This window comes from Phyllobates terribilis, unplaced genomic scaffold (genome assembly GCF_046119375.1).
Source record: "Phyllobates terribilis strain yellow unplaced genomic scaffold, ASM4611937v1 Scaffold_10__3_contigs__length_209671492, whole genome shotgun sequence".
Taxonomy (NCBI): Eukaryota; Metazoa; Chordata; class Amphibia; order Anura; family Dendrobatidae; genus Phyllobates; species Phyllobates terribilis.
This window is the reverse complement of record NW_027362770.1, coordinates 124,957,170-125,029,258: the sequence shown is the minus strand read 5'-3', so window position 1 is coordinate 125,029,258 and position 72,089 is coordinate 124,957,170. Positions and strand designations below refer to the sequence as shown.

General features: G+C 44.5%; 1 protein-coding gene across 2 annotated transcripts; it reads right to left on the bottom strand.

Annotated features, from left to right (window-relative positions):
• Positions 1–20,294: 20,294 nt before the first annotated feature.
• On the bottom strand, positions 20,295–48,245 carry CANX (calnexin). 2 transcript variants are annotated; one of them, XM_073649758.1, is made up of 15 exons: positions 48,086–48,245; positions 36,895–37,110; positions 36,473–36,546; positions 36,339–36,397; positions 34,817–34,958; positions 31,998–32,079; positions 31,420–31,612; positions 29,988–30,177; positions 27,258–27,371; positions 27,014–27,170; positions 26,627–26,842; positions 26,278–26,397; positions 25,211–25,352; positions 23,891–23,979; positions 20,295–21,098 (listed from the first exon to the last, which is right to left on the bottom strand). In XM_073649758.1, exons 2-15 carry the CDS (start codon positions 37,105–37,107, stop codon positions 21,045–21,047), a joined length of 1,845 nt encoding a protein of 614 aa, XP_073505859.1. In that variant the 5' UTR covers positions 37,108–37,110; positions 48,086–48,245; the 3' UTR covers positions 20,295–21,044. The 2 variants fall into 2 exon arrangements, with proteins under 2 accessions (XP_073505859.1, XP_073505860.1); XM_073649759.1 differs by having other exon boundaries at positions 25,211–25,349.
• Between the last annotated feature and the right edge of the window lie 23,844 nt (positions 48,246–72,089).

Genomic DNA, 72,089 nt, shown 5'->3' with positions numbered 1-72,089 from the left:
AATTGAACGCTATCAGAAAGACCCCTGCCGCCCCCTTGCCGATGGACCGTACCGCCCAACGTGGACGGAGACCAGAGCGAGAAAGACGTTCCTACCAGGCCCCAGCACGGCATGTACCCGACCTATCGGTAGAACGAGGACCAGAGTGTTGGACCTGCGGCGGTAGGGGGCATATCTCCAAAGACTGTCCAAACTGAGAAAGGAGGAGGATGAGACAGCCGTTAAACTAAAATGCCCCACGGTTGTGGAGCATACCGTGGGGTCTCGAGCTTCAGAGAGTGGAAGAGGGAGCTCTGAAGACATTGTCTCCGAGAGGCCCATTATCTGGGCTGAATTTAATGGGCAGCGGATCCGCTGTCTAATGGACACCGGGTCTCAAGTGACCACTATGCCTGAGACATATTTCCAAAGTCACTGTCCTGAAGTTGCTCGTTCCTGGCGGGAACCCACTGTCAAACTGGTGGTGGCTAATCACCTACCTATCCCAGTAGCGGGAGTAGTATGGATGTCTGTCCGGACATGTGGAAAGGACCTCGGTCGGAAAGGGATCGTACTGACCACAGGGCCCGGAGGCGATGGGCCCATTGTAACCCTGGGCATGAATGTGCTGAAGGAGGTCGGACAGTTCCTGGCTGAGGGCTGTAACAAAAACAACTGGACCCGCGCCACTCGAGACCCAGCTAACAAGAGAGTATTCCAGCATCTCGTGCGGGTCAGTCAAATTCAAAAATTGCCCGCTACCTCTCAGTACCTTGGTAAGGTATCGATACCACCCGAAGCCACAATGACACTGCCAGTGGGACAGACTGTACTCACGTTACCGGTGCTGGCACATGTGTCCTTAGAAGGCGTGGACATTCAAATTGAACCAATGGAGGGAGAGGAAGCGCCCTCTGGACTCCTGGTTGCTCGGACCCTGGCCACCGTGCGGCAGGGTCGAGTGCCCGTGCGTTGCATCAATCTAAGTGGCACGAGTTTACAATTGTTGCCCCGACAAGAGGTGGCGCGAGTGTGTATAATGCCAGAGGCCCTTACCAGAGCTGACGCTATAGAGCTGGCACCTGTGGAAGGAGAGCCATGGACCCTGGAGGTGTCCCTCAACAGCCAGGAGAATGGAAGAGAACCCTTGGCTGGGCGCCACCTCTTGGAGAAAATGGAGGCTAATCTGACGGAGTTTTCTGCTGGACAAGTAAGGCAGATCGAACAACTTCTACAGCGATATCAGGGAGTGTTTGCACGACATGATGGACTCGGGACATTCAGCACGAAATACCCACCGGAAATACTGCTCCCATCCGAGAGAGATATCGGCAGATCCCGCCTCAAATGTACCAGGAGGTGAAAGAGCTGTTGGCCCACATGTTGCGGAACGGCGTGATCCGCGAAAGTCAGAGTCCTTGGGCGGCTCCTATCGTGCTGGTCCGGAAGAAGAATGGTACCCTGAGATTCTGTGTAGACTATCGGAAGCTGAATGCCTGTACAGTAAGGGACTCCTATCCACTCCCCCGAATTGAAGAGTCTCCCATCTGCACTAGGAAGCGCCAAGTTCTTCTCTTCCCTCGACCTGGCCAGTGGCTATTGGCAGGTCCCAGTAGCTGAGAAGGATCGTCCGAAGACAGCTTTTATTCTCTCTATGGGCCTGTTTGAGTTCAATCGGATGCCGTTCGGGCTAACAAATGCACCGGGAACCTTCCAAAGACTGATGGAGAGATGCTTGGGGGCCAACTTTGAAGCCACTTTAATATATCTGGACGATCTAATTATCTATTCCGCTACGTTTGAAGATCATCTCCGCCGACTGGAACAAGTGTTAGAACGGCTTCAAAGGCACGGCCTGAAAATTAAGCCTAGTAAGTGTCGTCTCTTCAAGCGACAAATTGAATATCTGGGGCACACTGTGTCCAGTGCAGGAGTGCACCCCACTGCGGAGAAAGTAGCTGCCGCGCAGAAGTGGCCCACACCCGCCAATCTAAAAGAACTGAGGGCATTTCTGGGGCTCGCTGGATACATTAAAGACTTCGCTAAGATTGCGATCCCGCTCAATGAATTGCTGAGAGGAACGGCTGGGGGAGCCTAGCTGCAGCCCATTCAGTGGGGCCCATGACAAGAAGAGGCATTCCGAGCATTGAAAATGGCGCTAACGGATGCCCCAATTCTGGCCTACGCTGACTTTTCGCAGCCTTTTATGTTGTACACTGATGGAAGCTTGCATGGACTGGGAGCAGTGCTGACTCAAGTGCAAGGAGGAAAAGAGCGGGTGATCGCGTATGCCAGCATGTCGCTCCGAGATACGGAGAAGGATCCGGACAACTACAGTTCGTTTAAGCTGGAGCTACTGGCACTGGTGTGGGCCATAACCGAGAAATTTGCTGAGTACTTGTCAGGGTCAGAAGTGCAAGTGCGGACAGATAACAACCCTTTGGCCCACTTGGAGAACGCCAAACTGGGCACGTTAGAGCAGCGGTGGGTCGCAAGGATGTCCAAATACCAGTATAAAATCGCCTATCGGTCCAAGACCCTGAACACTCATACAGATGCCCTGTCCCGGGTCACTCAGACGGGGCCGAAGAGGGACAGATATGAGGAGCTCGAAGGCGGATTTTAGCCAGTTCGCCACTGCCGTGGTCGATGCCCAGGAGACCAGAGAGGAGCGAAGGCCCACTCAAATTCTGGGCCGCTCAAGAAGAGGTGCTCACTTCGGAGTAGAGAAGACCTTTCGGTGGTTGCAACAGCTGGTGTATTGGCCTCAACTGCGGCAAGAAGTCGAGGGGGTCTGCCGAACATGTCGCCAGTGCGAGTCGAACAAGCCCCCGGAACAAAGAGCTCCCATTCAGACCATCCGAGCTTCTGCCCCCTTGGAAGTCCTGATGATTGACTACCTGATGATAGGAACTTCATACAATGGTTATGGACACTGTTTAGTCATGACTGATCACTTCATCAAGTTCGCAGTAGTGACGCCTACCAAAGACCAGACAGCAAAAGTCGCAGCTAAGGCCATCTGTCAGGATTTCATCCGGATTTATGGGTGCCCGAAGCGAATACATTCTGACCAGGGGGCCTGCTTCCAAGGACGAGTGATGGATGAACTATACCGCATCTATGGGATCGACCGATCCCGAACAACGCCCTATCACCCTCAAGGGAATGGCGCATGCGAGCGCTTCAACCGAACCCTGTTGCAAATGTTGCGAACGCTGGAAGCGGACAAAAAGATGAAGTGGCCTGAATTTGTGTACGAGCTGGTGTGGGTGTATAATAATCGAGTTCATGCGACTACTGGCTACACCCCTTACATGTTGCTGTTTGTAAGAAGTGGGCGAGAAATTACTGAACTGGAGCTAGACTCAGAAGACTCCAGCCCTGGCAGTAGCCCAAGTACCTGGATTCGAGAACACCAGCGCTGGCTCTATACAGTGAGAATATTGGTTGCTCAGAAGTTTCAGGAAGTCGAGCACGCAGATTGGCCCCCGACCTCAGGTGGATCACTCCAGCCAGGAGACGGTGTACTGGTAAGGGTCAAACGATTTGGGAGTAAACTGGACCATCGTTGGGAGGCGATACCATATCGGGTGAAGAAGGTTCACCCAGACAACCCAGTCTACGAGGTTAGGCCCGAAGGGGATCACGCTGCGACACCCAGGGTGTTGCACCACAATATGCTGCGACCTTGCTCCTCTGAAGCAGAAGCTTGTAACGAGGTTGGGCCATCAAATGAATTGGCTGGAGTGCCACATACAGGAACCTTGGGGGATGAAGGATGGGCCACAATGCAGTTGGGCCCGTCAGAACAGTCAATGCCAACCCCGAGTGGAACCCAGAATGAGTCGAGAAGTGACTTGCAATCCCCAGTGGTTGATTCATCGGATATCCCGGAGTCACCTCCGCAGGAGGAGCCCCGCAGAACTGAGAGGGCTAATTGTCGTCACTGCTTTCTGGTTCTTCTATCCTTTAGTATACAGGCCCGGAGAGAATAAGACACAAGACAGGTAGTATGCGTCAACAGACTCTAACTTTATTACAAAGCATAGGGTTTATATACACCCTGGAGGCAGAAAGGAATTTACCATATATGGTCCAATCATACAATTTAGCTGTGCAAACAAAAACTGGTTTCTGTTCTCGTGATGCCTATGCTTGTGTTGAAACATTTAATCAGACACATTCTGATGACTAGCAAGGACACGTTAGTTTCTATTGATACAAGGAAGGAACATTTAGTTGTTGTTTTTAACCTAAGGTAACCGTCAGACTTATATAGCATAGATGGGGTCTTTGAACTTGGGGGACCTCATCTTCTGCTATAACATTCCGTCCTTTTGTTCCTTCATTTATCAATATGAATCTCTATATTTTCTTTTTCTTTTAGTACAACGCTGAATACACATTAGAAAAAGCTTAAAAACCAAATAAACCGCAAGACACATTAGCAAAACCTGAAAAATAGCTTGCACTATACCAGCCAACCACCCACCGATACCTTTAAACCAATTGGCGGGATTCAGAAAGGAAAAGGTGTTTGCCCACCAGGAATCCTGATTCTTGAGGTTGGCCTCATCATAAAGCTTAATTTGTGTGGAATTATTGGCCAAAGTATCTGAGCAGTTCACCCAAAAGTTTATCTCTTCCCATGAGACTGGGACAGCGAGAAAGGGTATGCTAGTGGACGTCACAGGGGCATGTGTACATATCCAACAATTAGCAGTAGTCTGGTTTTGCTCCTTTAGTCCATCGATTAGAGCAAGATGGTGTTTAATGAATCTATTGTCATCTCCATCTGTGGTGCCTAACGTAGTCCATGCACCTGTGGTTGCAAGGATGCAGGTAAGTATAAACAATGTCTTCATTCTTTGTCCGCTGGGTCTCCTAGTATCTTTTTGCAATGGGACGCGTGGATCCAGGCCTCTTTTCCCTCTAGCTTAACGGCTGTGCTTGTGGTCAGCAGAACTTGAAAGGGTCCTTCAAACTGTGGATCTAGGCTTTTCCTCACGTGTCTTTTTAGAACCACCCAGTCTCCAGGTTGCAGCATATGGCTGCTAGAGTCTTGATCTGGATCTGGAAGAGAACTGAAAACATTATCATTTATTTGCTTGATCTTTTTGTGTAAAGCCCTTACGTAGGAACTTAGCACATGGTTGTTCATTTCTAATGCTTGCGGATAGAAACACCCTAGGTTGGGTACGTTGCCAAACAATATCTCATATGGAGAGAGTCCAGTCTTTTTATTGGGCGTGTATCTTACTGAAAACAGAGCAAGCGGTAAACAATCCGGCCATGGTTTTCCTGTCTCAGCCATGGCTTTCTGAATTTTTAATTTCAATGTCCCATTCAGTCTTTCCACTTTACCACTACTTTGTGGGTGATATGGGGTATGGAATGCTTGTTGAATTCCTAGAGCTGACATGACTTTATTCATTATTTCACCCGTGAAGTGTGTACCTCTCTGTCACTCTCAATTACCTCTGGTACCCCATACCTGCAGACCACCTCCGCAAGCAGTTTCTTTGCGGTTGCTGCAGCCGTGGCTTTGGCAATCGGGAAAGCCTCTGGCCATCCTGAGAACAAATCAATACAGACCAACACATATTCCCATGATCCTGACTTCGGCAGCTGAATATAATCAATTTGCAGTCTCTGGAATGGATAGAGGGGCAGGGGGGTGTGTTTGGGTGGTGTTTTAACTACTCTACCCTGATTATGTGTAGCACATATCATGCATCCTTTTATCAGTCGTTCAATACAGGTGGAGAATCCTGGTGCCACCCAATGTTTCTGCATCACATTCATCACAGCCGTTTTAGATTGGTATACCGGCCCATGTAGCATCTGGGCAGCCGCTGGGTACAGTGCCCTTGGAAGGCATCATCGTGTCCTTTTCCCCCATACCCCATTTGCTTCATTCAGGCATGCACCTTCCTTCAACCACTTATCAACCTCCTCCTTCAGAGCCTGAGCCTGCATTTGGGATAAGATGTCCGCCGACACAAAGGGGTTTTTAGGGGCACTTATCTGACGTACTGTTGACCCTTGTTGCGGCTTGCAGGCTGCTGTTTTTGCTGCTGCATCTGCCATCGCGTTTCCTCTACTCACCTGGTCGGTGCGTCTGGTATGCGCTCTTACCTTTATGACAGCTACTTTTTTGGGTAGTTGTAGTGCATCAATTAACTGCTGGACCGCATCAGCATTCTTTATGGGGTGTCCTGCTGCCGTCAGGAAACCTCTTGATTTCCATATTGGACTAAAATCATGCGCCATACCAAATGCGTACCTAGAATCCGTGTAAATGTTAACACTACCTTCTGCTAATTTACAGGCCTCGGTTAGGGCCCTAAGTTCGGCCTCTTGAGCCGATTGGTGTGGGAGCATTGGTTCGGCCTTGATTACTGCATTGAGGGAGACAACTGCATATCCAGTATGGAAAGTACCTGAATCGTCCTGATGACGGGATCCATCTACAAAAAATTCAAAATCTGCATTTTCTAATTCATGTTCAAATACAGTAGGTAAACCTGCCGTTTCTTGTGCCATCATTTGTACACAGTCATGAGGAACATCCTCTCTTGGATCTTCCTTAAAAAGCACAGTACCTGACCCCTCCTTCAGATCCGAGAGAGGTAACAAAGTTGCTAGGTTCAAAGTAGTACACCTCTGTAAAGAAACATTGGGAGGCATTAACAGTGCACATTGTAACATGAGATGACGTGCTGCTGAGAGGTGAGCGGGTTGCACTTGATTCAATATAGTATAGACATCATGAGGTGTTAGCACAGCACAGTGAGCGGATGATCTAGAACAATGTCTGCAGATTTGTGGAGTAGCAGTCCAACAGCATGCAGAGCACGTACACAGGATGGTGCACCTCTGGCTACCGCATCCAATCTGCCACTAAAATAGTTAACAGGTCTCTGATTATCACCGTGTGATTGAGTTAAAACTCCTGCTGCATGTCCAGCTTGCTCGTGAAGGTACAGAGTAAATGGGAGCTCATAATTAGGTGTACCCAAAGCTGGAGCGGCCAAAATACGTTTTTTGAGAGAATAAAAACAGTCTATTGCCTCTGGTGTTAGTACAAAAGATGTTGGGGTAAGACAGTCATAGAGGGGCTGCATTAAAACAGAGACGGCATGAATCCACTGTCTGCAATAGGAAACAAGTCCAAGAAAAGTTCTGAGGGCTGCAACATTAATGGGGACGGTGAATGCCTGTACTGCTAGTTTAAATGCATTTGTCAAATGGCGGGCTCCTGGTGTAATGCAATGACCCAAAAAGGTGACTGAAGATTTACAAGGGAATTTTTCAAACATTGAATTTTCATGCCCTTAAATCAGAGAGATATGTCACACAAAATAGTTAATAAATAACATTTCCCACATGTCTACTTTACATCAGCACAATTTTGGAACCAAAATTTTTTTTGTTAGGAAGCTATAAGGGTTAAAAGTTAACCAGCGATTTCTCATTTTTCCAACAAAATTTACAAAAACATTTTTTTTAGGGACCACATCTTATTTGAAGTGACTTTGAGAGGCCTTTATGACAGAAAATACCCAAAAGTGACACCATTCTAAAAACTGCACCCCTCAAGGTGCTCAAAACCACATTCAAGAAGTTTATTAACCCTTCAGGTGTTTCAAGGGAATTTTTGGAATGTGGAAGAAAACAATGACCATTTAACTTTTTTTCCCAAAAATGTTACTTTAGACCCAATTTTTTTATTTTCACAAGGGTAACAGGAAAAAATGGACTACACAATTTGTAGTGCAATTTCTCTTGAGCGTGCTGATACCCCATATGTGACAGAAAACCACTGTTTGGGCGTACTGCAGGGTTCGGAAGGGAAGGAGCGCCATTAGACTTTTTGAATGTAAAATTTGTTTGAATAATTAGCGGACGCCATGTTGCATTTGGGGAGCCCCTGATGTGCCTAAACAGTGGAAACCCCCCACAAGTGACACCATTTTGGAAACTAGACCCCTTAGGGAACTTATCTACAGGTGTGGTGAGCACCTTGCACCCCCAGGTGCTTCACAGAAGTTTATAATATTGAGCCATAAAAATAAAATTTTCACATTTTTCCCACAAAAAATGTTTTTCATCCCCTAATTTTGCATTATCATGAGGATAACAGGAGAAATTGCACCATGAAATTTATTGTACAATTTCTCCTGAGTACGCCGATACCCCATATGTGGGGGAAAACAACTGCTTTGGTGTACGGCAGGGTTCGGAAGAGAAAGGAGCGCTATGTTGGCTGGGATAGGTTGCAGACACCATGTCACATTTGAAGAGTCGCTGACATGCCGAAACAGCAGAAACCCCCACAAGTGACCCCATTTTGTAAACTACACCTCTCAAGGAATTCATCTAGGGAAGTAGTGAGTATTTTTTAATTTTTAAATTTATACCATTGGGCAGTGAAGAAAACAATTGTATTTTTACCACAAAAAATGTTTTACCCTCAGATTTTACATTTTCACACAGGGCAATGGGTAAAAATGGTGCCGAAATGTGTCACACAATTTCTTCTAAAAGTGTCAATACCCCATATGTGGCTGTATCATGCCGCTCAGCCATACGGCGAGATCTGGGGGAGACGGAGCGCTATTTGACAATTGGAGAACAAATTATTGTAGAATAGGCATTTGGATTTGGGAGCACAAAATTTTCTGAATTTCTTTTGGGGGGCAAGGGCCATTTTGCTTTTCCAGAGCCTTTCTGCCATCAGTAACTTGGAAGTCCCTTATATTTTTAACAGATGACGGACCTGAGTGGGGACTAGCTTTTTTTGAGGACTGAGTTGAAGCTTTTATTGGGAACATTTTACGTAACATTTATCCGGCGCTCTAGGCTGAGCACTTACATCGGGGTTTCCATCTAAATTTACAAGTGATGTAATTCAGATGAAACCCCTGCGGGATCCATTCACTATAATGAGGCAGCAGAGTTACTCTGGACTCCGTCTGGCCTCTGTTTAGCGGTATCCTTTTTTTCAGAAGTGCACAAAACTGTGGCCAACCGCACTTTTATGCACGCCTAAAACAAATGACACCGTGGGATCACAGGCCAGACGGCATCCACAGTGGCCTATATCTGCCTCATTACAGGGAATCTTCCGTCATGGGTTCCGTCTGAATCACGTATTTCAGAGATTTACACAGAAACTCTGGTGTAAGTGCTCAGCGCGGAGTGCAGGATAAATGTGAGCAGAGCATACTGCGATCTTTGGGAGACATAATAAACAAATCAGTAGCAGATGAAGAATTGGTTTTATTTATTTTTTACGCCGTTCCTCATGCGGTATAAGGGTATGTGCCCACGTTGCAGAAATGAAGCAGAAAATTTCTGCAGCGTTTCTGCATGGTCTTGGCAGTCAAAAACGCTTGCAGATTTTACATGCATTTTTGACGTGTTTTTGCAGCGTTTTTACATGCGGATTTGACTTGCGTTTTTCAAGTCCATTGGGACCTCAAATCCGCATGCAGAAATGCACAAATAATGGACATGCTGCGGATTTTTCCACAAGGAAAATCCGCAGCATGGCACAGAACATGCAAATTTTCATTGGTGATCATGGGGCACAGATTACCAAGCGTTTTTAAAGCATTTCTGCTGCGGAAATTCCGCATAAAAAACGCTTGAAAAACGTATCGTGCGCACATACCCTTAGTGATGAGATTACTTTATTCTTCGGGTCGGTGCGATTACAGAGATACCAGATTTATATCGGGTTTTTATGCATCGCCATATTTTGAGAGCTATAATTTTTCCATATTTCGGCCAACAAGAGTCATGTGATGGCTTGTTTTTTGCGGGACGAGTTGACATTTTTATTGGTACCATTTTTGGGTACGTGACATTTTTTGATCGCTTTCTATTCCGTTTTTTGGGAGGTAAAATTAACAAAAACCAACAATTCAGGAATTGTTTTTGAGGTTTTTTTTTTATGCCGTTCTGCGTGTGGTAAAAGTGATCAGGCAGCATTATTCTTCGGGTCAGTAAGTTTACAGCGATACTACAGTTACCGTATTTTTTTTATGTTTTGGCGCTTTTACACAATAAAAATTTTATAGGAAAAATATTTTGCATCGCTTTATTCTGAGAGCTATAACTTTTTGATTTTTCGGCTGATGGGAGCTGTATGGCGGCTTTTTTTTTGCGGAACAAGATGACGTTTTCAGTGGTAGCATTTTTATTTCCATTTTGCTTTTTGATCGCAATTTTTCCACTTTTTGTTTGGCGATATGATGAAAAAGCATAGTTTTTTGCTCCGTTTTTTATTTATTTTTATTACGGTGTGCGCAGAAGGAGTTAGTGTGACAGTTTTATAGATCGGGTTGTTTCGGACGAGGTGATACCAAATATGTGTACTTTGTTTGTTTTTGCATAAATATACGGATTTGTTGGTTTAATATTTTATTTATTTATTTTGTGATTTTTTAGACTTTTTTTTTTAAATTTTTACTTAGTCCCTGAATGGGACATTCATTTTTATTTTTCTAATCACTGTTCTCATGCAATGCAATAGACATGTATTGCATTGCTTGAGAGCTTTGCTGACAGTTTCATAGTCAGTGTCTCCTGCTAGACTTCAGCTGCAGGCTGAGTCTAGCAGGACACCGTACATGGCAGACCCAGAGGCGGTCATGTGACCTCCGGCTGCCAAGACAACGGCAGGTCCTCTCAGACATCAGGGGGCCGTCGGAGAGGTAAGTGGACGACCCCATCTCCTCTCACTATCTTCTAAATGCCGCGATTGCTATAGATCGCGGCATCTAGAAGATAGTAAAGGGTTAACATCATTGGGACCTGATCCAATCAGGTCCCGATGATGTCCCCTGTCACTGCTACTGATATGAACCGCAACCGCAGAGCCTGCAGGACCCTGGGGGTCCTGAGCGCTGAGGGACCACCGACCGTTAATAAACGTCGGCGCTGCACAGAGCCCAGGCAGCGCCGACGTTTATATACAGTGGGCGGTCGGGAAGCGGTTAACATTGAGAGATAGAATATCCCCAAAAAAAAGAAAAGAAAATCACATTGTATAAATTAGATTTTTTTTTTTTTGCATTTTGCAGCGAGAAATAAGTATTTGATCCCCTACAAACCATTATGAGTTCTGGCTCCTACAGACCAGTTAGGCGCTCCTAATCAACTCGTTACCTGCATTAAAGATAGCTGTCTTACATAGTCACTTGTTTAAAAGACTCCTGTCCACAGACTCAATTAATCAGTCAGACTCTAACCTCTACAACATGGGCAAGACCAAAAAGCTTTCTAAGGCTGTCAGGGACAAGATCATAGACCTGCACAAAGCTGGAATGGGCTACAAAACCATAAGCAAGATGCTGGGTGAGAAGGAGACAACTGTTGGTGCAATAGTAAGAAAATGGAAGAAATACAAAATGACTGTCAATCAACATCGATCTGGGGCACCATGCAAAATCTCACCTCGTTGGGTATCCTTGATCATGAGGAAGGTGAGAGATCAGCCTAAAACTACACAGAGGGAAATTGTTAATGTTCTCAAGGTAGCTGGGACCACAGTCACCAAGAAAACCATTGGTAACAAATTACACCTTAAAGGTTTAAAATCCTGCAGTGCCCGCAAGGTCCCCCTGCTCAAGAAGGCACATGTGTAGGCCCATCTGAAGTTTGCCAATGAACACCTGGATGATTCTGTGAGTTATTGGGAGAAGATGCTGTGGTCAGATGAGACACAAATTGAGCTCTTTGGCATTAACTCAACTCACCGTGTTTGGAGGAAGAGAAATGCATGGAGGTGGAAACATTATGTTTTGGGGGCGTTTCTCTGCTTAGGACACAGGACTACTTCAACACATCAATGGGAGAAAGGATTTTATGGTACCTGGCTCCATCCAAAGTGACAACCTCTGTCTTTCCGCCAGGTCATTAACCCCTTTGCAACCCAAGGTGGTTTGCACGTTAATGACCAGGCCAATTTTTACAATTCTGACCACGGTCACTTTATGAGGTAATTACTCTGGAACGCTTCAACGGATCCCCCTGATTCTGAGATTGTTTTTTCGTGATATATTGTACTTCATGATTGTGGTAAAATTTCTTCGATATCACTTGCGTTTATTTATGAAAAAAAAAAAAACGGAAATTGGGCAAAAACTTAGCAATTTTCAAAACTTGAATTTTTATGCCCTTAAATCAGAGATATGTCACACAAAATAGTTAATAACATTTCCCACATGTCTACTTTACATCAGCACAATTTTGGAACCCAATTTTTTTTTTTTTATTAGGGAGCTATAAGGGTTAAAAGTTGACCAGCGATTTCTCATTTTTCCAACAAAATTTACAAAACCATTTTATTTAGGGACCACATCATATTTGAAGTCACTTTGAGGGGCCTTTATGACAGAAAATACCCAAAAGTGACACCATTCTAAAAACTGCACCCCTCAAGGTGCTCAAAACCACATTCAAGAACTTTATTAACCCTTCAGGTGCTTCACAGGAATTTTTGGAATGTGGAAGAAAAAAATGAACATTTAACTTTTTTCACAAAAATGTTACTTTAGACCCAATTTTTTTTTTTTCGCAGGGGTAACAGGAAAAAATGGACCCCAAAACTTGTTGTGCAATTTACCCTGGGCATGCAGATACCCCATATGTGGGGAAAAACCAGTTTGGGCGCACAGCAGGGTTTGGAAGGGAAGGAGCGCCATTTGACTTTTTGAATGTAAAATTTGCTTGAATAATTAGCGGACGCCATGTTGCATTTGGGGAGCCCCTGATGTGCCTAAACAGTGGAAACCCCCCACGTGACACCATTTTGGAAACTAGACCCCTCGGAACTTATCTAGATGTGTGGTGTGCACCTTGAACCCCCAGGTGCTTCACAGAAGTTTATAACATTGAGCCGTAAAAAATAAAATTTTCACATTTTTCCCACAAAAATGTTTTTTCAGCCTCTACTTTTGCATTTTCATAAGGGTAACAGGAGAAATTGCACCATGCAGTTTGTTGTGCAATTTTTCCTGAGTAAGCAAATACCCCATATGTGGGGGAAAACCACTGTTTGGGTGCACGGCAGGGTTCGGAAGGGAAGGAGCGCCATTTGACTTTTTGATTGTAAAATTTGCTTGAATAATTAGCGGATGTGCCCCTGATGTACCTAAACAATGGAAACCCCCCACAAGTGACTAGACCCCTCAGGGAACTTATCTAGATGTGTGGTGAGCACCTTGAACCCTCAAGTCCTTTACAGAAGTTTATAACATGGAGCCGTGAAAATAAAAAAATCAAACTTTTTCCAAAAAAATGATGTTTAAGCCCCAATTTTTTTATTTTCATAAGGGTAAGAGGAGAAAATGGACCCCAAAAACTTTTGTGCAATTTCTCCTGAGTACGCCAATACCCCATATGTGGGGAAAATACAGTGTTTGGGCGCACGGCCGAGTTCAGAAGGGAAGGAGCACTGTGTGACTTTTTGAACGTAAAAATCGGCTGGAATCGAGAGGGGACGCCATGTTGCGTTTGGAGAGCCCCTGATGTGCCTAAATAGTGGAAACCCCCCCACAAGTGACCCCATTTTGGAAACTACACCCCTCAAGGATTTTATCAAGGGGTATAGTGAACATTTTGAACCCAGAGGTACGACACAGAATTTGATAACATTAGGTCATCATATTGAATAAGTTGTCATTAGTCTTGAGCGCAAGTGCTCGCTACTTGAGTTTGCATCGGGTGCTCGGGTATGAACTGAGTATCGCGGGTGCTCAAGTGACATGCTCGAGTCTCCGCCCCATATGCTTCGCGGCGAAAAAAACCTTGCGGGGATTGCCTGCCATGCACGAGCGATCCCCGCATGTTTTTTTTGGGTGTCTAATAACCGTGAAACATGCGGGCGGGGACTCGAGCATGTCACTCGAGCACCCGCGATACATGGTGCATACCCGAGTACCCGATGCAAACTCGAGTGACACGCTCGAGTCCCTGCCCGCATGTTTCACGGTTATTAGACACCCCAAAAAAAAACATGCGGGGGATCGCTCATGCATGGCGGGCAATCCTCGTGAGATTTTTTTGGCCACGAGGCATATGGGGCGGAGACTCGAGCACTCGATGCAAACTCAAGTAGCGAGCACTTGCTCTCAACACTAGTCGCCATATTGTCTTTTTTTTTTTTTTTTTTTTTATACTTTTGAAAAAAACAACAACTCCTCTAACCCCAACCCTAACCCTAACACCAACACCAACCCTAGCGTTTATTTTTTACGCCGTTCCTAGTATGGTATAAGTGATTAGACGACTTTATTCTTCGGGTCGGTGCGATTACAGCGATACCAGAGTCATATCGGGATTTTATGATTGACAGCTGTCACACACTAAAAGCCACATATTTTGTAAAATCTAGTTTTTGCATCGCCATATTTTGAGAGCTATAATTTTTCCAGATTTTGGCAGTCATGTGACGGCTCGTTTTTTGCGGGACAAGTTGACGTTTTTATTGGTGCCATTTTCGGGCACGTGACATTTTTTGATTGCTTTCTATTCCGATTTTTGGGAGGCAGAATAAACAAAAACCAACAATTCAGGAATTGTTTTTTTTTTTTTTTTTAAATTCTGCTCTGCGTGTGGTAAAATTGATAAGGTAGCTTTATTCTTCGGGTCAGTACGTTTACAGCGGTACCACATTTATGTCGTTTTTCTATGTTTTGGCGCTTTTACACAAAAACTATTTTATAGAAAAAATTATTTTTTTGCATCGCTTTATTCTGAGAGCCGTAACTTATTTTTCGGCTGATGGAGCTGTATGGCGTTTTTTTTTTTGCGGGACGAGAGGACGTTTTCAGCGGTACCATTTTTATTTACATCCGTCTTTTTGATCGCGTGTTATTCCATTTTTTGTTTGGCAGTATGATGATAAAGCATTGTTTTTTGTTTCGTTTTTTTTTTTTTTTTTTTACAGTGTTCACTGAAGGGGTTAACTAGTGGGATAGTTTTATAGGTCAGGTCGTTCTGGACGCGGCGATACCAAATGTGTGTGCTTTTGTTTGTTGTTTTTCATAATATTTATTGATGGGTACATTATATTTTTATTTTTGGTGGATTTTTTTTTTTTAAATATTTTTTCAATTTTTTTTCACTGACAGTTTTTTATTATTTGTTTACTTTGTCCCACTATGGGACTTTCACTTTTTTTATTCTGATCGCCTGCATAGCATAGGGATGGAGCACCATCCCTGTACCATGCAGGCAGTCAGCGCTGCACAGGGGGAAGATCGTTTTGGTCATGTACTGCGCATGACCAAAAAATCTTCCTGCTGTCTAGTGACCCAGATGTTGTCATGATGACATCGGGTCGTCATGGCAACATCCGGGAAGCCGCTGGAGGCCGGAAGAGGAGGTGAGTATCCCGATCACCTCCCCTTATCCACCGCAATGCTGCGATCGACTTCGATTGCAGCATTGCGGGGGTTAATGTGTTGGGAGCGGTGCGGGACCGCTCCCTGCACATAGTACCGGGTGTCAGCTGTGACAATCAGCTGACACCCGGCGGCGATCGCGTCCGCACAGCCTGTGTGCTCGCGCGATCGGCATGACGTACTAATACGGATCTGGCTCTTAAGTCCCAGGGCACAGACGCGTATTAGTACGTCATGGGCTTTAAAGGGTTTAAAAATGGGTGTTGGCTGGGTCTTCCAGCAAGACCATGACCCAAAACATACAGCCAAGGCAACATAGGAGTGGCTCAAAAAGAGGCACAGTAAGGTCATGCAGTGGCCTAGCCAGTCTCCAGACCTTAATACTATAGAAAACTTATTGAGGGAGATGAATCTCCGAGTTGCCAAGTGACAGCCTCAAAATCTTAATGATTTACAGATGATCTGCAAAGAGTGGACCAAAATTCCTCCTGACATGTGCGCAAACCACATCATCAACTACAAAAACGTCTGACTGCTCTGCTTGCCAACAAGGGTTTTGCCACCAAGTATTAAGTGTTGTTTGCCAGAGGGATCAAATACTTATTTCTCAATGAAAATAAATTTATACAATGTAATTTTCTTGATTTGTTTTTGGATATTCTATCTCTCAATGTTTTACAATGCATAACTAAGAATGTACGTTTCTTGAAATGTTTTAAGTCCCCTGCAACGATGACAACTTCTACATCTAATGGAAAGGTTTCTTTATCATAGATTCTTTACTGTAACAGCAGTGAGATCATGGTACTCGGATACCACATGTTGCAATGGTGATTGCACTAACCAAAGTCTGAAGACCTGGATGCCTTTCATGATCAATATAATATTCCAGGTACTTGATTCAGGGAACATGTCCAATTGCGGCTTTGTGAAGGAATTTTTCACTTAATATGGGGCGATTGGCACAGTGGGGTTTTTGCCTTCCTCTAAATCTGTAGATTAGGTTAGAGGTTGAACATAACGGAACCTTTAAAACTATGAATTCCTGAAAAAGAAAAAAAAAAAGTTAAAAAAAGGTGTTACACAATCAGGACACACTTTGCCTATACCCCTATTAGACACCAGCCATGTGGCGGAGTGAGCTGCTGGGAACTCTGCTGCTTGCTTTGATGGACTCTATTGAATCCAACAGGAGGGTGTTGAAGGGGGAAAATATCAAAAGTTTTGCACTAGTTTTTTTGGGGTCAAGTCAACTTTTGACCAAAATTTAATAAAAAGTCTGGTATAATGTGGGTGTGATTAGCCATGCAAGTAAGATTAAGACAGATTTATAAAAAGTCACAACCTCATTAGAGTAGGGGTAGAGTAAAAAAAATGCTAAAATTAAAATATTATATCTAAAGGAACGTCAAGGTTATCAAACTGTGTGATACCTTTATACATTTGGCACAATTCAAAGGCAATGCAGCTAGAACCAAATAGCCTCCTATCTTCTCCCATGTCAGCTTTAATACCTGTATTTCTTCTGAATAATTATAGCATATATTTTCTGTACATATACTGGAGCACATGAAGGAGGTTCTGACTACGGGCAGTCTACATGTTTTATAGGTTAACCATTCTGCAATGACAACAAACAACTTTGGTAGGAAAGACCGTAGCACTTCCTTGATATCGGTTAACAGGACCCTCAAGCCCAATGTCCCCTGATGTGTCCCTTAGGCCATGGCCCCACTATCAGTATTTGGTCAGTATTTTTTCTCAGGAGTGGGAGACAAAACCAGGAGTGGGTGATAAATGCAGAATTGGTGACTTGTTTCTATTAAACCTTTTCTCTGATTGTTCCTCACCTGGTTTTGGCTCCAACTCCTGAGAAAAAATACTGACTGAATACTGATAGTGGGGCCGTGGCCTTAAACTGGTTGCCTGAAACCAAGAATGGATGGATTTAAAACAAATGGAGGAATAGTCACCTGCCAAGGCTGCTATATCTGGTTCATTCATAAGTCAACAGGACTGCTGCAGCCAGTGATTGGCTGCAGCAGTCAAGTGCCTAGAAGAGAGCATCATTCAGGTTTCTCTTATGATGCTCACTTCTAACCACCTGATTGCTACAGCCAATCACAGGCTGTAGCAGTCTCGTTGACTTCCACACAGAGCTGACACTGATGCCCTAGTGGCCTGTGTTGGAACCGCAGGAGCAGTGAATGGAGCGCCCCTTTGTTTTAAAACCATCCATGACTTAGAAAATAAAAAATATATATATTTTCACTGTCGAACAACCCATTTAATTTTTTTTAGTAGAAACATACCAAATTGGGGCGACGCACTTATTTTTGTATGAAATGCAAAAAATAATACGACACTAAATGTGCAAAAAAGAAAAAAACTATTCGAAATGTAATCAAAGTTGTGTAAAGTTTTGGTCTAATACCTTCATCAGATGGATTGCTCTTCAGACTCGGAACTGGAAAGAAGCTCAGATCTTATGGGCTGCTACCCGTTTTTTTGCATAGTGCTCCTTTCCGGTTTCATGTCTGGATAGCAGTCTGATGAAGGCATGAGTATTAGACTGAAACGTTACACAATTTTTTGGATTCTATCCTATTCGAGCACCCACCCACACAGAGTGACCAATATCTTTGTTGTGCGCTTATTTTTATAGGGTCATGTTAGGGACTTTTTAATAGGGCCAAGCTCCAAACTTTGGGGCCACTTCACAAGGTGTAATCAAGGCTAGGTCCATAAAAATTACTAGGTCCTCAACAGGGTGACCAGGGCTGATCCAGAATATTTTGCTACCATAAGTCAGCAGAAATGGAAACACCTGACCTTGTTTAATGGCCAAACAGTAGTATATTCGACAGTGTCCATACCGCATTGTTTCCAGTTAGCAAAGGCATCAACCCACTGACCGGATTATCGACAGGTACCATTAATGCAAATACTTGACAGTTTATGAATATATGCCATTCCGAATCATAACACTATATGCCCATTCATGTAGTTTCAGGTTTGTATTTTTAGATTTCTTGCATTTTACCAATATTAAGTAAAACTATTTTGTTCGTTGACTAACAAAGGCATAATAAAACCATGAGTATTATGTGTTTTTTTTTATTTTTTATAAAAGCTTTATTTTGTGTTCAGTCTCTGAATCCCTACATCAACAATATAATTTATGATGCAACTGCAACAAGAGCAAAATGAGGAGAAAAAAACAAAAAACAAACACAAAACGTAAAACTTCACATGGTTACAGCAAAATCTGACTGCCAGCTAGGCCTATCCTAAATATCTGCTCAGATTACTACATCGCTACTGCAGCTGCTGCCGATACTCGGGTGTAGCGAAGGACAATCTCCAGGTTAGATCACGAGATGAAACGTTTCATTAAGAACTGAAAGCCACTGTGCAGCTGGATTGCCAATAACAATGCCATTAGCTATAAAGTACCAAGTGCCCATGAATGCAGATGGCAGAAATGGAGTTTGTTCTTAGACGTGTTTGCAGATATTTAGGCTAGAACTCCAAAACTGAAGCATTACAGTGTACGCATGTCAGTGGAAGTAAACTGTGGGCTGAACCAATATTCATCAAAATGCAGACTATTTAACATAATCCCTAATTACAAGAATAATGGTTCATCCCAAAATCATGGCCTCCTTCACTATGTGTAGGTCAATGGCAGGTAACAGACCAACAGTATAACGGTCTAACACTGAATCAAGTCTGTTTCTTTAACAATATCTGGGCCCATTTCTCTTTTAAAAAAATAGAAAAGTCAAGTAACAAGTAAAATGGAGAATTAAAGTATAGGCTCACTGAAAAAAATACTTTATGAAATAGGTTATATGCGTAAAAAGAAAATGTGTAAAATACCAATAGTAGATTTGGTATATATGGGGAGAATTAAAAAAAAATCAGAACATTACAGCACAGTAATCAGAGTGTAGTCTGGACCGCCCCTGCATTACCTTATAAGGCTGTTCAGGGGAGGTCCAGACTACACAGACTAATTACCTTATAAGGCCGTTCAGGGGCGGTCCAGTCTACACAGACTAATTACCTTATAAGGCCGTTCAGGGGCGGTCCAGACTACACAGACTAATTACCTTATAAGGCCGTTCAGGGGCGGTCCAGACTACACAGACTAATTACCTTATAAGGCCGTTCAGGGGCGGTCCAGACTACACAGACTAATTACCTTATAAGGCCGTTCAGGGGCGGTCCAGACTACACAGACTAATTACCTTATAAGGCCGTTCAGGGGCGGTCCAGACTACACAGACTAATTACCTTATAAGGCCGTTCAGGGGCGGTCCAGACTACACAGACTAATTACCTTATAAGGCCGTTCAGGGGCGGTCCAGACTACACAGACTAATTACCTTATAAGGCTGTTCAGGGGCGGTCCAGACTACACAGACTAATTACCTTATAAGGCCGTTTAGGGGCGGTCCAGACTACACAGACTAATTACCTTATAAGGCCGTTTAGGGGCGGTCCAGACTACACAGACTAATTACCTTATAAGGCCGTTTAGGGGCGGTCCAGACTACACAGACTAATTACCTTATAAGGCTGTTCAGGGGCGGTCCAGACTAATTACCTTATAAGGCAGTTCAGGGGAGGTCCAGACTACACAGACTAATTACCTTATAAGGCAGTTCAGGGGCGGTCCAGACTACTGTTCAGTAACCAGTGGAATATTTTTACTCCAGTATGGAATAGAAGATTAAGACAAAGCTAATGAAAATATAAATGTCTTATTTTGGGGTTTTCTTTTAAGTGAACCTATACTTTAAGAGAACGATATAAATTCAGAAAGTGATGAAGATACTAAACGCTGGACAACTGTAGTAGAACTAAGAAAGCACACAAAGCAAAAGATATACTGTATGTATATATTTATATTTACATATGCGCGAACACACACAAAAGAGGGACAAGATCTTGAACCTGCTTAAACTTCATGGGTTTGTGGGTATTTTCTTTTTCTAGCTTTGGTCCGTATGGCCAACTTTTATCAGACAGTGCAAGCGGCTTAACAGAACCCAAAGGCAACATGCATGGAATCAGGGTAGAAACATGCCGTCTAGGACCCAATCAGCATGTACTGCTTGTTTAGGGAGCACTCTTAATAAAAGATAGGAGGAACAAAAAAACAAAACAAAAACTGAAAGAGAGAGAATTCTACCATAAGGGAATAGAGGACCAAACACTCTTAAAAAGGAAAGAACCTCTGCTTTTAATGGCTAACAATTTCCTAGTGTTCTCCATGATCTCTTTTTTTTTCTAAGATTAATACATTTTATTACACTGACGTTTGGAAGAGTTTGGCAATACTATATTGTTCTTTTAAAAAGATCTTTAAAAATCAAAGAAACAGTACAGTTAGTTTATCATACACTGCATATCCCCACAGAGGTCAACTAAGGTTAAACACAGAAATCATGGACTGTTTCTTGCCAGTTTATAGACACGCTGCGTTCTCGGTGACCAAACGTGTGGCTTTAGTATGCGAAGAACCAGGGTGGCCATTATTTCATTGCAACTGTGTAGAAACTGCAAGCTTTTTATATTAAATTTGCCAAATAATTCAAGTTCGTTGGTGGTTTTGCTTTTTTTTTTTTATCTAGTTTAATCCCTTCTGGGTTTTCGATTTCTTGGAGATCTTCTCATTATATCATCCTCCTGGAGAAAAAAAGAAACCCCAAAGATTAGAGATTTATCATAATTATCTATGCCAAGAAACACAGCGTACATCCATTACTAACTAATCACTGCCCCAGTACAGAATTTTAAAAGATTTTGCAGGACTAAATTATTTTTTTTCTTTTACTACGAGTCAAAAAACTAAACAGGCGGGTAGTCTACCTGCCCGTTGTATCCGGCGCTGGCTCAGAGCGGACACCGACTGCTTCTGCCGGAGATGCATCTGCTCCACAAACAGAGCAACTCCACTTCTTCCACTCTGCTCTGTTAGATGGGGCGTGACTGCTGAGGTCATGCTGATTGACAGCTGGCTCCCCGCAGTTATGCAGCAGAGAGCCGGCTGTCAATCAGCATTACGTCAGGCAGTCACGCACCGACAGAGCAGAGCGGAAGAAAAGCCTCTACTCTGTCGACATGACATCAGCAGAAGCCGCCATCACCAGCAAGAGTGGTCTGTGACTGCTCTGTGCCGGCAGAGATCATCAAAACTCATGCAAACGTTTTTATCTCCCGGCATCGGCGGCTCTTCCTTTTATCAACCGGCATGGCTTGACATCACATAAGCGTCAGGCCTCAACGATGACGTCACGCCAGGCTGGCTAATCAAAAGAGGAACCATGGATGCCATTAGGCAAGATGGTTCTCAGGGCTCCCATAGACGTGGCCGCTGACCCAATTTGCGCCATCTCTAGTAAGAACAGAATCTTCTTAGAGAGACCAGTTGAGTATGAAGTCTTTTTGGCAATGCTCAGAGGAAAAAGTACACAAATTACTTTCATTAAGCAAGATAGCCATCTTACAAGAACCACCTAAAAGTGAAGTCTGACATTGACTCCTTGGATAACATGGTCATTGGCAAGGTTCGTTAAAGGGTCAGGCCCATAGTGTAGCTTGCTCTCCTAGGTGGTACCCTACAAGATGGATGAAAAACGGCATACTTCGCTCCGATGGATCACTGCCAGTAACACTCTGAAAGTTTCACACTGTCCACTAGCTCTAAATTTAGACACATTCTGTTCTGTACAGATAACTTTCCTGCAGTCTCATTACCATCACAGAGAAAATTAAAATAAAAAAAGATAACAGCTCTATACATAGCTGATAACAGGATCGACCATTCATAATAGGCAATGGTTTCAGCTCACCGCCTCCCCCTCCCTTCAGTGACATTCGTCCTGATGAAAACATGTTCATTGAATACCTCAAAGCAACTATTATGTAATTTCCACAGCGCTTTACAGACAATCATCATCGCTGTCCCCATTGGGGCTCAAAATCTATATTCCCTATCAGTATGTCTTTGGAGTGTGGGAGGAAACTGGAGAACCCAGAGAAAACCCACAAACTCCTTGCAGCTATGGTCTTTGGTGGGTTTTAAATACAGGTCCCCAGCGCTGCAAAGCAACAGTGCTGACCACTGAGCCACCGTGCACAGAAGGGTCTGAATCACTGTATGCCAATGTCCATGTGACCAACAGGAAGTTCAAGTCTAATATTAGGCTTAGAGGCCAATGTGAAAACCGCAAGATTGATCATTTTCCATATTATATTCATGGCATGGTAGTGTAAGCATAGTAAAGGTGAATGTTAGACCACTTTTAAAGATGTTGTCTACTACTCTGACAAACCCGTAGCAAACAGCACATTTGCCCCTATAAAATAATCTATAATCGCCTCTGGTGCCTGCATGATTCCAGAGGTGTCGGCACTCGCTCTCCCGGGGCTCATGTGACATAATGCCATGTGAGCCCTGCATCCAATCAGCTATATCATAGCTCTTCCCTCCTTCGGACGTATAAGACATCAAGAGGATGTGAGCAGCTATCCGCAGCCCTTACTTCCTCTTGATGTCGAATTTGTACTGGCTTCATTCTCCTCGCCTTCGGACAGATTTGTTAGGTCACGTGAGCCCTGGGGACAGCAAGTGCTGGCGGCGAGTACAAGTGTTACTTTAAGGGGGCAAACATGCTGATTGGGAAGGGGGTTGTCCGAATAGCTGGATAATCCCTTTAACACAAAATTCCCAAGGTGTAAAAAACACAGCCGACTTTTTGCTGCATATTTGATTGCACAAAATCAGCTGCATTTTACAGCACCAGCAAAGTGCATGAGATTTAAAAAAAAAAAATTGTAAATATATTTGCAGCATAAAGTGACAGGAGCTGTGGATTTAGGATACACAGCATGCCAATTTATGTTGCAGATATAGGTGAACGTTTCTCCCTTTGCTGTGAAAGGGGTGAAAAGTGCAGCTTCCTGCTCAATTTCCGCAACGATATCTACAGTGGTAAATCCTTTAGCGCAAAGGAAAACATCCTAGCACTTTGGGATATAGTGACACTGACCTATTCTAGTGATTGTCACTTTCTTGTTTACAAAGATACTACTGATACACTGTCATATGGATGGTTTACTCTGCATATTACCCTTCTGCACAAGGGATATAGTTACATACATCACCAGCAGCGTCTGCCCCCTACAGTTGGTTTACCATTAGGACACCTGTGTGACTAGGAGTAACAGTGTTTCTTTCTACACAGCAGTCTGCAACCTGTGGATCTTCAGTAGTTGTGACGTGCTGAACCTGCACCTGTCAGGTTACGCTTTGACTCGTCAGCCATATTCACCACATTAGTCATTAGCTTTCTTCTCCATACAGCTGAATGGGAACCAAAAGGTGTTAAACGTCCCCAGTAAAAGGCAAAAGACCTAATTACAAGGCAAGATTTGAATTAAACATTTATACACTGGGGTGGATTGCTATGGCTTACCTGAGGTTTGCCTTCATTCTCTTGATCATTTTCCTCCTCCTCTTCCTCATTACTTCCATGCCCAGCATCTCCCTCCCCTTCTTCAGGAGCTAAAAAAAAAGCATAAGTAGAAAAAAAAAACTAGAACATGAACCACACAGGACACAAAGCTATAGCATTTCAAGCTATATGATCGCTTCATTTACTGTCAAATCTGTACCAGAAACTATTAACCCAGCAGGCTCAGCCGAACAGAGCAGTGACGGTCTGTTACATGTTTAGAGGGGTATACTCAAAGTTGTCTCAAGCACCTCCGCGCTCTACAGTCTCCTTCCTTCATGGTTTCTGTGGGGACGGGCTCTCCTCCTAGAGTGACCGCTCTGGTAATAGCTGAACTGTAGTATTAGAACTATAAAGCTCAGCACAAGTTCTGCTGTAACACATTCAGCTATCAGTTGTGTGTTCTGGAGATAATAGGGCATTGTACCAAGCAAAGGACTTTGGATAGTGAGCAGATATTAGCAGACCTGCACTGAAAGCTGCGGGGCTGGGGATTTATAACTGCATCTCTTCAGAAGATGAGAGGGATAAGGAAGAAGGTGAGCAGATAACTACTGTAGAAATCAATGGGCTGAACTGACTGGGATGTTAAGAGTTAACTCCTCCGCTGGACTGCTCACTTTTGGCCAGAGTCTGGAGGCTAGGCTGCATGGAAATGAGCTGTACACTATGAAAGATAAAAGGCATTCATTGCAGAAGAATGACAGTAGATAGAAAGAGCAAGTCAACTCCAAACTTGCTTATTTTCATGCTGTCTAATTAAAGCAGTTGTTACTGGAGTATAAAATTAATTTTAAAGTCACTGACAGAATTTTCAAAGTAATAACATTACTTCTAAAAATTAAAAGCGAGAAATATTGTTTAAGGCCTTATAATGCCTCTGACATCTGCTGAACACAAGTCTCTTAAGAAGAGGAATCCACTACAAGGTTGGGAATAGTCAAAATGCAAGATATTAAGAAAGAGATTCTGAAAAAAGGCATACTGTGCATCAGACGGAAAACAATGCAATAAAGCTATTTTTTGCAGGACGAATCAAATCTCTTTTTGCCACTGAAAATACATAAACCTTGGTGGATCCTATTAGAAGTGTATTAGATCTGTTGGGCAATAGTTGGATCAGACTTACACTAGACACCAAGTCACTTGGCAACATGCAGCGAAGTCCGCTTTCTGACAGATTTGTTTTCAACATAGGAGATAAGACTATAAAACTGGACAGACAATCTAACACGCACATCAAGAAGAAACCCCAAAAATAAAAAGGACCATGTAACTTACCCTGCTCCTCCTCCGCTGGATCCTCTGCAGCCTCATCTTCACCCTCCTTGTCGGCTTCTTTTTCCTCCTCTTCCTCCTCCTCTTCCTTTACATCAGGCTGTGGAGCATCAGTCTTTTTGTGGCTTGCATCTGGAGTCTGCTTCTGTGCAAAAAAACAACCCATGTAAGCAGCTCTATTACTATGGTATGTTACCACCTTACAGTATAGTGCACAAAAGGTCTGGAATTAATATAATTAGAACTTAAACATTATGGCCCTGATTCAACGCTGATCTCGATGAGGAGGCGTACTGGAGTCATACACTCCTGATCCTGTAAGAGGCGCAGGCCTCTGAATGATTCAGGACAATGGGCGTGCATGTCTGTGTGCGCCTCACTTCAAATCCTGCTCCAGTCCCTGCTGGAGTAAGAATTATGACAGAACGCCACACCCATATGCCAACTCTAGAGCTGGGTGAAAACGAGGGGGAGAACGCGAAAAGTAACTCAATTTTAGCACAGCCTCAAGATACGCCAAAATGTTGCAACTTTTCAGAGCTTTTTATGCCTGAATTCTGGCGTAAAAGTTTTGACGAATCAGGCCCTATATGTTTTGCATAATAAACACCAACACACACTTAAGACTTGGGTACTTGTTAATTGCAGATGGGTAATAATCCTTTACAACGAGGACTTAAATGGGTATCTGCTAGGACAGGTGAGCACTGCTAGATAGTTGAAGATCAGACTGCCGAGATGCCCACCGATCACCAGAAAGGGGCACTTCTATGCTCTTTAGAAAAAAACAGCAGTGCGCATACATGACCAGCTCTCCATTCATTCTCCATGGGACTGCAGGAGGGCTGTACCCTATAACAGTCCTATAGGAACTTCGCACTGTCACTCGACTCTAATGGGGATAAAAAGTCCCCAGTTTCGGAGATCGATGCGGCTCCCATTAGTTGGACTTTCAAAAATCTAGACATTATCACCTATTCAGCAGGTGAGTGATAAAGGGGTCTTCCGATATATATGTGTACCTGTGTGTATATACAAGTGATTTTATTGTATAGCCATTTAACACTTACCTTGCCCGAGCAACAGAACAGGATGACCAGGAAGACTGGCAGGGCCACGGTCAGAATGTAGACTATCCAGAGCCATGGTCGTTCCTCAGCCGCAGACATCATTTTTTCTACCACGCTGGGCTGAAAATATAATATATATAACTCAAATCATGATGGAAGAATCAATATAGTAACATTTCTCATTCAATTTTATTAAAAGGATTGTTCAAGACTAGAAAAACAAATGCTTTCTTGAAAAAACTTTTCCATAACTTTCCAGAGGTAGTTCGCGCTATCATAGCCCTATTCACTTTAATGGAGCCACTTTAAGAAGAAGACAACATATTAACTCCAGGAGGTAGTTTCTTACCTCTGCAGCGCCATCAGCAGCTTTCTTCAGACCCCATCCAGCATTTCCCCATTCATCAGCCACAACCCGATCGGAGCAGATGATAAAGTTGTCAAAGAAAATATCAGGAGTCATGGACCACAATTCCAGACCCATAGCAAAGAACGGAGTCATCCTGAACGGTTCAAGGTCCTCAAAGAAATCAGGGTTGGAGATTTTGCGTGGTTTCCACATACCCTGCAACAAGAAGTGACAAGGTTGGTCTATGGCTCGTGTCTCCTGAGCTTTCTGCAGCTGAAGTTTACAAGACAATCACAGCAGACTGTATTGTGTGACCAGAGTCTTAGAACAGACTCCAATCATGGCAAGTCCTGCATGGAATTTTTTAAGATTTACAAAAACATATACCTGGTAATTGGGGTTATCGATCATCGGTGCCTTCCATTTTCCTTTGTAGTTCGGGTTGTCAATTGTTGGCCTCTGCCAGGCTCCACAACCAGGAGCAGATGCACATTTGGGGTTTGCTACCTGTGGTGCTTCCCATTCCCCATCCATATCTTCATCCCTATTACAATAAAATGTAAAATTTTAAATATATATAAAAAAGTAAAACTTCCCAAAATGTATTCTACTAGAGACATGATGTACATACCAGTCTTCAGGCTTCTCTGCATCAGGATCAGCGATGTACTCTGGTTCATCATCCAGCCAGCCTTCTGGTTTCACTGCATTTTCATCGGGGATCTTTGCAGGAGCATCTTCATCCCTGGATCAAAGCATACAAAATTTTTTTTTTTTAGTATTTAACAAGCTCGGTGCTGCTGGACTGGTAGAGATTAATCTTACTGAGGGTTATTTCTACCCCACTTCCTATAAACTAGGTAAACGTCAACACAAAAAATTAAGGTGATGTCTTTACTCCATCAATCGCCATCACTAGGCCTTTTGATGGTATTTCATGATTTATCCTGAACATAACCTTTCGCCGCCTTTGGGATTTATATATGGTACTTTGTGTTCATCTGACCATCTACTGCAGAGGTCTCAAACTCAGAAGGGTAAATGGACCGCACATAGAATAAATCGGAATATGAAGGGCCGCATTCATTGTGGGAGAAGATGACATTTTCAGTGATACCGTTCATTTTTCTATATAATACTTTTTTTTTTTTTAATTCTTAGCATGTATTTTAATGTTTTTTATCATATGGGTTATGGTACAAGTCTTTACATAAAACATTTTTAGTGGTCAAATATTTTTCTGTTATTTTTCCATACTTATTTTGAATATTTTTTAAAAAGGTTTTCTTTTTTTCGTCCCACCAATCTGTCCCACAGAGTATTGTTTTACAATTAGCCCCTTATAGTTATTATGTCCCTCGTCCTGCAATAATGGTCCCCATTCTGGTTGCCATCTTGTATGGTTTTAAAATTAGCCCCATAGTTATTCTGGCCCCAATCCTGGTCCCCCATCTTCTAGTAATCTTCCCATCCATCCTGGTCGTCATCTTATAGTAATCTTCCCATCCATCCTGGTCCCCATCTTATAGTAATCTTCCCATCCATCCTGGTCCCATCTTATAGTAATCTTCCCATCCATCCTGGTCCCATCTTATAGTAATCTTCCCATCCATCCTGGTCCCATCTTATAGTAATCTTCCCATCCATCCTGGTCCCATCTTATAGTAATCTTCCCATCCATCCTGGTCCCCATCTTATAGTAATCTTCCCATCCATCCTGGTCCCATCTTATAGTAATCTTCCCATCCATCCTGGTCCTCCTCTTATAGTAATCTTCCCATCCATCCTGGTCCCCATCTTATAGTAATCTTCCCATCCATCCTGGTCCCATCTTATAGTAATCTTCCCATCCATCCTGGTCCCCATCTTATAGTAATCTTCCCATCCATCCTGGTCCCATCTTATAGTAATCTTCCCATCCTGGTCCCATCTTATAGTAATCTTCCCATCCATCCTGGTCCTCCTCTTATAGTAATCTTCCCATCCTGGTCCCTATCTTATAGTAATCTTCCCATCCATCCTGGTCCTCATCTTATAGTAATCTTCCCATCCTGGTCCCATCTTATAGCAATGTCCCCATACTGGTTGCCATGTTGTAATAATGTCCCCATCTTGTACTTGTAATGTCCTACATTCTGTTGCTCTGTGCACACAAAAAAAATTCTTATCACCTGATCTCGCTACCTTGGCGAACAGTGTCCTCTTTCACACCCGGGATGGCACATGGCAGTGACATCATGCACGGCCGCGTCCGAGATGCCGAAGTCAGTCACCGGCCTTAGGACGCACAATCAGTTGTAAAGGAATGCTGACATTGGCGGCCCGTGGATCGGGCTGCGATTATCTCAGGGGCTCGCGGGCCACATGCGGCCAGCGGGACGAGTGTTTGGGATCCCGGATCTACGGTGTCCACTTTGACATAACATTAGGATATTATATCTTTTAGATCTGGAGTATTATAGGTCTTCCCGAGTGACATGGTTACTCTACATATACTCTCTTTCTAATATGTTTGCATTTTGTTTCTTTTGTAATAAAATAAAAGGTATAACTTTTATATTGGGCATCCACTTCCCTTTCTCTATAGGAGTTTTGTTATATAGAAGTGCCAGTTATTAGATTTGGGCTACCTATAGTGATTTTCATCACCTGTAGGTAGTATTACCCTATATCTATGGGCAGCTCAGTGGATAGCACTGCAGTCTTGCAGTGCTGGGATCCTGGGTTCAAATCCCACCAAGGACAACATCTGCAAGGAGTTTGTATGTTCTCCCCGTGTTTGGCTGGGTTTCCTCCGGGTTCTTAAGTTTCCTCCCACACTCCAAAGACATACTGATAGGGGATTTAGATTGTGAGCCCCAGTGGGGACAGTGCCGATAATGTATGTAAAACGCTGTGGAATTAATGGCGCTATATAAGCGAGTAAAATAAATAATTAAAAATATCAGCAGGTAAATAGCATTTTCCAAGGCGACAGATTCTCTTTAATGCTCCCTTGGTCAAAGGGGAAAATTTGCATACTTGGCGCTGTAAACCCTATAAGGCCATAAAGGGTGGCGCGTGGGAAAAAAAAATAGTAAAATCTCCCTGCATTGTAGAATGTTCGCTAGCCTTGGTGCTGTGATTTGAATACATGCCAACTAGACATGCGCAGCCTCACTCAATACAAGTGAATTGAGCGAGGTCAGATAAGTCTAGTCGTAATGTGACCGGAAGTATGCAAACCGCATACTTGTGGTCACATGACCACAAGCTCCCGGCATAGGAGAATACTCAACACGCAGCCCCAAGGCCAGACAACCAGTTTAAATACACACTAAAAAGGGCCCAGTGCCATCATGAGCGTATTGTCATCGCTTACCAGTCATCAGGCTTCACAGCATCAGGATCAGGTATTTTTGGTCTCTCATCCCAATCTTCAGGTTTCCGGTCATCGGGATCCTCAATTTCACTGGGTGGGTTCACGGGGGGATTCACATCAGTGAGTAGGTTGCCGCTGTTTACAACGTTTTGGTCCACAAGGATTTCAAAAGAGTTGTCTGGATTCAAAACTGCATAGAAAAGAATAAAGAGAGACCAGGTTAAGACAAGAGGCTAAAGTGTTAATCAATTAAAGGGATATTCCCTTTAATACTTATGGGTTATCCACAGGACATGCCATAAATGCATCCAATCTCTCCGGCGACGCTAGCTGGTTTCCTAATGGAAGTGAATGATTATGTGGCCACATGTATTAGAATCTATTCACACCACGTTTGCAGGACACATTGGATATGCTGAACGATGCTACTTTTATAGGTTAACCAGTTCAAGACTGGGCGATTTACGCCACTTCCTGAGCAGGCACATTTTCAGGGTTTTTTCCCTTACGTGTTGGTTTAAAGACCTGTAGAATTTTTTCTCATTCGAATATTCCAAGTCATTTCGTGCATCATTTTTATCATGATACATAAGGCTTCATTTTTATTTCACTTTATTTTTCTATGGAGTAGGGCTAGTAAAAGCGATTTAGATTAATTGTTTTTTACCCATTTTTTTTTATTTTACACATTGCACCCATCATAAAAGACCTTTGGAGGGGGATATTTCAGTATTTTAATTCCATCTCATTTCCCTGGTAATTGGTATATTAAACAGAGCTGGTTGTTTCTCCTACGACCCAGCAGCTCCCGCTTCAGCCCTGCTCCCAGCTATCAAATGACCACTGTGTATGGAGGAGACAGAGCCGTCAGAGCTTCCTATTACAGTATACACAGTGCTTGGAAAGGCAGAGACTGTAATAAACCATCTCTGCCTTCTCTATGGGAACTAGATGTGCTACAATACAGTGACGCTTAGGAACTTCACTGCAGAGTAGGATCGGACCGTCTGGACATTTAAAATCCATAGGTGGTCCGGAAGGGCTTAATTTTTTTTACATCTGTGACAGTGGTGCACAATCTGTAACCAGTGATGCCATCCAAGTGGTAACACGCGCGTCTGAGGCTGCACATGGGTATTTTCTGGGACTAGTCCAGAGCAGGGCATGTAGGTACTAATGACGGCCTGAGGAGCATTTTCTGGGACCCCCATATAGTGTAATAGTGGGGATCTAGTGAAGTCCTCCTAGCACTCCAGTATGGGTAGATGAAGTGGAAAGGTCACCATGCATGTGTGCATCTATTCTCACTGTAGTCTATGCGATACTTGCAGTCTAGGTTTTATTGATATGTCATACAGGTCTCTTAAGGCAATACCGTGACCAAAAAATGTATTCATCCCATCTATAATAAGAAAATGTAAGGATCGCTTACCTAAGGTGTACATATGCGTCTTCTTATCTGTGAAGAAGGACTTCAGGTCAGCGTCTGGCCTCTTGGCGTGCTTCTCTTCATACTCTCCAGTCTTGGGGTTTTTGTGACGGAAGATGAAGTGCAGCTTGTAATCCTCGCCGCACTTGTCAGGACCAAACATGATGGTGTAAGGAGTCTTATCCTGGAACTGATCCTGAGACAAGAATAGAGATCTTTACGTTTCGATGCATCCACAAAATAACAAAAACAACAGGTCCAAGTTATTATGTCTGATGCATTTTTTTTAAAGAAATCGTCTAACTTTAGATTATTGATTAATTATTATTAGGATAGGTCTTTAGTATTGGTTTGTTGAAGCTCAATGTACCCCATGAAAATCTGTTAAAAGGAAACATGTCTCCCATCGAGGGCAAGGGCCTCTTCCATGTTTAAAGATTAGCAACTACCAGCATGCCATCTACATAGGAGCAGCAATGATGGGCATCACAGCGCTGTCCCATTCACTTCAGTGGGATACAGATGTGAAGGTAATGCCCCCCATTATTCTGACCCTGGAAACCCCTTTACGAGGCACTTACCAGGCTGTGATCGGAGGTCTTGGACAGCAGCTTTACATAGGCTCCTCCACACTCTATTCCACTCTGAAAATTCACTTCATACCTGAAAAAGCAAACACGCGGACTAATGACAGCACAGATTGTACAGGGCTACTGACTAAACCATCTGGTTTGGGCGTACCAGCACATCAGTAGACGGACTACCTTTTTTTAAGGATGACTTCTTTGCCTTACAAGAGGCAAGTCTTAAAGACGTGTTGGTGCCGTGGGCAGTCCACATATTCCACCTGCACCGCGGCTACACTAAGTTTATGTCTGACCAATGAAAAAGCCTTGGAACATGACGGGGTGTAACAGACATACCAGATACCCAGCTGTAGGACAGTGGCTGCTGCAGTGTTCTTGCTCACCATCAGTACGGATTATTCACCCATAGGTGGCAATAGAGAACGCTTTCCTCAGACTGCCTTCTTATAAGACAAGATCTCTAGAAGAACCAGTACCTTCCAAGGACTTCCAGATGTTTAACCGCTTGCAGACTGCCCATAGATTTTACACATCCCGCCGCTCTGCATCTTAAAACATCACAGCTGGACTCCCCACAAAGAAGGCATAGACTGTTTATTACCATCTATGCCTTCCTGATCACTGCAGACATCGCGCAAAACAAGTGCTGTGTACAATAACATTAAGCACTACCTCCTCCGGCTCCGGTGGTCATGCGATTGCTGCGTATAGGGAGGGAGAGGAGCTGAAGGGTCTTAGGAGACCCAGTCAGTTCTGCTTTGGAGGCAGGAGATTGACTATCAACTGTAACTGGAGCTAATATACCAGCCCCAGTTACAGGGGAAATTTGATTAAAAAAAAAATTTAAATGTTGAAATGCCCCCAAAGGTCTTTTATGACTTTATGGGGGACACAATATGGGAAATAAATAAAAAATAGATAAAAAATAAAAAAAGGCACTGCCAATCCAAATAAGTTACTAGCCCCCATCCCCTAAAAACCCTGTGTCAGATATGTAAAAATAATTGTTACAGAAAGGGGGACAGATTTTAAAAAAGGACTTTTTTGTAGGTTTACCACTAAGGGCCGATCTAAGATACTGTATTGCAACAGCGACTGAACATGAAAGTTTAGTTATACTAAATTGTTAAATTAGCTTATTTTAACACATACTTTTAACATAATATATATTACTATGGGACATTATGAGAACAGGGTGCTTGTGGAGGCAAATCCAATGCGTCCATTAGAGTACTCAGAGGGTGGTCAGGGTCCATTCATTGATGCACATTACATAAGACACCATCATGTAAGGAGACTGTACGGTAGGTTAGAGCAGCTACACAGTAGCATGGCAGGAGCGCAGGCTCCGCTCAGTAGCTCTGGGCACAAGCGGGGAGTGTGCAGATAAAAGTGCAGGAGGCAGAGCGCGGTCCAGCTAAGCCACTGCTACACATCAACTCACTACTTTACTCAGGAGCGAGCGCAAAGTTAAGCTGCCGCCCCCTCTTCTGCCACAATCCATACTCCAAGTACATAGGGATCAGGGCTCTGGTATCAATTTAACTGTAGGCAAATAGACTGGGGATAAGCCGGGTTTAGAAGCCACTTACTATTTACAGGAATGAAGACAAATCCACAAATTAAGTGATATGCAAAGCGTTATCACTTACCATGCTTCATAAAATTGTTAACAAAAAATGAAAGTTTAGTTACCTTTTAATTAGACCAATAACCAGTAATGGGATTTATGATGGAAATCTTCAGATTATTTTGGTAACCATCACTAATTTGTAAGCAGGCTCTTTGCATTCACCTAAAGAAGTACACCCGGTGTGCGTGTGTATGTATATTAGGAACAAAGACAAAACAAGTATGGCTTGTTTGGATAGGTTGCCAGAAGAAAGTTGTTTTTTTTTTAGGAAAAAAATGCCCAAGGTTTGCAAAGTTGCATCTGAACAAACTACGAGACGTCTAAGACATCTGGAACAATGTCCTTTGGATAGAAGAGAGGTGTTTGGCCATCAAAATGCTGTTTATTTACCTCCAGATATTGGGTTAATCTTCATCTGCAGTTAGGATTTCTTAGATGACAGGTCTTCTCCTTCCAGAGCTGTACATAAAACCTCAATAAACTTAACAGGTTTGTCCAGCCTTAGGGTAACAAGTCTGCAGTCAGTCACTATGTGACTACAGACTTGTGAATCCTCACACCACGTACACTGCGCCCGGTGAGGATTCTCCGATGCCGGGAGTGTGACCGCAAGTATGTGATTTTGGATACTTCTGGTCACATGACTGAGCTCCCGAAAGAATCCTCAACACACTGTGCGAAGATTTACAAGTCTATAGTCACATAGTGACCGACCGCAGACTTGTACCCTAAGGCCGGACACCCCTTTACAAGCAAGTTGTGAAGAAGCTTGGCTGCAGGAATTCTGGCCCACATCTATTTTTTCAAGTTATTTCTTTTAAAGGTGGTCCTACAAGCTACCGATTGGGGTGTACTTAATTTTACACACAACGTTTGAATATTTTGGCCTACTTTTTTCTAAATAATGACCAACTTCTCACATGAGGTTGTGCAGATCTCATTTTAAATACCTTCCAAGGACCAGGTGTGTTATGTGTGTATGTGTAAAATCATAGAATTCGTAGAGGGTGCACTTAGTTTTTCTCATGACTGTAAAGCTATAATAAGGCAGGCCATAAAGATGTTAACTTGGCTTTCTCTAATACGTAACAGTCATCATTTAACCTAAAGCTGACTCAACTTGACCCGAGTCTTTAGGATAATCGCCCCTCTCAGGGGACAGGAAAAGTGCTGTACTTACTGCACAATCAGAGGCTTCTTATCAAAGACGAACGGCTTTTTAAGCTTGATGGCAATTGCATGATGCTTGGCGCGTGATGCCAGCACAAGTCCTTTGTCCCCGGGGAGCTTCGTCTCTTTCATCTCAGACACTTCCCACTTGCCTACATAATATCAGAAACAGTCAGCAGTGAATGCAGCTTCTTGTACATTGCACATAGTCCAGCATCACCTACACAATATACCCATGTTCCTCCATCACTAAAGGTTCATGGTACACAATAGGTACAGGAGCAGCTTATTAGTAAACCCTGACAATAGTCCTCTGTAGGACGGTCCTGCACCTCTCGTCCTGTCAGGACATCTCTATCCCAGAGCTCAGCATCTAACCCTCTGCCGTGTGATCGCACATTGGGTGCCAGCAATCAAGCAGGGGTTCTCAGCTTCTTTCTAATCAATACTGGTGGGGGTCCCTATTGATCCCTGTGCGGAGGAGCTCGCTCTGCTTTAGTGGAAAGGAATGCGCTGCAAAATCAAGTACAGACAGTGTTAAAAGTATGGAGCAGTATAAAGAATGAGGGACAGCCCTTCAAACATCTGACTGGCAGCAGTGCTAAGCGTCGGACCCTCACAGATCTGACATTGATGGCCTACCTGAAGGATAATAATCACACCCACCAATCAGCTGTTTGCAACTCTCAAGGTGGTCAGATGTGCACATTGTATTCGGCGCTGTTATGCTCTGTACAGTGTAGTGGCCGTTCTTTGGTACTGCAGCTCTGCTCCCAGTCACTTCAATCAGAACGGAGTTGCAATACCAAAAAATGGTGTCGACCCCCACCGGTCAGACATTGCTGACCTATCCTAAGGATAGGCCATCAATGTTAAGTTCTGGACAAGCCCTTTAAGCCTTACTTGTTGAGGTAGAAATACCCCTTGTGGGTTTTGAGTTGAATTCTAGTCCTGTGCGCCAGGCATTTCAAAATGGACTATAATGAAAATATAAAAGGATTGTTCCCTCTTTAAAAGCCATTTTCTAGGATTTTCAAGACATTTGCTGATAGGCAGTGACCTAACATAACACCAATTCCCCCGATGTTCAATCACCAATGATCTGATGCTTCTGCAGCAATGACCTCACATATATAGTTTACATGGCTACAACTAAGGCCAGCGATGAGCTGCAGCTGAGGCCAGCGATTAGCTGCAGTGGTCACATTAATGATGTGCGGCATGTGACCAGCTGTAGGACAAGCATGGCGATTGCAATGGCGAGTTATAGTTCTTATCCTGTTGAATTAAATGGAAAGTACATATACAGACATTGTAGAAGGGCGTTCATTTCTCTAAGTAAGCACAGACATTGCAATTTTCTAAATGAAGATACTACCGCCATTAAATTTAAAGAGGTTTTCCACTACTTTCACATTAATGCTCTATCCTTAGGATGGGACAACAATGTAAAAGTAGTGGACAACCTCTTTAAGCACGGAGTACACAGGCCATGCGAAAGTGACAATTTAGGACATCTAAGAAGTTCCTACCGTCATATTTGGCAATCTCATCATCGGTGTCATCCTTCTTGGCCTTGGAAAGAACCCACCTATGAAGTGAGGGGCTTTTAATTATTACTTCTCAACAGATTATATCAGGAAACAAAGTAAATCACATTTCTTACCCCTCCAATGTTCCCTTGTCGAATGACTCCGCGACATAGACATCACCAGTTGGGACGGGAGCTTTGTAAGTAACCTAAAAATAATAAAAGATGAAGAATTTGGAAGCTAAAAGAGAAGACCATAAAATATTTCAGCTCTCTGTCTGTCCAGATGTTGAGACCAACACCATTTAATAAGCTGAGATACAATACCAGGCACGGCCTCAGAGGAGAGAGAGGTGCCATCACCTAAGAAAATGTAGATCTTTAACTTAAGAAAAAAACTTAAGAAAATTATTTTTCCAATGTCAGATAAGCCATTATGGGATTGCAGGTCTGTAGAGTCATTTATAATCATCCGATAGCATTGTCTAAGCCTGCACTGGTTTCACAATGGACTTGTCTTGGAACAGTAAGTTTCAGGCTCGGTGGAAGGGACAAACCTTAGGAGCGGGGGGTGAAGCACTGGCGTCTGGTGTTGGATCTTCATCATCAATGAGATCATCGAGGTCATCTTCTATATCAAGTCCATCATCATGGTCATGGTCGTGGTCATGTTGGTGATGGTGGTGACCATGGTGATGCCCATCATGGGCCTTTATCAGCACAACACCAAGAAGCAGGAAGGTCAGGCAAAAAAGCCATTTCAGATCCATGATCTTTAAAAAAAAAAAAAACACGCCAATCAGAAATACACAACTTAAAGAGTAACCATCATTTTAATTTAATAGATCAAGAGTACAGAAGAAAATAAGCAACTGTGTAATGATATATCTTATCAGAGGAATCTACTTCTCTCCCGGACTGATCATCACTCATCTCATGGGAAAATCTGTCCTATGTCCAGTGAAGACGGACATCCCATTACTGAGCTGGGAGGTGTTGGTGCTCCGCAGCTAGAGAGAAGCCACAGGTCGATGGACATTCTCCTGAACCCACAGTTACCGTTCTCCATAGAACTTTATGAGCACCAACAGTCATCTCCGCACTCAGTAATAGGGAAATCCGTATTTACTGAACACAGATTTTACCCAAGAAATAAAAATGAATGATCAGTCCAGGAGGAGAGAGAAGCAGGTTTCTCTGATCAGATTTATTACAAATAAAGCTGCAGCAGTCCTCTGCAAGCACAGGGTTACACAACCCCAGACAAAAATCTCAGCTCATTTCCCAGTTCTGTCCCATGGAAGTGTATCCATGTGTCTGAGGGACCCTCAACTTAATGCTTCTGTTGTAGCTTTACAGCTTCCCAGATCTTGGTGACGTCCTATCACGTGAATGCTCACAGCCGACCACCAGAGTGTGTAGCCATTGCCTAAGCAGCAGACAGCACAGAACCAGCACTAATTAAAGGGAATCTGTCACCAGGCTTTTGCTACCGCATCTGAGTGCAGCATAATGAAGGAACAAAGACCCCGATTTCTGTGATATGTCACTTAGTTTACTGGGTACAGCAGTTATGACAGAGTTCTTAGATGTAGCAGAGCCCAGAAAGCTGCTCCCCCACCACAGCTCTCTGTGTACATCATAAATTGACAGTGAGCTGCTTATCAGAGGAGGGGGCATTTTCAGACCACTTGGCACTAGGGAGCTAGTCCAGCAGTGATCATCTCCTGGTAATAAAACCTTTATTGTAAGGACATCACAGCACACAGCCTAATAAGTGACATCTCTGAAATCTGTATATCAGCCCCTACCTCATGTTGGTCTCAGATTGCATAGCAAAAACCTGCTGACAGATTCCCTTTAAGGAGACCAGGCCACAGTGAGCGCAGTATTGTCTGCCATCAACGCTTTGATTGCTGATGGCCATGTCTGATAGCAACGGGGATGTATGCAACGATGCCGCCATGAAGTCAGGGTGGGTTATGGGCTTAAGAATGAGCCAATATGACCGAATATGCAGATTTTCATAACTTTACATTAAACGGAGTCTTCGGTATGAAAATAAAAGGTCTGGTCCAATTCTATTCCATGCAAGTTATAAAACTATCAAGAAACCAAAATTAGACTTCGGCTCAGCTCCCACAGTGCGTATGTACTGCATTTCAAAAAGCGGATGGGATGTCAATTCTCATGCACACTGTTTTTTTTCCCCCTTTCCTTTAATGCTGTAGCATTGGTTAGCACCGTAGCTAAGATCTGCAAGGAGTTTGTATGTTCTCCCAGTGTTTGCGTGGGTTTCCTCTGTGTTCTCTGGTTTCCTCCCACACTCCAAAGACATCCTGATACGGAATTTAGATTGTGATCCCCAATGGGGACAGTGATGATAATGTATGTAAAGCGCTGAGGAATATGATCGTGCCATATAAAGCAATGCATAAAATAAAATTATAAAGTGGCAGTAACCTAAATTGGCTAATTTGTGCAGAAGTGTGTCTGTAAATTCACAGCACCAAAACCACAAAAAGGCAGTGTGGGTATTTAGCCTTATTGTCACCCATCAGTAATGGCAGCTTTGGCTTCAACTTTCTGCAGGAAAATCCTGAAGAACCTGTTTTGCAGGCAGGACATTCATCACCACATCCTGACAAACTCGGCCTCTGGTGGCTGCTTTATTAAAGGGGTTTTCCAGCACTGATGATCGATTTTTATGATACATTATCAATACCAGCTAGTGGGGGTCCGATCTGCTGTTATCTCCAGTGTATGGAGGGGAAACAGTGGCGTCAACAGCTGGAGCGCTGCAGGCTGCTGACCTCCGTCTCACACATCAGATCAATGTATCAGGGGTCTGACCCGACCAAATGTGCCCACCAGGCATCAGTCCACCCCCTTGTGGAAATGAACATGAACCCCCGGCCCATGCAAGTGTTTGTCTATGGGGATGAGGGAGAGAATAAGCAAACATCACACTGGCACACAACCCCAGGAGCCTCAGCGACGATCAGCGAAGAGCCTTTAGCAGAATTACCCTGAAGACGAGAGACCTTTAATGGCTTCCTAAGTTAATAAATATCTGTCTGGAGAATACTGAGACCTCATGCTATTAGCCATTGTTTGAGCACTTAGATCCAATCTGTGACCGACAAGACATGAAGCTTGTACTGGAAATCACCAGCTTCACGTATCGGAAGTATAAAAAAATAATCATTTTATACCTGGAATTGCAAACACTCGTGGTCATCAAGGTTCCTTGGTTTACCAGTAATATAGCAATTCTGGAGCGTCGTTTCTTATAACTTTGCATTGTTATTCATACACATTGCCATTGTTCAATCAGGATTAACAGTAGCTGACTGCAGGGACACGCTGTTGTACATACGCCCCAATCCCATTTTGTTGGGGGTTCAGACATAAGCCCCGACGGGAGCAATGAACGGGTGCCAGAACGCAGTGTGAACGCTCCCTAAGCAGCAGCATTACAACGCCAGGACTACTGGCAAACCATGTGCGTATAGGAGGGATCAGCAGCCCCATATTAAAGGGGATGTCTGATGAGACCGCCCAAGCAGATATCACATATTACAGGTATAACCGTGGATTCCTACCAGTAACAATTAGAAAATATAAATCATGCAATTAGTGGCTTTTACTTGACAAAGTAAAGTGGCCGATGGCCGCACAAAAGACCTGATCTGCTATTGAAACCATAAAAAAACGGCATCGCTGATGGGAAAAAAAATAGATAAAAATCAACCCACAAAATGAATCAGTCTAACAGGTTTCACTGCACAGGGAAAACCCCATCAGTCCACACCTTACAGAGTTATGCACCCGAGCACCAAACACTGAGGTGGGGGCCTTCAGGCATCACACCCGTCCTGACACCGGGGGGCAGTCACTGCTCAGGACCATTCATTACAGAGATCAGCCATCTAATAGGAGAACGTTCATCACGGTACGGTGCGATCAGAGCGGTGTGTACACTACATTTACTGGGCACTGACCTCCCCAAGGATCCAATCACATAGGGCCAAAGTCTCCATTTGCTATTTATATTCTAGGTCACTTTTTTTTTTAATTATTTTTTTTTTTTCTGAAGATTTTATAGTCTAATTCTTCAAAATAACACATGGGTTAATGAATTTTACACAATATCAAAAATGCTGGGTAATTTTGGCCATTACCTTTTCTACATCTTTTTAGGAGCAAAAGCTGCATGTCAAGTTAAAATAAAGCACGACTAATATTTGTGCAAAAGTTCCTGGCGTTCAAAAAATAATACATTTTTAAAAGAAAAAAAAAATTAATAGAGATGTAGAGATATATAGATATAGATACATGCGTTTTTTTCTGCCAGGGAGATGCAGAAACGCTCAGGAAAAATCTGGAGCATTTCTGCATTGTGGGCACAGTCTAATAAAAATCCACAGTGAAAAACAAGGGGGAAAAAAAAAAAAAAGTCAAATATGTTGAAAAATTTTAAGATAGGGACAGCTCAAAAAGAATATGGAACAAAAAAATGTATTTGTAAATAGTAGGAATTTTCATTATTATTATTATTATAGCGCCATTTATTCCATGGCGCTTTACATGTGAAAAAGGGTATACATAGCAAAAACATTTCCATAATCTTAACAAAACGAGTCAGCGACTGGTACAGTGGTTATTCCAGAGGGAACATGATGACTAGTAGTAGCGCACGCTGGGCCTTATTCATTATTGCATTTGCTCCTTTTTATTGTCTAATTTTTCCTTGGATGTATAGATACATCCGAGGTTGTAAAGGGGTTAAGAAGTCTTTTTTCTGTATCAATCCCTTGTGTGATAATCTCTGCAGTTAGGCTACATTCACACGGCCGCCTATGTTTTTACATTCATTAAAAATGTACTTTTTTTCCCCCTACATTGACATGTGGTTTTTTTTCACCAGTTCTTAAAAAAATACAAAAAAAAAAATAATGAAGGCGGAAACTTCTATATTTTATTTTTCCATTGTCACTTAGCAATGAATTAGTTAAAATGTGGATGAAAAATGGAGGAAAACAAGTCTCGGACATGAATGGCCGAATCTGATCCACAAAAACAGACGAGTATAGTCCATGCACCAAGATTAATGGAGCGGGCACACGGAGCCATAGAAGGTAGACGGAGGTGTGAAAGGGTCCGATAAACCCTATGGGTCAGTGTGCTCTCCAGAGGAGATCCGGACAGCAATGCCACCTTATTCCTCTGGATATGACTGTCCTGGGGATGTGATGATCCCTACAGAACTCTGATAAATGCTCTGGAACCATCACTTATGTATGAAGCTTTGAATGACAGCAAGCAGAGGTGCTGCATGTGTACAGGAAGGAACAATGTATCACAGACATCCCAGGACTTCTCATACAATGAAGAGACCTGATGTTTACAGGAATCTGCTGCTCTGCGGGGAGAGCTCCCCCTGCCCCCGTAATCATTGACAGGCTGCTGTGTACTGGGTATAGGCAGTGAGCCATCCATAATGAATACAGTGGACTTACACCTATGTATCCAATGCAAATTCAACCCGATAGGAGCCAGCCAATTTTTATAGTTTTTGCACTTTCATCTATCTATCTATCTATCTATCTATCTATATAACCGTCTTATCCCGTCCGTCCGTCTAGGAAATCCCACGTCGCTCATTGGTCCGGCAGCGGCCAATCAGCGCCGTGGGATTTCTGAAAAAAGATGGCGGCCGTTAGCGGCTCATCTGCGGGACGGAGCTCAGCGGCGATGCAGCTGGGAGATGACCGGCGCTCATCTCCCGACCGCCGGCGCCGCTGACCTCCATGCGGCTAGGGTGTCAAGGGAGGACCGGGGAGCGGCGCTGCCGGTCGGGATACTTCTGCTGCGAGCGCCTGCTCATGTCCCGGGTTCTCGCAGCGGAAGTAGCCGCACAGGCAGCGCCGCTCCCCGGTCCTCACCAATACGATTCGCTGATTGGACGCGATCTCTCGCCGCGACCAATCACTGATCTTGGCCCAAAAGTTAAACACCGCTGTGCTGATTGGTCGCGGCCGCTGCCCGCGACCAATCACCGATTTGGGCGCCACATTTAAATAGCAGCCGTGACCAATCACCAATGATGACGCCACATTTAAACACTGCTGTGCTGATTGGTCACGGACGCCAGACGCGACCAATCAGCGACATTGGCGCCAAATGTAAACAGCGCTCTGCTGATTGGTTGCGGTCGCGACCAATCAGCAGTATTGGCGCCAAATTGAAACCTCACTCTGCCGATTGGTCACGGCCGGTGGTTGCGACCAATCAGCGATGTTGCCGCCAAATTTAAACACCGCTCTGCTGATTGGTCGCGGTTACCGGTCACGAATAATCAGCATTATTGGCACCACATTTAAACACCGCTCTGCTGATTGCGCCCGGTCGGCTGCATACATATTCTAGAATACCCGATGCGTTAGAATCGGGCCACCATCTAGTTATCTTCATATCTGCCATGGTTTTTCTTGTTTTGTTTTTAGGGACTTTTTTGTACAGTAAAAATAACCTGGAAATAGGATTCTTCATATTCGTACTCTAACAGACATACCAAACTCAAAGTGTTTAATACTTTAGTAGTGAATAATTCTGATATTAAAAAAATAAATGAGTTTGTTGCCATTTTCTGAGAGCCATGACTTGTTATCTGACAGTGGATTTATCAGTGTGAGGGCACGTGTTCTGCGTGCTGAGCTGCATCAATGGGGTACACATGACACTCAGCATTTCTAACTGCAAGTTCTTTTTTTTCGGAGGGGGAAGGGGACTGCGATGACTAAAGACGCAAATCTGCGGTTTTGAGTTTTCGCTTTCAGCATTCATTGTAGGTTTTCAATATTATATTTTGCCTGACCAGACTTTACAGACGCTGTGATAACAATTATATTAATTATCTCTTTATTTTAAAGTCAGGAAAAGGAGCGCAATATCATTTTTTTTTTCTTTTGAATTTTTAGCTTTTTCCCCCCTAATTCTTCTAAGGGGACTTTAACCTGTGATTGCTTATTACTGCAATATCACAGTACATAAATTGTGCTCTCCTTTGACGCTCAGCTATAGGGAGTACCAAGATGGTGGTGACGGGGCAACAATGGCGTCTATGCTGGCTACGTGTTAAAGCGGACATCTGCTCTGCACGGAGCAGGCACAGCTCCTGAGCCCGCTCCATACACTGGCAACCTGGTCATGACCTATATGAACAGCAGGGCATGCAAAGGGGTTAAAAGCTTACTCATCCCTTCAGCTACAACCTATAGAAAAGTACAATCCTGCTGCCCTTATCCCCACTAGTTAAAACTTTTGAAGCACATATCCGTCTAATAGGTCCAGGAACAATGCCCTATACTTAAGCTGCATAGATTGTAATTTACTCTTTTCTTTTTTTTTTTTTTGAGAGGGCAGTTTTTCTTCATCAGTAATCTGCCAGCACTATATGATCTGGAACTTCCTTCCCCTTGCTTCCCAGCATGCGTTGTTCCTGCCATTGTCCAATGGCTTGCCTGCACTGAGAAAGACTCCCTGACTTTCTGCACCAAGCCTACAGGGTCCCTGCTGCTAGATATGGATTACACGTGACAACAGGCAAAGGACCGCGAGTTACACAGAAGGGAGACCTCTAGTGGCCAACACTTTGGAACGATTTTTCAGGAGTAAGACAACAATTATTAAAATAAAGTGATCTGCAGATTGTCTATTTATCACATCTATCATATGAGATCAGGTCATCTGGATGTATAGGAGCCATGTATGTGCTGCAGTCACGATTTTTGTTGTGTCCTTCAGACCACAAGATCTTGGCATAAGCTGCACTTACATAAAACAGCATATTCATGTGACTGATCAGCTTCAAAGGGGCAGGAAGCTTCACAGTATAAGGCCTAACGTGCCATTAATGCTACGGTGTGTGTCAGTTTGCTTATCCCTGACCCCAGCTGTTGACCTGAAGGCTATGAATGAGAAAAAATATGGATGACAGCAGATTGTGTCCACAGGATGCAAGATGGCGGTGGTAGCATGATTAACCCATGTGGTCACTTACCCTCGCAGCATCAAAAAGTCATGCACAGATACAGGCCGCAGAATCCCCTGCATCTGCACAAGATCGAAAACCCCTTTAATATTCAATGGCTTGCACACTAAGAGAGATGTCAGTCTCCGCACACGTCGTACACTAAGAGAGATGTCAGTCTCCGCACATGTCCTTCTGCTGGGGTATAAGAGCAGCTGCAGGCGGGACCCCAACACAGAATTCATGCTGGTAAAAGGTGGCCATAAACATGACCATTCAGCTCACTGTCCGTCCATCCCAAAAATGACCTGCATTTCACTAAAGCCAGGGGAGATAAGGGGCAGCCAGACAGCTCTGGTGCCATCTTATCTCTAGGGAAAACTAAAACTGAACAAGCGGCAGTCCCCCCAGCAGTCACCACATAAATGATCCCTTATGTCCAAAAACACCAGGTTTTACAACTCATAGATCAGTGCAAGTAGTAAACTATAAGGCTCAGTATTTGCCGATACTTCACCACCAGAAGAATCTGGCTATGCGATCTGCCCAGTGACGCGCGTCGGTAAGTGGAGGTTACAGAATAAATGGCGTCCTAAGCCCTGAGAGCGCTCACATGACCCCATCGACCTTGGAAATCAAAGATTGGTTATAACTTTCAGAAAAGCGGATGAAGATCCAAAGAACGGCACATAATACAATAAAAGATAAAAATCACCAGAGACGCTACAAGCAAATGACGGGTCAGCTTCATGTTCACACTAATAGGATTACAGTAAAAACCCTGGAAAACAGGGTGTGTGAAAGAGGATCATAGCGCGGAAGACATATGCCCAGGTGGTGAGGAGATAATAAACTACTGCCCCTCAGAGCCCATGAAGCCAAAATGATCCATAAACTATTCAGTGTCAGCCCTGAGTGTAACGGCGCCCCCTTATGGACCCAATGGTGTGTGATAGAGCATGGCACACTATTGGCTATGGGCTCTGTATTACAGATCTGTACAACATTTCTATGACGTGACCTTGTGCATGCTTGCCCAGTGAGTAGCGCACGTGACGGCAGTGCTCACATTACTACCATTGATGCCGGTCGTACAACACATAGTGGCCCGGCAGGGGCCCATGATTGGCAGCAGCGGTCACGTGTAGTGAAGCTTGAAGGGACTGCTGGAGCATCAGCACTCAATCTGCTTTTTGAAGGAGATTAGTGTTTCTTTTTTTTACCATTTGCAGTTCTTCCCAATTAAAAAAAAGGTTGAACCTGCCAGGTCCCCAATCACAAAATGGAGGCAGATTTCTTTATCTTAACAGGGTGTTTTCTGTAACTTATTTACGCTGCAATTTTTGAAGAATCAACTTGTAATCCGCAGCATCGCCTGTGCCAATCATACAGAAGTGGCCTGCAGGGGGCGTCTTCTCCTGGATGAGTCTTGGATACCCCAATCATGGCTCCCTGCGGTTGCTGGACACTGTATACAATGCTGGTTACTTCAGGACTGTTATTCTCAATCATGCACAGGGAGGAGTGATTAGATGGTCAGATGCAGGACTAGTTATGGGAAGGGAAAGCCCACTGGACTAATGAGGCATGGCTAGCACATGGGACAATGCAGAAGAAAGTTAGAGGGGCTGTCCAGTATTCAGACTACAGACTTTTGCGGCCAATCAGTGCTGGCTCCAGAGCTACAGCAGCTCACTTCTTCTGGATGGCTTCATTTTTCTGAATGAGGGGAGAGCAAAGCCAGCGCCGATTGTCATAAGATTTTTACGGCCAATGTCATACAGGCTCCAGGAGAGCCAGTGCCGACATCACTGGAAGGGCGCCGGCACCGGAGGAGAGTATGTTATTTTACTGGGGGGAAACAATGATTCAGAAGGGGTAGTCTGAATAGTGGACAACCCGTTTAATTCTTCAGTCATTACAGTGACATAAAACACTGGTAGAATAAAGCCTACTGGAACAGCAATGGTTGGGGACTTGACAAGTTCCTGTTAATATCCCAACTCCTCAAAGCTTTTAAGCCACAATTCTGACAAAAAGCTTTGAAAAGTCAAAAACATTTAGCAAAAAGCTAAGACGTGTTAAAATCGTGACACTTGGCGTTATCATGCCATTTTTGCCCAGCACTGACAAAGGGGGCGGAGCTTGTGCAAAACACCCCCACTTGTCAAATTCAGTTCTTGATCGGAGTTAAATTGGTGGAAACGCAAGTAATCAACTCGCACAACTTTGATCACACTGTGCAGATTTCCCCATCCAGTAACCGCAAAAATACAACCCTCATCACCCCATGACAGCCATGGACTTACGGGCCACCGTAGCTACTCGTGTCCCATCATTATGCCAGGAAACAGACTGGAAATAAAAGGAAACCCTGCCTGATCTACGAAGGTTATTCTGCGGTGTCTGCAGCCATCAGGGACTCGCCTGCACAGTATCAGTGAGAGATGCGTTTCGCGCTGGTACTTTTGAATCTTGACAACAGAAATTAGTCAGCGGGGGAGGAGGGGGTCACAGGGAAGCTGCCATGTGTGCAGAGAGCAGGATGCCGCTGTGTACCAGATGCCCCAAGTGATGTCAGAGTCACAAGTCACGTGTATGTGTATATACGTATACACGTGACGCCCAACTGCACATCACCTGGAAGTGACAAGTCACCTAGATCAGCAGCATTTACACCTGCAGATACAGAAAGCAAAGGGGGTTTTGATCATTAATACTGTTCCTGGAACCCCTTCATCCATCCAGGCCGCGCCGACTGAAGCAGAGCGCCTGCTCCACAGAAGCACAGTCTAAAGAGGCAAAATCAACATGACACTGTAGCCACCTTCATATCAGCAGATGAAGTAGATTTCTTTAAAAAAAAAGTGGACAAACTGTGCTTTCATCACCCTCCACAGGTCTATCGCTGACATCGCATCGACAGCCAATCAGTGACTCAGGTGGAGCAGCTGAGGGAGGTCTCAGATCGGCAGCAGCGCTATCGACAGGACAAAAGCGCTGCGGACAGACACTGGGAACAGCAGCGGATGAGCAGCACTGGACCCAGGGAGGGTGAATAAGTATTTTTTTTAAACTGCAGCCAAAGGAAAATGGTTTTCAGAGTTGATGATGGTGGGGCTCAGCAAGTCATTGTAGGGCCCTTGATCTCCACTAAAATCAATTATTTTGGGATGACACTAAACATGGGGGAAGGGTGCAAATAAGTGACACCCCCACCCACTTATTACCCAAGAGCCATAGCAGCACAGTGTGTGACAGGAGGCGACAATGATGGGGATCAATTGTGGAATTAAAGGTGAAAGCCTCTCAAAAGTCATTATAAAAGGGAGTGAGGAAAGAGAGCAGCCTTTTAAAGAGATACTACCTATCTACACACACACACACACACACACACACAAGGGTGGGCCGGGACAACTGGTCACGGGGACCAACTAGGTACAAATATACTTATAAGCCCATCAAATGAGGATCCAAGGAGCAGCAGTAATGTATAATAAACATATATATATATATATTATATAGGCGAGCAGTGTCGTGCCGGCGGCGTTGGTTTACGGCCACTGTCAGAGCTGTGAAGATGAATGGGCAGCACCGTATGTGAGGCCTAGTGTTATGGCCCTGACAGTCGGTGTACAGGCAGCCCAGGCCCCGCCACTTCCCACTACCCGGGAGCAGCAGCCTCCCGGCCCCTCTCCCTCCTCAGCACTCACCGCCGGTACACGGTTCTCCCTCCCTCTCCACAGTCACCCGCCAGCTGCTGCCGCCGCTGCACCAACCGTTCCGTCACGTGTCCTGCCGGGAGTGAAGCAGAGGGGGAGGAGCCACGCACTAAAAGCTAGAACACAGCCTCTGCGAATACCCACACTGGACACGCCTGCCACTTGCTTTCCTATTGGTCACTCAACGCGTTGTGGGCAAGACTAATAATGATGGAAAAATATCATTGGCTACAGCAGCCGCCAATCATCTGAGGGGCGGAGACCTTCCAGGACCTTCTCTTCGTGGACCGCTAGGATTGGTTGACGGGGGTTGTAGAGGGAGAACGCTGATTGGCTGCGGGGAGGGGTCGGCTGCTGGGCTTTGAGGAAAGAGGAAGTGAAATAGTAAAAGAGTCCTAAAAATAATCCATTCATTCACTCATCATACGAGCGGGTGTGAGCAGGCGGCGGAGCGCAGGCCGGGGAGTGGTGGTCTGAGCACGGGGGAGCGCTGATCACATGGCTCCTTTAAGATGTTTATGTTGGGTGGGGTCAGCGTGTCCCTGACAGTCTCATCTGCCCATGGAGGGGCCCTGAGCTGCAGAGGCCATTACAGTGGGGGCAATTCTTACAACTGAGCTCTTGTGACTTTTATTTTCTAGTTTCTGCAACATTGTTGCAAAACCGCAGCGATTTCTATATATATATTTTTTGCAATAATGGAGAATAAAAGAAATGTGTAAATCCGGCCAGTGCAGACGATCACAGGCAGCGGGGTAACTAGAGTCCGATGGGCTCCGGAGCACAGTGTACGCCTGGGCCCCCACCTGCATGTTGGTCAGATGTATGGGCCCTTGAAGTGTTCTAAATCTTATTAAGACTTATATGTCCTCCCATAATGTAATAATGTCCCCCATCTTGAGCCCCTTGCAGTAATAATGTCCCCCATCCTGAGCCCCTTCCAGCAATAATGTCCCCCATCCTGAGCCCCTTCCAGATATGTCCCCCATCCTGAGCCCCTTCCAGTAATAATGTCCCCCATCCTGAGCCCCTTCCAGTAATAATGTCCCCCATTCTGAGCCCCTTCCAGCAATAATGTCCCCCATCCTGAGCCCCTTCCAGTAATAATGTCCCCCATCCTGAGCCCCTTCCGGCAATAATGTCCCCCATCCTGAGCCCCTTCCAGATATGTCCCTCATCCTGAGCCCCATCCAGTAATAATGTCCCCCATCCTGAGCCCCTTCCAGTAATAATGTCCCCACATCCTGAGCCCCTTCCAGATATGTCCCTCATCCTGAGCCCCATCCAGTAATAATGTCCCCCATCCTGAGCCCCTTCCAGTAATAATGTCCCCCATCCTGAGCCCCTTCCAGCAATAATGTCCCCCATCCTGAGCCCCTTCTAGATATGTCCCTCATCCTGAGTCCCTTTCCTGGAATAATGTTTCAAGTTCTGTCAGTCTTCTCTGACACATTTAAACAAAAAAATTCTCACCCCCCCCCCCCCGCACCAACAACATGCGGCATCCTCTTCTATAGCTGGCACAGAGTCCAGCAGCTGACTTCATCGTGTCTGCTATGGGCGACGCATGACATCACTGCTATGTGCCACCTGTGACTGGCATGTCAGTGTGAGCTGCCGGCTTCCGATTGGTCGGCGGCATGTATTGCAGCGCAGCGACCCAGTGCCGCAATATATTTCAGCTGCTTGTGTGTCCTCAGACGCATATCCAGCAGAAATAGGCGCTGACATTTGTGGGTCCCCCTCTCGCATGGTCGTGGTCGCACCCTCTGCGGCCGTGACCATTACGCCTCTGATCGCAGCCCAAGGCCCCTAATGTCCCCATCCTGTGCCCCTTCCAGTAATAATTTCCCCTTCCAGTAATAATGTTCCCATCCTCTGCCCCATCCAGTAATGATGTCCCCATCCTGTGCTCCTTCCAGTACTAATGTCCCCATCCTGTGCCCCTTGCAGTACTAATGTCTCCATCCTGTGCCCCTTCCAGTACTAATGTCCCCATCCTGTGCCCCTTCCAGTACTAATGTCCCCATCCTGTGCCCCTTCCAGTACTAATGTCCCCATCCTGTGCCCTTCCAGTACTAATGTCCCCATCCTGTGCCCGTTCCAGTACTAATGTCCCCATCCTGTGCCCGTTCCAGTACTAATGTCCCCATCCTGAGCCCGTTCCAGTACTAATGTCCCCATCCTGAGCTCGTTCCAGTGCTAATGTCCCCATCGTGGGCCCCATTCCTGGTATAATGTCCCTCATCCTGGGTCCCTTGAAGTAATAATGTCCCTTATCCCGAACCCTTTCTTGGTATAATGTCTCCGATCCTGAGCCCTTTTACTGGTATAATGTCCCCCATTCTGAGCCCTTTTTACTGGTATAATGTCCCCCATCCTGTGCTCTTTTACTGGTATAATGTCCCCAATCCTGAGCCCTTTTTACTGGTATAATGTACCCCATCTTGAGCCCTTTTACGGGTATAATGTCCCCCATCCTGAGCCCTTTTACGGGTATAATGTCCCCCATCCTGAGCCCTTTTACGGGTATAATGTCCCCCGATTCTGAGCCCTTTTACAGGTATAATGTCCCCCATCCTGAACACTTTTACGGGTATAAAGTCCCCCATCCTCAGCCCTTTTACGGGTATAATGTCCCCCATCCTGAGCCCTTTTACGGGTATAATGTCCCCCATCCTGAGCCCTTTTACGGGTATAATGTCCCCCATCCTGAGCCCTTTTACGGGTATAATGTCCCCCATCCTGAGCCCTTTTACGGGTATAATGTCCCCCATCCTGAGCCCCTTTCCTGGTATAATGTTCCTCATCCCGGGTCCCTTCAAGTAATAATGTCCCTTATCTGGAGCCCTTTCTTGGTATAATGTCTCCGATCCTGAGCCCTTTTTACTGGTATAATGTCCCCCAACCTGAGCCCTTTTACTGGTATAATGTCCCCCATCCTGAATCCCTTTCCTGGTATAATGTCCCCCATCCTGAGTCCCTTTCCTGGTATAATGTCCCCAACCTGAGCCCTTTTACTGGTATAATGTCCCCCATCCTGAGCCCTTTTACTGGTATAATGTCCCCCATCCTGAGGCCTTTTGCAGGTATAATGTCCCCCATCCTGAGCCCTTTTGCAGGTATCATGTCCCCCATCCTGAGCCCTTTTACTGGTATAATGTCCCCCATCCTGAGCCCTTTTACTGGTATAATGTCCCCCATCCTGAGCCCTTTTACTGGTATATTGTCCCCCATCCTGAGCCCTTTTACGGGTATAATGTCCCCCATACTGAGCCCTTTTAGGGGTATAATGTCCCCCATCCTGAGCCCTTTTACGGGTATAATGTCCCCCATCCTGAGCCCTTTTACGGGTATAATGTCCCCCATCCTGAGCCCTTTTACGGGTATAATGTCCCCCATCCTGAGCCCTTTTACGGGTATAATGTCCCCCATCCTGAGCCCTTTTACTGGTATAATATCCCCCATCCTGAGCCCTTTTACTGGTATAATATCCCCCATCCTGAGCCCTTTTACTGGTATAATTACCCCATCCTGAGCCCTTTTACTGGTATAATGTCCCCCATCCTGAGCGCTTTTACTGGTATAATGTCCCCCATCCTGAGCCCTTTTACAGGTATAATGTCCCCCATCCTGAGCCCTTTTACGGGTATAATGTCCCCCATCCTGAGCCCTTTTACGGGTATAATGTCCCCCGATTCTGAGCCCTTTTACAGGTATAATGTCCCCCATCCTAAACACTTTTACGGGTATAATGTCCCCCATCCTGAGCCCTTTTATGGGTATAATGTCCCCCATCCTGAGCCCTTTTACGGGTATAATGTCACCCATTCTGAGCCCTTTTACGGGTATAATGTCCCCCATCCTGAGCCCTTTTACGGGTATAATGTCCCCCATCCTGAGCCCTTTTACTGGTATAATATCCCCCATCCTGAGCCCTTTTACTGGTATAATGTCCCCCATCCTGAATCTCTTTCCTGGTATAATGTCCCCCATCCTGAATCTTTTTCCTGGTATAATGTCCCCCATCCTGAATCTCTTTCCTGGTATAATGTCCCCCATCCTGAATCTCTTTCCTGGTATAATGTCCCCCATCCTGAGTCCCTTTCCTGGTATAATGTCCCCCATCCTGAGTCCCCTTCCTGGTATAATGTCCCCCATCCTGAGTCCCTTTCCTGTTATAATGTCCCCCATCCTGAGTCCCTTTCCTCGTATAACGTCCCCCATCCTGGGGAATAATGTTCCAAGTTCTGTTGCTCTTCTCTAACACATTAAAAAAAAATAATTCTGGTGCAGAAGGCCAGCAGCTGACTTTGTCGTGCCTGCTATGGGCGACTCATGACGTCACAGCTATACCTCGTCTGTGACTGGCATGCTGACATCCGCTGCCGGCTTCTGATTGGCCGGCGGCATGTATTGCAGTGCAGGGACCCGGTGCCGCAATTTCTTTCAGCTGAATGTGTATCCTCAGATGCATATCCAGCAGAAATAGGCGCTGACATTTGCGGGTCCCCCTCTCGCATGGCCGTGGTCGCACCCTCTGCAACCGTGACCATTACTCCTCTGATCACAGCCCAAAGCCTCATACAGGTGTCAGTGGGTTTTCTCTTACCTGAAGAAAATGAACAGTTTTTAATCCGTGTGTCTGGTTTCACCATCAGTGCGACAGCTGTTTTTCTCATATGCAAAAATGTAATGAAAAAAAAAAAAACATTTTTTCAAGCTTCCTCCATCCATTAAATTGTAAAAAAATAAAAATAAATAAAATCAGACAGCACTTGGATGACACAATTATGGCATCTGTGGATGACTTCAGTATCCCCATTGACACTTCCCACTCATCTGTCTCCAAGCTTCTATCCCTCACTTCCTCCTTTGGCCTTGCTCAATGGTCTTCTACCCCCACTCACAAAAATGGCCACACACTGGACTTCATCTTCCCTATCTAACCTCTCTAGCTCACTTCTCCCTCTTTTTGACTACAACCTACTCACATTCTCTTCCCTCTCCAGGTGCACAACCCCACTCCACAAACTTGCACACCCTTGCAGAAATCTCAAACACCTTGACCTACACTCACTCTCTGAATCCCTTCTCCCTCTCACAAGCATAAGTTCATTACACGATGCAAATGCCGCTGCCACTTTATATAACACCACAACAGCTGCAGCTCTCAATTCGGTCGTCCCCCTCACAAATACCACAGCTCGCCCACTCAACCGGCAACCCTGGCACACCAACCTGACTAAAGAACTGTGAAGGGCCTCCAGGGTTGCTGAGCGGAAATGGAAAAGGTCCCACTCCAACGAGCACTTCATCGCATTCAAACGGTCCCTCACTACCTTCAAGTCCACACTCACTACAGCAAAACAAACATACTTCTCATCTCTTATGTCCTCCCTGTCACACAACCCTAAACAGCTATTCAAAACTTTCAATTCTCTCCGACGTCCCCCAGCGCCTCCTCCCTCTCATCTCATCTCAGCCGAAGACTTTGCCTCATTCTTCAAGCAGAAGATTGACACCATCAGACAAAGATTTTGCCTAAAGTCCCCACAACCCCTCCACATAACTACTCAACCATCCTCTTCCAAAACCAGCTTCTCCACCATTATGGAAGATCACCTCTCCTCTTTACTCTCCAAATCACACCTCACCACCTGCGAACTTGACCCAATCCTGCCCCACCTCATCTCTTAACCTCACCACAGTCTTCATCCCAACCTTAACCCACCTTTTCAACCTGTCACTAACAACTGGTGTCTTCCCCTCATTCTTCAAACATGCCTCGATCACACCCATCCTCAAAAAGCCCTCCCTTGACCCATCCTCTCTGTCTAGCTATCACCCCATATCACTTCTCCCTTACGCCTCCAAACTACTGGAACAACTTGTCCATTTTGAACTGTCCTCCCACCTCTCCTCCTGCTCCATCTTTGACCGCCTCCAATCTGGCTTCCGACCGCATCATTCCACTGAAACTGCCCTGACTAAAGTCACCAGCGACCTATTAACTGCCAAATCCAAGTGACACTACTCTGTCCTTCTCCTCCTGGACCTGTCATCTGCCTTTGACACAGTGGACCATTCCCTCTTACTACAGACTCTCTCATCTCTTGGCCTCAAAGACTTGGCCCTATCTTGAATCTCCTCATACTTAACAGACAGGACATTCAGTGTCTCCCACTCACACACCACCTCCCATCTTGACCCCTATCTGTCGGTGTCCCCCAAGGTTCAGTCCTAGAACCCCTGCTCTATCTACACATTCGTCCTGGGACATCTCATAGAGTCCCATGGCTTTCAGTATCACCTCTATGCTGATGACACACGGATCTACCTCTCTGGACCCGATATCTCCTCCCTACTAACCAAAATCCCACAATGTCTGTCCGCTATCTCATCCTTCTTCTCTGACAGATTTCTAAAACTTGGACATGGACAAAACTGAATTTATCATCTTTCCACTGTCTCGCTGAACCCCCCCAACTGACCTATCCATCAAAGTCAATGGCTGCCCACTCTCCCCAGTCCCGCAAGCTTGACTCTGATCGGTCCTTCAGACGTTAGATCCAAGTCTTTCCACTTGCTGCCGACTCCAACTCAAAAATATCTCCCAGATCCGCACATTCCTCAACCACGAATCTGCAAAAACACTAGTGTACGCCCTGTAAGGCGGCGGTGTACACACCGTGTAGTAACTGAAGCAGTGACCCAAGCAAGTCCAACATAAACAGCTTTTATTCAGCAACTCACGGTTAAACAGAAAGTCCTCCGGTTCGCAGCCGGGTTAACATGAGTCCATAAACAACTGTTGCCGGGGACAACGGCCATGCCGGGCCCGCTCTGAGCCTGACAGGTGCAGAGCCTTCCTAGGCGGTGGTTCAGCCACACTCAGTCCTGCTGAGCTTCCCTGCTGTGCTCCTAGCAGGTTGCAACATAGAACAACACTAATAGTTAGTGCAGGAGTTTTAAAGGACCTGTGGCAAGAGCCACTGGAAAACCCGGGTTGGAGGGAGGAGGCCGCCCCACTGCCTCCTGTGACCTCCTCCATCAGATTAAAGGACCTGTGGCAAGAGCCACTGGAAAACCCGGGTTGGAGGGAGGAGGCCGCCCCACTGCCTCCTGTGACCTCCTCCTTTCATCAGATTAAGTAAAACCCTGCCGGGTTTTACTTAATCTGCCTTAGCCAGGTAGTCTGACCAGGTCATTGCTCACCTTCATTCCTGCATTGCAGCCGCAGCTGTGTGTGTGTGACTGCAATGCACTCCAATGGATTTAATAGGTCTCTGTACACATTCTGGGGGATATATAACGTCCCTCGTATACGATCCCGGTCACTGCCTCACAGCCCTCATCATCTCCCGCCTCGACTACTGCAACATCTTTCTCTGTGGCCTCTCTTCTACCACTCTAGCACCCCTCCAATCTATCCTAAACTCTGCTGCCCGACTAATCCACCTGTCCCCCCGCTATTCCCCGGCCTCTTCTCTCTGTCAATCCCTTCACTGGCTCCCCATTGCCCAGAGACTCCAGTTCAAAACCCTAACCACGGCATATAAAGCCATCCACAACCTGTCTCCTCCTTATATCTCTGACCTAGTCTCCCTGTACTCACTTACACGCAACCTCCGATCCTCATAAGATCTCCTTCTCTACTCCCCTCTTATCTCCTCTTCCCACAATCTTGTACAAGATTTCTCCTGTGCATCCTCCCTTCTCTGGAACTCTCTACCCCAACACATCAGACTCTCGCCAACCGTGGAAACCTTCAAAAGGCACCTGAAGACCCACCTCTTCCGACAAGCCTACAACCTGCAGTAACTATCGCTCCACCGTACCGCTCCACGACCAGCTCTACCCTCACCTACTGTCCCCTCACCCATCCCCTGTAGACCGTGAGGGCAGGGTCCTCGCTTCTCCTGTACCAGTCACCGACTTGTATTGTTCAAAATTTATTGTAATTGCTTGTGCTATGTATATCCCTTTCACGTGTAAAGCGCCATGAAATAAATGTCGCTATAATAATAAATAATAATAATCTATGTGGTGTCTTTTTTTTTTTTTTTTTTCTGGACCCATTGATTTAAATGTATGACTTTGATTTGTGACTAGGATCAAAAATAGACGTCTCCATTTTTTAAATTCTTTTTTTTTTTTCAGATACTCGTCTGCAAAAAAACCAAACCAAAACACAGACATGTGAACAGCTCTATAGACTATAAAGCAGGGGTGCATGCCCTTTTTTGGTCCAAGGATCACATTGCCTTACTGGACCCATCCCAAGGGCCGCAATAAAAATTAAAGGGGGTATTACTTTCTGTGACATTTATGGTGTCTGGTAGGTGCAAATTCCACTCACAGGACTCTTAGCTACACCGATTAGCATTATAAATGTGCAGGAGATTTTTGTAAATCCCATCCACTTTGCTGGAACTGTAAGACGCTGCATTTTTTGTACCAAAAAGTCTCCAAAAACTCATTGTGGGAACTTAACCTTATGGTATATTCACACAGAGGTGTTTTTACTAGGATTTAGACATAGATTCAGCTCTGAAATTCACATAAAAAAATTTAATTAAATAACATCTGTTAATATGGTCAACACTCCTAAACCGTCTGTATGGGCATGTAGCTCACAGAAAGCTGAATAAAATGATACATTGATGTCTGTGATCTGATGTTTTGTTCCATAGAAATCCACGTTTTTATTATGTAAATGAGCTGTTAAGATCTCTGGGCCGGACATAGATCTCCCTGAGAATCTGCCTCCAGATCTTACTTCTAAAGAAAGTGAACATTACTTGTGTGAGACATGTAATGACTGACAATCTGCTCTCCTGAGCTACATGTCTCACACTGGTAACTCCCCTTTCGTTAAAAAAAAAGAAAAGAAGGCAGATTCTCTGGGAGATCTCTGTCCGGCCCATAGATCTTAACAGCTTTTTTACAGAAAAGCATGGATTTCTCTGGAATAAGATATCGGATCGCAGATATCAAGGCATTGTTTTATTCAGCTTCCTATGACCTATGTGCCCATGTAGACGGCTTAGGGGGGCTGATCCTACTGACAGATTACCTTTAAGCTTTTGTAATGGGGTAATGGGGAAAAAGATCCTATACTGCTCGCATTGCTACCTTTTTCATGCTATTTTGGCATTTCCCATTAAAATCAATAGGAAGATTTTTCAAATAACATTTGAAGCAATTTTTTTTACATGGACTTTGTAATGAAATCTGCTTCTTAGGGTATGTGCACACCACGTCTTTTTCATCCGGCTATGCTTCAAAAATCCGCCTTAAAAAATGCTTAAAAGGTTCTAAAAAAGAATGAACACATGCAGTATTATGTCAAAATGGCTTGCTGTACATAAGTTCAGTATTTTTTAGCTTCTTTTAAACGCTTCAGTCTTCTAAAGCAGGGTTCCCCAACTCCAGTCCTCAAGGCCCACCAACAGGTCATGTTTTCAGGATTTCCTTAGTATTGCACAGGTGATGGAATTATCACCTGTGTAATACTAAGGAAATCCTGAAAACATGACCTGTTGGTGGGCCTTGAGGACTGGAGTTGGGGAACCCTGTTCTAAAGGGAAAAGGCCATTCTTCTGGTGTCTTCTGCTTGGAAGCTGCACACTATTTATAATGTTAAAAAAATGCTGCAAAATATGACATAAAAGACACTTCAGGAAAAACTCCTCTGGCATTTCCAAAAGACACATACACATGCCTTAAAGGGGTTTCAGGTGTGCTCGATGGTTGACAAGTCTAGAGATGGTAGCATGTTTAAGCTATGCAGGCTGCTCACAGTAGTACGAGCAACTTGCGGCCTGGTATTGTCGTATTGGAAAATGGCTCGGGACACTTTGGAGAAATGTCTGTACCATTGGTTCCATGACTACATCAATGTAAGGGCGCAGTCAGACGGCTGTATAAATCGGACTGATATCAGAACTCAGTGCACGGACTGGCCAGTGGCTCTCCCGACACAAGCGTGACAGCTGCATATACAGTGGGTACGGAAAGTATTCAGACCCCTTTAAATTTTTCACTCTTTGTTGCATTGCAGTAATTTGGTAAATTCTAAAAAGTTAATTTTTTTCTCATTAAAGTACACTCTGCACCCCATCTCGGCTGGAAAAAAAAACAGAAATGTAGAAATTTTTGCAAATTTATTAAAAAAGAAAAACTGAAATATCCCATGGTCATAAGTATTCAGACCCTTTGCTCAGACACTCATATTTAAGTCACATGCTGTCCATTTCCTTGTGATCCTCCTTGAGATGGTTCTACTCCTTCATTGGAGTCCAGCTGTGTTTAATTAAACTGATAGGACTTGATTTGGAAAGGCACACACATGTCTATATAAGACCTCACAGCTCACAGTGCATGTCAGACCAAATGAGAATCATGAGCTCAAAGGAACTGCCCAAGGAGCTCAGAGACAGAATTGTGGCAAGGCACAGATCTGGCCAAGGTTACAAAAGAATTTCTGCATTACTCAAGGTTCCTAAGAGCACAGTGGCCTCCATAATCCTTAAATGGAAGAAGTTTGGGACCACCAGAAGTCTTCCTAGACCTGGCCATCCAGCCAAACTGAGCAATCGTGGGAAAAGAACCTTGGTGAGAGAGGTAAAGAAGAACCCCAAGATCAGTGGCTTCAGAACAACTCTGTGACCATTCTTTACTGGCCCAGCCAGAGCCCTGACCTAAACCCAATTGAGCATCTCTGGAGAGACCTGAAAATGGCTGTCCACAAACGTTCACCATCCAACCTGACGGAACTGGAGAGGATCTGCAAGGAAGAATGGCAGAGGATCCCCAAATCCAGGTGTGAAAAACGTGTTGCATCAGTCCCAAGAAGACTCATGGCTGTACTAGCTCAAAAGGGTGCTTCTACTCAATACTGAGAAAAGGGTCTGAATACTTATGACCATGTGATATTTCAGTTTTTCTTTTTTAATAAATTTGCAAAAATGTCTACATTTCCCTTTTTTTTTCAAGATGGGGTGCAGAGTGTACTTTAATGAGAAAAAAAAATAACTTTTTAGAATTTACCAAATGGCTGCAATGAAACAAAGAGTGAAAAATTTAAAGGGGTCTGAATACTTTCCGTACCCACTGTATTTCTAGGTAGCTGTCAGGCTCAGGTCGGGAGAGCCGTCGGACAGTCTATGCACTGCGTTCTGTTCTTGGTCCAAGTTATACGTCGGTCTGACTGCGCCTTAATACTCAGCTGTTAGTGTACCTGCAAGGAAGGAGTGATCCAGCTAGCATACATTATACCACCCCAAACCACATTCCCAGTAGTAGAACCGTTGTGACATTCCCTCATGAAGGTCTCATCATGGCGTTACCCATGTTGTCTCCTGAGTCCTGACCAATATCAATCTATTATTGCACCTATTCCAGCCGCCATTGCTGTCTTGCTGTGCACCATGATAGCCTTTGAGAGTGGTGGTGTGAGGTCAATGGTCAAGTGAACAATGCCATTAAAGCTTTCACAAGAAGACGTAAAACCAGTCCTATTCCCGAGAATATGGGACTGGATGCCCTAATATACAGTAGCCGAACCTCTCTAGTCTTCATTCCTCGTGCACTAATAGTTCGACATTGATTTGGTCATAGAACCGAATCTCCAAAGTGTTCCAGGAGCCATTTTTCAATGCAACAACACCAGGGTGCATGTAGCTCGCCCTACTGCGAGCAAACTGTGTGGCCTAAACGGGATACCATATCCTGCAGTGTCTCCAGATTTGGCTCCAATAAAGCACATCCAATACGTCATTGCAAAGGGAGTTGCCAGCAGCGGATATTGATGATTTTCTTTCCCAAGTGCATTTAGCGTGGCAGAACATTCCTGTGGTAACCACAACCTCATTGAAGTGTGGGGATTTGTGCTGCTCCCCTCTATATTCCGTTATTTTTCATAAATCCACCATACGGACCCAGAGATATGGACCTTAATATTTAGTACTAATTTTTATGTTTTTGACCAAGAGAACGTGACTGCAGCTACTGAGCCCGGACGAGCCTCAGTGCATTAATGCCTACCCACGCTATTCCTGGCATATTATCATACAGCGAGGTGCTGAATATTAGTTCATTTTAGGCTATGTTCACACATGTTGGGTTTTTCAGCATTTTTTGCTGTAGATTTTTATGCAGATTTTCAGCTGCGTTTTGCAGTACCAGCAAAGTCTATGAGAAACCAGAATTCTCTGTTCACACATCTTGTTTTTTTTTTTTGCTGCGTATTTTGTGCCTTGGTTGGGTTTTTGGAAAACAGAGCACGTCACTTCTTTCAGCGTTTTTTCACCCTAGGAAGTAATGAGTGGTGGAAAAAAACGCATCAAAATTTGCATCAGCGTTTTTTCAGTCTTTTTGATGGCAAAATAGAATGGAGTTCATTTTTTCACAGAACTTTATGTACATGCATAAATAGAGACAGACGGACAGTGAAAAAAAAAACCCACTGAAAAAACGCATCAAAACCAGCGTTTTTGACGCAGCTGATTTCCTGCCAGAGATCAGTTTTGCTGCAGATTTTTGACGCAAAAAAACCCCAACATGTGTGAACATAGCCTTACTGACATATGTGCAGTTCTGGAAAACCTATTTGAAGGTCTAAAAGGTCACAGGGCAGTTTAAAAATGTCAGGGGACCAGACAAATTCTCTTTAACTTCCAAAGCATCAGAACGCCATTTAGCCCTCCCTTCCTAGTTATGGCAGCATAGTAAGAAGATCTGCATCCGGATATACAGTGCTTGTATTTATAGGCTTGCAATTCTTCATGGAGGCTGCTGTTTTGTGGGATCTAGTGGTATTGTTTTATTATATTGTTACAATTTTTTAATCTTGGTACAAAGCCTTCCTATTCTTTCCGGTTGCCTTCCCACCATCTTAGCAGGTCTGTGCTGAAAGGTAAGTTATTCTGCAAGACTCCAGCTGTACAAACTCAAGACAAATTACCAACAGAACAAGTATTCGCCATCCCCAGGGCTTCTACAAACACACAAAACACTCCACCTATTGTGTCCATATAGTAACCAATACATAGTATGGAGTCATGAGTGGGTGTAATCCTTTACTTTCGACTGAATTAGCATTTTCACCACCTAAAGAATATTTTAGCGCGCGCCACTATTAGATACAGTATTCATACAGGAAGTATACACACGTGGTTAAAATTGTTGTTACCCCTCGTTTAATGAAAGAAAAACCCACAATGGTCACAGAAATAACTTAAATCTGACAAAATAATAATAAATTAAAAATCTATGAAAATGAACAAATGAAAGTCAGACATTGCTTTTCTGCTTCCACAGGAATTAAAAAAAAATGAAACTCATGAAATAGGCCTGGACAGAAATGATGGTTCTTCTTCTTAACTTAATATTTTGTTGAACCTTTTGAGGCAATCACTGCAATCAAACGATTCCTGTAACTGTCAATGAGACTTCTGCACCTCTCGGCAGGTATTTTGGCCGACTCCTCATGAGCAAACTGCTCCAGTTGTCTCGTGTTTGAAGGTTGCCTTTTCCAGACGGCATGTTTCAGCTCTTTCCATAGATGCTCAATAGGATTTAGGTCAGGGCTCATAGAAGGCCACTTCAGAATAGTCCAATGTTTTCCTCTTAGCCATTCTTGGGTGTTTTTAGCTGTGTGTTTTGGGTCATTATCCTGTTGTAAGACCCATGATCTGCGACTGAGACAAAGCTTTCTGACTCTAGGCAGCACATTTCTCTCTATAATCCCTTGATAGTCTTGAGATTTCATTGTACCCTGCACAGATTCAAGACACCTTGTGCCAGATGCAGCAAAGCAGCCCTAGAACATAGCAGAGCCTCCTCCATGTTTCACAGTAGGGACAGTGTTCTTTTCTTGATATGCTTCATTTTTCTGTCTGTGAACATAGAGCTGATGTGCCTTGCCAAAAACTTCCATTTTTGTCTCATCTGTCCATAGGACATTCTCCCAGAAGCTTTGTGTCTTGTCAACATGTAGTTTGGCAAATTCCAGTCTGGCTTTTTTTATGATTTTTTTACAACAATGGTGTTTTCCTTGGTCGTCTCCCATAAAGTCCACTTTGGATCAAACTACCACAGATGGTGCGATCTGACACTGATGTTCCTTGAGCTTGAAGTTCACCTTTATTCTCTTTAGAAGTTATCCTGGGCTCTTTTGTTACCATTCGTATTATCCGTCTCTTTGATTTGTCATCAATTTTCCTCCTGTGGCCACGTTCAGGGAGGTTGGCTACAGTCCCACGGATCTAAAATTTCTGAATAATATGTGCAACTGTAGTTACAGGAACATCAAGCTGCTTGTGTTACGAGTCCAGGTGGTGGAACCTCTGTGCTTCGATGCAAGAAGGGACCAGAGGGGCGTGACTAAGTGCCTACACAGCCTGACCAAGGTTGCACGGCGGCTAAATCGACTCTTGTGAACCAGGGAGGGACCGGGCAGGTGGACCAGGTGCCACTCTGGGACCGACCTTGTGTGAGAGCAGGTGACTCCCATGGGTCAGATGGCAGGAACTGACCGGTACAACGGATGAGCATGGCAGGAAGGCTGACGGGTGGAACGGGTAGATAAGCAGGCTGGTTCGGCAGATATCCAGATGGGTGCTCTGGGTAGGAGAGCAGGCGGGCACGGCAGGTAACTGGCAGATGCTTCGGGTAGACTGGCTGGTGGGCACGACAGGTAACAGGCAAGTGCTCCAGGTAAGCAGGCTGGCGGGCATGGCAGGTTACAGACAGGTGCTCCAGGTAAGCAGGCTGGCGGGCATGGCAGGTTACAGACAGGTGCTCCAGGTAAGCAGGCTGGCGGGCACAACTGTAGACAAACTGGAGAACAGAACTGTTAGACAGGCTGGCGGGCTGGACTGACAGAAGACTGGCAGGCAGGACTGACAGGCAGCGGGACCTTAGGGCTGGAGCAAGTGTTTAGCACACAGAACAACAACCTTGCACAGGCACCTTGGAGGAGGTGCCTTATACAGTGGTGGCCAAAAGTATTGGCACCCCTGCAATTCTGTCAGATAAAACTCAGTTTCTTCCTGTAAATGATTGCAATCACAAATTCTTTGGTATTATTATCTTCATTTAATTTGCTTGCAAGGAAAAAACACAAAAGAGAATGAAGCAAAAATCAAATCATTGATCATTTCACACAAAACTCCAAAAATGGGCCAGGCAAAAGTATTGGCACCCTCAGCCTAATACTTGTTTGCACAACCTTTAGCCAAAATTACTGCGAATAACCGCTTCCGGTAACCATCAATGAGTTTCTTACAATGCTCTGCTGGAATTGTAGACCATTCTTCTTTGGCAAACTGCTCCAGGTCCCTGATATTTGAAGGGTGCCTTCTCCAAACTGCCATTTTGAGATCTCTCCACAGGTGTTCTATGGGATTCACGTCTGGACTCATTGCTGGCCACCTTAGAAGTCTCCAGTGCTTTCACTCAAACCATTTTATAGTGCTTTTGGAAGTGTGTTTTGGGTCATTGTCCTGCTGGAAGACCCATGACCTCTGAGGGAGACCCAGCTTTCTCACACTGGGCCCTACATTATGCTGCAAAATTTGTTGGTAGTCTTCAGACTTCATAATGCCATGCACACGGTCAAGCAGTCCAGTGCCAGAGGCAGCAAAGCAACCCCAAAACATCAGGGAACCTCCGCCATGTTTGACTGTAGGGACCGTGTTCTTTTCTTTGAATGCCTCTTTTTTTTTCCTGTACACTCTATGTTGATGCTTTTTCTCAAAAAGCTCTACTTTTGTCTCATCTGACTAGAGAACATTCTTCCAAAACGTTTTAGGCTTTCTCAGGTAAGTTTTGGCAAACTCCAGCCTGGCTTTTTTATGTCTCGGGGTAAGAAGTGGGGTCTTCCTGGGTATCCTACCATACAGTCCCTTTTCATTCAGACGCCGACGGATAGTACGGGTTGACACTGTTGTACCCTCGGACTGCAGGGCAGCTTGAACTTGTTTGGATGTTAGTCGAGGTTCTTGATCCACCATCCGCACAATCTTGCGTTGAAATCTCTCGTCAATTTTTCTTTTCCGTCCACATCTAGGGAGGTTAGCCACAGTGCCATGGGCTTTACACTTCTTGATGACACTGCGCACGGAAGACACAGGAACATTCAGGTCTTTGGAGATGGACTTGTAGCCTTGAGATTGCTCATGCTTCCTCACAATTTGGTTTCTCAAGTCCTCAGACAGTTCTTTGGTCTTCTTTCTTTTCTCCATGCTCAATGGGGTACACACAAGGACACAGGACAGAGGTTGAGTCAACTTTAATCCATGTTAACTGGCTGCAAGTGTGATTTAGTTATTGCCAACACCTGATAGCTGCCACAGGTAAGTTACGGGTGCTGTTAATTACACAAATTAGAGAAACATCACATGATTTTTCAAACAGTGCCAATACTTTTGTCCACCCCCTTTTTTAGGTTTGGTGTGGAATTATATCCAATTTGGCTTTAGGACAATTCTTTTTGTGTTTTTTCATTGAAGACAAATTAAATGAAGATAATAATACCAAAGAATTTGTGATTGCAATCATTTTCAGGAAGAAACTGAGTATTATCTGACAGAATTGCAGGGGTGCCAATACTTTTTGCCACCACTGTATAGGGGAAGTCCTCCAGCCATTGGACGGGGAATCTATAGGATGGCGCGCGGCCCCTTTAAGAGGGAGGGAGCGCGCACGCGCGCCCTAATCACTGAGGCCAGGAAGGTGCGCGCATAGCGTGCCACAGCAGCAGGGGAGCGGGAGGACGCCGGACCTGGACCGCGGCGCTGAGGGGAACGGCATCTCTGCCCGGCAGGAGGCAGAGATGCCGATGCTACAGCTTGGAGATGGTCTTATAGCCTTTACCTTTAACATGCTGGTCTACAAGATTGCAGACACCTGTGATGCTAATTAGTGAACACAACTTGATTTAACATGTTCCTTTTGTCACATTATTTTCAGCGGTACCATCATTTCTGTCCAGGCCTATTTTTTTAAAAATTCTGTGGAAGCAGGGTTGAAAAGCAATGTCTGACTTTCATTGGTTAATTTTCTTAGATTTTTAATTTATTATTACTTTTGTCAGATTCAAGTTATTTCTGTGACCATTGTGGGTTTTTCTTTCATTAAACGAGGGGTACCAACAACTTTGACCACGTGTGTAATTTAGAAATGTCTGCAGTCTCTGTATGTGACTGCAGATAGACATTATGCACACTGTCAGGATTCCCCTCTATTGCCAGATCGAGTAGTCGTCATGTGGCCTCGAGTATAAGATTCACATCCTGGAGGTCAAATGCCAAAAAGAAGATTAAGAGAAACAACACGTGATTGCCATTATTCTATTGAGAGGAGCAGATGAGAATCTAGTCATCATGTCACGTGATGATCTCACAATCTGTGAACTTTTACATATTTTTTTTCACTTTACACCGCCAAACTTAAATGTATTTTTTTGGGATTTTAACACAAAGTAGCAAGCATTTGTGAAGTGTAAAGGAAATGATACATGGTTTTCTAAATATTTTAAAAATATAAATTTAAAAATTGTTACATACATTTGTGTTCAGCCCCCTGTAGTTTGATACCCCTAAATAAGATGCTGAGTGACCAATTGCCTCCAGAAATCACAAAATTAGTCATTTGAGTCCTCATGTGTGTAGTTAATTCTCAGTATAACTACAGCTGTTCTGTGAAGGCCTCATAGGTTTGTTTGAGAACATTAGGGATCAAACAGCATCATGAAAACCCAGGTGCACACAAGACAGGTCTGGGATAAAGTTGTGGAGAAGCGTAAAGCGGTGTTAGGTTTTAAAAAAGAACATCTCATGGAGCTCTATTCAATCCATCATCCAAAAATGGAAGGAGTATGGCACAACTGCAGACCTACCAAGACACGGCCGTCCCAAGCAAGAAGAGCACTAATTAGAGAAGCAGCCAAGAGGCCCATGATCACTCTGGAGGAGCTGCAGAGATCCACACCTCAGGTGGAAGAATCTGTCCACAGGACAACTATTAGGGCTCTCTCACACTTGCATATGAATTGGACGAGTGCAATCCGATAAAAATCAGATTGCACTTGGACCAATGTTATTCAGCGAGTCAGTGCAGATCTGTGTATTTTTTCTATGATGGGTGCAAGAAAAAAATCGCATGCCATACGGACCATCAGTACGGCATCCGATATTTACGGGTACGTTACAATTATGTAAGGTTGGACACTGTAAATGGTCTTGTAAAAGATTAATAGCTGCTGGCTAAAAAAACGGATTGCACACGTTTTGCACATTGATAACAATTGAGAAAAAATTGTCCCACTCTCCTGGATGAGAATGGAACAGTTTTTTTTTTTACTTTAGTGTGAATGTACCCTCTGCAGTATACAGCCAAAGGGCTGAAACTGGCCCACGGGCCGCACTATTCCCTACCCCGCCCGCCGTCCATCCGCTGCTCGCTGTCACCACTATCTGCATCCTCTGGATGCAGATAGCGGTGAACATAGATGTTCGATTGATCTCAGATTAGAAGACATACTTGGCCACTGAATTACTTTCACCCTGTTCTTCAGCAATACAGTACAACAGTAGTCTTAGGTGTGTGTTTTGGATCATTGTCATTTTGGAAAACTGCACGTTTACCAAGGGCAAGGAGTGATGGCAGCAACTTCTTGGGGACACCAGCACGATATGGGACCCGTGAATCGGGGGGAGCCCGGTGCCAGCGCCCATGAGTGGGCCCCCCTCTTGCTTAGGGCACTGGCACTTGCAATACTTACCTCTCCTCGATCCTCTGCAGCTCCGGCCTTTGCTGCGTCTTCTGACTCTGTGACGTCTCAGGGCAGAGGGTGCGATGACGTCACTACAGCGCGCCCTCTGTGCTGAGCAGTCACAGTGCAGAGAGCGGGAAGACGGCAACGCTGAGGAGTCAGGAGCAGAGCAGCGGCAGACGGGAACGAGGAGAGGTGAGTATTTGATTTTTTTTATGTATGGAGCAATATGTGGGGCCCATTATTCTGTATTGAGGTTTATATGGGATCGATTATTCTGTATGGAGCAATATATGGGGCCCATACTGTATGGAGCAATATATGGGGTCCATACTGTATGAAGCATTATATGGGGCCCATACTGTATGGAGCTATATATGGGGCTCATTCTGTATGGAGTAATATATGGGGCCCATTCTGTATGGAGCATTATATGGCGTCCATTATTCTATATGGAGCAATATATAGGGCCCATTATTCTGTATGTAGCATTATATGGGGCCTATTATTCTGTATGGAGAATTATATGGGGCCCATTATTATGTATGAAGCAATATATGGGGCTCATTATTCTGTATGGAGTATTATATGGGGCTCATTATTTTGTATGGAGCATTATATGGAGTTCATTATTCTGTATGGAGCATTATATGGGGTCCATTATTCTGTATGGAGCATTATATGGGGCTCATTATTCTGTATGGAGCATTATATGGGGCTCATTATACTGTATGGAGCATTATATGGGGCTCATTATACTGTATGGAGCATTATATGGGGCCCATTATACTGTATGGAGCAATATATGGGGCCCATTATTCTGTATGGAGCAATATATGGGGCCCATTATTCTGTATGAAGCAATATATGGGGCTCATTATACCGTATGGAGCATTATATGGGGTCCATTATTCTGTATGGAGCAATATATGGAGTCCATTATTCTGTATGGAGCATTATATGGGGTCCATTATTCTGTATGAAGCAATATATGGGGCTCATTATACTGTATGAAGCAATATATGGGGCTCATTATTCTGTATGACACAATATATGGGGCTCATTATACTGTATGAAGCAATATATGGGGCTCATTATACCGTATGGAGCATTATATGGGGCCCATTATTCTGTATGGAGCAATATATGGAGTCCATTATTCTGTATGGAGCATTATATGGGGCTCATTATACTGTATGAAGCAATATATGGGGCTCATTATACCGTATGGAGCATTATATGGGGTCCATTATTCTGTATGGAGCATTATATGGGGTCCATTATTCTGTATGGAGCAATATATGGGGTCCATTATTCTGTATGGAGCATTATAAGGGGGTCAGTATCCTGTATGGAGCATTATATGGTGCCCATAATACTGTATGGAGGACTATACTGCCCGGTCTGAACTGTGTGTTGTGAGGAATCGCCGGTTTCTGATCCATTGTGGAATTTACAATAGATATCGCTCATGTCATGTAGTAAGTGAAATCTTTGGCCTTGTACTATATATATATATTTCTCTGTGGTATCTGTGCATCATGAATCGTGGTATGTGTTAAAGGGGCCCACTGAGACTCTTTCGCCCGGGGCCCATAAAAACCTGGAGCAGGTCCTGCTTACACTTACTCGTTACATAGTCTACAAACAGATATATATTTTGAACGTAAGATTTATTGGGTAGTTTGGCGATATATATAGTATATACCCACATACTTAAATGTACAGGGAGATTATAGAGTGTAGATGGTCAATGAGCATCCTACAAGGGCACGCCTGTTGATTTGTCCCAATTAATGTATAGACCGGAGAAAAGATTGAAGTCCCCCAGCATATGAATATCCTGCAAAAGAGTTATATTAAGTTTAAACATGTATAAAATTAAATAATACATTTTTATAGCCTTTTATAGTGTTTCAAAACCTTATGACTTTGGGGCACCCCTTGTGGAAAAAAAGTTCTTGGGTTATCCATACCAAATAATTATTTACAACTTACCAAAAAATATATTCTATACCCACTGAATATATGTAAAATACACTGTGCCACAGTCAGTCAAATCAGATAGCTAATGCAATTGCCACTGTCATGTTGAATAAAAGTGATGTAATGCAACTGTTGGGGACACCACAGGTGGGGTTGATTTTCTAAGCCGCATTTCTGATGAACAGCTCAGACTGGTCCTGCCAGTGCAAAAGAGCGCAACTTGATGAACTACACGTCGATCAGCGAGGCCCAAGACTGCAGGATATACAGGATGGCAGATAGCCATGCAAATCAGGTAGCACAGATAAAGCAGAGCCAGGTGTGTGGATACAAACAGAAGCAGCAGCCATATAGGAAATAGGTATTTTCCAGCAGGGAAGCAGATAACACAGAGATGCAGCCTGGTTTCTTCTAGTAGGGCAATGGATAATAACAACGATGCTACAGAGAAGTAAATGATGTCTGATATCTTCCTGCAAGGCAATAGTTAACAGCAGTGATGTATGCAATGAAGTTTAGGAAAATTGGAGGCAGGCTTGAAGACATGCATCACCTGGAATGCAGAGTCCAGATGTGAACAGGTCTGAGAACTGTTAAGAGGTGTTGCCAACTGGTGTTCTGAGAGGTTGGTGTGGACAACACCTAGTAAATTGGACAATCCTGGAGTGTACTGCAGCAAAGGGAGATGGCCATAGGAGAACGGAGCAGGGCCCGTCATTGGTGCCAGTACAGCCGATTAACAGAAACATGTCTACAAGTGAAATGTATTGGCTTCGGTTTAGTGTTAGCAGCTGAAACCCATATAATCAGCAGATAACTAGAGGAACCCAAATACCTTAGATAACTGTTGGCCAACAGCCATGTCTCCCAACCTCCCCGTACACATGCATAATCACCCAAGACATTTCTTGTAGCAGCGTAGCACCTATGAAGACAAAAGGATCAGGCTTTAAAATTCAACAACCAACAGAAAATGTTGGGGGAAACTTGGTAGACGCTTAAAGAAATTAGATGGTTGGTGTGGCACCGAAATTCAGTATCCAGCGCACGCTTTCCCTCTCTCCTCTGCTTTCATTGGCTGCAATCGCGCGCTGGATACTGGGCTGTGACGTGCGATGAAACGCCGTCCACATCTCAGTCAATTGGGGGGGGAGGAGATTGCGTGTGACTGGGTCACGCCTAGGTGATGCAAGGGGTTCCGGAATTTGACGTAACATCAGCAAATGTCAACGGCGGCTGCAGCCGGGGGTCACGTGATGTGGACTGAACAAATAGTGATAGCACCGCTCACAGGCAGATATGGCAACAAGAGGTATTTATAAAAATACTTTTTTACAAGGTTTAAATCGATGGGCGAATTATATATTGTAGGGGACTACCTCTTTGACTTGCTTCATTCCCTGCTGACTTACAGTTCATCCATCCTGCTGCTCCCAAAATTCCTGAATGTGCTATGTCCACGCTTCCCACGTGCCATCTTGCCAGCTGCACCAATAACTGGGGACCTTCCGGACCTGAGGTTTAGTGGGTTCGCTTCATAAGGTAAGCCTCACACTTTGTAAAATCACAAGAGCTTTAAGAAGCGTGAAATTGCACAAAAATTTTGCAATTGTGTTTTTTTTTTACATCAGTCCAAACCAATTCAGCCAAAATGGGCAGTGATGGGTTAGCATGGGGCTGTCTAATTGATTACCAGATGTGGCATACCTTACACCAGAAATCTTGCTCCCTGATTGTAGTAAGATTTCTGTAGAGGAGCATGCCACTTGTAAGTTGTGTCTGATTCATTAAATGTTCTGCTCCTCTTATCGGGCACATCTTACTCCACCATGCCCCATCATTAAGACTGGCTCAACAATGCTAGTCTTAATGAATTGGTCCCATAGTGGCCGATTGATTAAGACTGGTGTTGTCGATGGCAGTCTTAGTGAAGGGGCATGGAGGAGTAGGATGCCCCAAATTCATTATGCCAATTAGTGAATTTGGGTGTTAGGTTCAATGGGTGAGGTGGATCCTCGTAGCCCAAGGTCTGGGTAGCACACAGGCCAAGGGTATCGATGCAACAGGCAGGTGAGGCACGTGGGAGCAGGTAGTAGAGGTACTGGAATCTGCAAACAGGTAGCAAAAGTATGAAAACCGCAGGCAGACTGGAGACGTCCGGGAGACCACAGACAGGGAGCTGTACACAGAAGAACTAAAAGTTTTAATATCAATACACAGGTGTGTGTCTTGGGAGGCCTTATACAGGTGATCACATGGGAGCACACGGGCTACTTGCAAAACCCAATGTGGAGCACAAGAAAGTTTAGTGGACCGTGGTGAACGGAGCAGAGCTAAAACCCAGGACAGGTGTGAAACATTGGGGCATTTTCTCTTCGGCATGTGCCTCACCAGAAATCTTACTTACTAGTTTGGGAGTGGAGCAAGATTACTGACCTAAGTAAAAGTGTAACTTTTGATTAATTTGGCAGCGCACGTGCCACCACACCCGTCCATGCTCCACCCACTTTGCCAGAGATGGTTGGGGTTGGCATGTAAACACCAAAAGTCATGAAATTTTCTAGCAACTTTGGATTGCGTAAAAATATTGTGACTTTTGAAAATGTTTTACTCCAGAAATCTAGTGCAACTGTGAGAGGAACTGATGATACCCCTGAAGAGCCCCTGCGTGATGTGACATTGGGGAGGAAAGACTGCCATCTGCCGGCTGGACGAAGTCAAGTGGAACCAATTGGCACCAGAAGAATTGCAGAGGGAGACAGTTCTTGTGCGGAACCTGGTCAGGTGCTTTGCAGGACAGAGTTCCTGGATATAAAAGCCCTGAGAGCCAAACCGCAGGATGATTTGGCATCAAGAAGAGCGGAGCAGACACGGAACAGAAACAGCGCTTAGGTCAGCGTGACAAGCCGCAGAGGAAAGTGAACGCCACTAAGGTGCCAGCCATCGCCAGTCAAGGTCCAGACAATGCCGGTGAGAATCACAGACCTGACTGGTCAAGACCCGGAGTCCCGAACTACGCCGGTCAAGACTCAGAGTTCAGAATGCAACGGTCAAGACCAGAACCTACGCCCTTTGCCTGTCAAGTACCAGAGGCCAGACAACACCCATTGACAGTCGGACCCATGTCTAGGAGACATCCGCCAACGATCAAGCACCGAAAATCCGCGAGAAGATGGCCAGAGGAGCATGCCTGTGGTTACAGAGGGATGGCACGATTGAGCAGGG

Coding starts and splice junctions, on each gene's coding strand:
- CANX (XM_073649758.1), bottom strand. CDS start 37,107: ATGGATCTGAAATGGCTTTTTTGCCTGACCTTCCTGCTTCTTGGTGTT. Junction 32,080..34,816: donor AAGAAGCCTCTGATTGTGCA/GTAAGTACAGCA, acceptor TTGCTTTTTCAG/GTATGAAGTGAATTTTCAGA. Junction 30,178..31,419: donor GACGCATATGTACACCTTAG/GTAAGCGATCCT, acceptor TTTTCTATGCAG/TTTTGAATCCAGACAACTCT.